The sequence below is a fragment of the Zonotrichia leucophrys genome, chromosome W (assembly GCF_028769735.1).
Source record: "Zonotrichia leucophrys gambelii isolate GWCS_2022_RI chromosome W, RI_Zleu_2.0, whole genome shotgun sequence".
Taxonomy (NCBI): Eukaryota; Metazoa; Chordata; class Aves; order Passeriformes; family Passerellidae; genus Zonotrichia; species Zonotrichia leucophrys.
Genome location: NC_088199.1, coordinates 2,611,148 through 2,683,236, shown reverse-complemented (window position 1 = coordinate 2,683,236; position 72,089 = coordinate 2,611,148). Strand labels below are relative to the sequence as shown.

Here is a 72,089-nt window from a genome sequence, read left to right as displayed (position 1 = left end):
GCAGGTCACTCACTCCTCTTTCCACTGCCTCCCCCTTCCCACCTGCCCGGGAAGTTGAGGCTGACTTTGTGTGTGTCTCACTCTCACACACCACAAAACAATAATAAGGTAGCTTTTACTTTCACATCACCTATTACAAGTTTAGGTGTTACTGGCCAGTCATGGTGCTATTGGATATCCCTCAACCCAGCTGTGTTATTCAACCCCAAATGCTCTTGGGCAATTTTTCCCTCAATCCTGCCATGTTGCCCAACCCCAGACAATCCCAGATGCTCTTGGGTATTTTCCCTCAGTCCTGCTGTGTTGTTCAACCCCAGATGCTCTTGGGCATTTTCTGTCCCTCAACCCAGCGGTGTGGTACAACTACAGATGCTCTTGGGCATTTAATTTGTTTTGCTGTGTTGTCCAGCCCTGGATGTTCTTGGGCATTTTTTATCCCTCAATCTAGCTGTGTTGTTCAACCCTGGTTCCTTTTGGGAAAAAATTTTTCCCTCAATCTAGCTGTATTGTCCAACCCCGGATACTGTTAGGCAAAATTTTCATCCCTCAATCTAGCTGTGTTGTCCCACCCTGAGTGTTCTTGGGCATATCCTCACTCCGACAGAATTCTGCTCAACCCTGCTCTTGGATGCTCTTGGAATATAAATCCCTCAACCCAGCAGATTTTAGGGTCCCCTCCTGTCCCGTTTCCTAGTGGATTGGGCTAGGAAACATTGCTCCCTACCTCCGAGGGGTCCAACCCCTCCCTGAGACCCAGTCCCAGTTACCCTGGGGGATTCTTTTACTCTTATCACTGGCTTCGTCTCTTTACTGGCCGCTTTCCTTGCTGAAAGTCAGAAACTCAGCATGGGAGACGCCGCACTCACTTGGCAGGTCTGGGACAACCAGCTCGCCTCTCATTCACACACATTCATCCCCCCGTACCTGCCCTCCTGAGAAATACTTACCAATCCTTTTTCCTTCCCGGGTTCTTCGTGCGCAATACTCGTCTTAGGGGCCCAATTACCGCGGTTGTAGGGAGCCTTTTTCCCTTCTTTTGTTTTATTGCCTCCTTTTGTCCACAGATCATAACCTGCGTCTGTCGGTCACTTCAGGGGAAACAGAGCGAGGCTGCCAAAGAGGGCAGGGCGCGCCTTGCCCACTCTGACTCTCCTAAAGCACAGGCAGCGAGGTGTTAGCAACCATCCTCTGCTACCATAATTGTGAAAAACGCCAATCATTTGTTTTTAAAATTTTTTAAAGTTTATTAGTAATAAAATTGTTAAAAAAATAGTAACACAATTAGAGTAATAATAATTTGGACAAATTGAATTAGGACAATATGAGACAATAAAAGCAAAGAGTTACGGACATCAGGGTACCTTTTTCTGGGCATCACGAGCCCAAAAAAGGACACCCATTAACAAAGGATTAACCCTTAAGAACAATAGCCCGTTGCATATTCATACACTTCATTCATGATGCATAAATTTCATTCAAACACAGGATTCCATCTGGTCTTTATCAACTTCTTCCCTCTAATCCTAATAGCGCCTTTGAGGCGGGAAGAAGTAAGTTTCTTCTGATAAGAGGGCAATAAATTCTTTTTCTCTGAAAGATTTAGGTGTCTTGTGGCTGCTATCTCGCTGCAAGTCCTTTCTTTTAAACAAAGCATCTTACATAGCATAGTTTCTATTTTAACAATTTTTATAACCTAAAACTATATTTAACACAGTACTTAAGAAAAATAATACAGCATTACTTTCTAACACAACACATATAATATTCATTTTAATATTTGCGAAAAGCCAATCATAAAATTCATGTATTTTTCACAGTAAATATAAATATCTCTCTTTCTGGGATAGTTTCAAAGTACTCAGTTTTGATCCCATATTATCTTGTCCCTTCCAACAGACAAAAACGAGAAAAAAAAGAAAAAAAACCCAAAGGTAATTAGGACCCAAAGAAAAAAGTGCGCAATAGAGGCTGATTTAAAACTTACTGTTCTTCAGCCATGTGAGGTCCGAGGTCTGCTGAAAGGTACTCTGCTTTGTCAGTCTCCTCGAACAATTTTGTTCAGATGTAAATTTCTGAGTGTCGATCTGACACCCCCTGCAGAGAAGTCCTGCTAAAACAAAGAGCTGTCTCCACAAGGGCGTGGCGTTCAGAAAGGCAGTTACCATTTTCCGAAGAAAATGCTGCTCTCCTGAGGTATTCTCCTTCTCTTCGGGCGCCACGTGTCCCAGTCTCCTGCTGGGCTACTTTGCCCCCGAGCAGGCAGCACGGGGCCAGATAGCCCAGTCCTTTGGGGACAGACCATCTGAGTACCAAAGCCACTCTTAGCCACATGCAACCTTTGCTAGCCTAAGGGATATCAGCTCTTTCGTGATTTATCAGCTCTTTTATGATTTCCAGATCTTTGCTTGCTAAGGCGCCCAGGCCAGCCGGGAAGCAGACGCGAGAGAGGAGAAGCTACGTCCTGGCGTTCCACAGCGATGGTTTTATTGGGGAGTCTGTGAAGGGTTCCAGCAACAGCTCTTCTAACCAGAATGGGCTAAAACAGCCCATTATATAGGGTATAGGGGGATCCAAAATTGTCCAATAGCAGGGGTTAAGGGAAAGTGACCTATGGGGTTTCAGAGACATAACCAGGGGTCTGAAAGGGAGAAGACCGGGGCTTCTTTGCTATGACTTGGCATTTCCTATCTTTAAGCCTCTGCTCTCCATGGGGCCCTAGCAGGCCTGGAGCCTGCTACAGAAGGGTACATCTTTTTCATAAGTAACTGAGTTTTATCCCAACTGTCACAAAAGAAACAGTTGGGACACCTCTCTTCACATGCATCACAAGAATGGCAGAAGTGCTATGCATTGAATTCTAGTGAAATGTGTGGTAGATAGGGTCAGGCGTTCGGAAGATCTCGCGATGTTACGGGAAGACAGGGCCCCTGTTCCCTTAGATAAGAAAATTAACATAGGAATGCAGCCCCCTAAACCAGATGCCAGTAACTTTCCACCCCTACCCAGTAAATTTCCACCCCTTACTAACCATAGATGGTAAAAGACAGACCCCCTATGACGTAGAAAACCCTAGATTATAAAACACCATGACAAGAGATAATAAAGGTCTTTTGACCGTCCACCACATTGGTGTCTGCATGTTTCTTAGGCCCGAGCGACCCTGAAGAGTGGGTCGCCGTGCTGTTCCTTGAAACCAGGTCGCCTTTGCCTTGTATCAGAAGGCAACAAAATGAAGGCATAAAAAAACCTTCTGTTGTCCAGATTTGATTATATTCTTGTTTCAGTTTTGACTGACCTATATGCTGGCTAAGGTTTGTTTAAAGCATTGTTTTTAACCCAGTTTCCCTGTAATCAATCAGTCATCTTATGTTGCTATTTTCCTATCACAGAAAAGAACTACTATTCCAAATAATCTTCCTATTAATTTTGAATGCTGCATTTTGCTTTGGAGCTTAAAATCCTCCCAGAATACCAAAGTGCACCAAACTGGAATCTTAACAGGTCAGAATCTACTGCATCTCTTTGTATTCCACTTAAGCTTAATGCACTCACAGTCAGTTGTTTTTTTTCTTTCATCTTTTGAAAGGGAAGACCAGCAAGATCTTACTTTAATTGAAATAAACAGGGCAGGAGATTTTTTCTCCTTTTAATCACTTTATTAAAAGTGATCAGCTCAAGATTGGGCAGCTCGACAGGTCTGCAAACTCCGTTGTCTCTCCCAGGGTGACAAGGAGGAGGAGGATATGCGCAGCTTTGTCCACTAGGGGCAGAGCTGGGGTTCCAGACCCCGTGGGAGGCAGATGTTGATGACTGCCCTTTTTTTCTCCGGCTCCCGGTGTCGGGATGACCCCCGTACTCAGGGTGAGGGACTCCGAAGGTGTTCATGTGCTGGTTTAGGGCAAATTTGTTAAAGAATCTGCAAAGGAGGGCCCCTCCAGAAAGTGGAACCCACACGGCCCCTCCCCCCAACCGGTTCGGGAAAAAATTCCTCGGAGACAGGTGGAAAGAACCTGTTTATTTGACTGTCCCCGCACCCCCCAGCACACAAAATGAACAATACCCGATGACACCGCTCTGAGAAAGATGACAAAATCAGAAAGTCTCTTTCGGGGGGTGGTTGCTCTGTTCTCAGTCCCTCCGGCGCTGGGGCAGCTGCTGCAGCCGAACCTTCGGTGTTCCCGGGTCCCAGTCCAGAGCAGGTTCGAGATGGTCACAGGAACAGGAGAGGAGAAACAGTCCAGGAAGCAATGTGGACTGTTTAGCTAGAACTAGCTAATAAGCAGAGGCAGAAAGCAGAGCAGAAGCAAGAGCAGAAAAAGAGAGCAAGCAAAAGCAGCAAGCTGAAGCTGGAAGTAAAAAACAGCCTTATGTACTGCTTTCCTCTGTGTGCCTGATAAGAGAAACCCAAACAAAACTTCCACCCTTCAGAGCCGGTCTTAAAGGCACAGAACAGATGAATGGGGATATACAAGCATCATAACGTCACCCCAGGACAGTTCAGCATCTCTGCAGGCTCTGCACTCCGTTCCTCACGTCCAGACATCACTCCAATCTCTCAACTCTTAGGTGGCTTGTTGTTTTGGGGGTCTTTTTAGCAAGCTTGGAGCAGTAACCTCTCATGGCATGCCGGTCTTGGGGTTATTTTGCATGTCTCCCCCCCTCCTACCGTCTCTTCTCCTCACTGTTTGGGGAGGTCCCCACCCTTCACTGTCTGAGAGAAGAGCCATTAACTCAGCCCCAGCTAGGGCTTTTACTGATACAAAAACAACTATTAACAACAACGACTCGTAATTACCATAACAAACAAGCAGCACCCCAGCAGCAACAGTGGTCTGATTAGTATTTGTAACTTTTTTCTCACAAAAAAAAATTGGCAGATTTTTGTTTATAACATTAATGGTCTTAAAGCTTTGTAAAATAGCTGCCAACATTTAAAAAGTGCTCAGGTATTTAGTGCAGCAGATGCACAGCTTCATTTTTGAAATTACATAGTCCAGGGAAATGACTGATAAATATTAGATACCTACTGTTATCTTCAGATGTCTTATATAGGAAGTTGCTGTACATTAACCTATACTTCTCATAAGTAGAATCATTTTCACATACGACACAGTTCCTTTTTTTGGTTTTTCCACCTAAAATACTGGAAATATTTATAGGAGAATTCATTGTCCTATCCCTTCCCTTTCCAAAGAAAGCTTATTTTTCTTTAAAAGTGCAGATTCATTATGACTCTGTAGTGTTCACCCCACCTTGAAGTCTTTAGTTCATGATTAAGTCCAGACTGTTATGAACAAAAAATTCTGTTGATTTTTTTTTGTGAGAAAAGGTTACAAAAAGGCAGCCAGATCACTGTTGCTGCCGAAGTTCTGCGTGTTTTGTTATTGTAATCACGGGTCGTTGTGGCTAATTGCTCCTTTTGTATTAGCAGAGCCTTGCCCGAGGCTAAGTTGTACTTTTCCCCAGAATAGTGAAGAGACCTGAGAGGGTGGGGGGGTTATGCAAAGTGACTCCAGGACCAGCATGCTGTGAGGGACCACTGCTCCAAACGTACTGAGAAAACCCCAAAAACAACGAGCCACCTAAGAGTTGAGAGACTGGAGTGATGTCTGGATGTGAGGAGCGGAGTGCTGGGCCTGCAGAGATGCTGAAAAACCTTCGTTGTTCCTCACCCTGTGTTCGAGAGCCCCCGGGCCAGGTCTGGGAGGAAGCGAGACTGAGACCAATTCAACAACGGAAGGGATCACCACGCCCTAAAGGCTCCCACGAGGACCGGATCCCCCAGTTCTGCCCCTGGTGGACAGAGCTGCGCATATCCTTCTCCTCTGAGTCGCCCTGGGAGAGATGACGGGAGACTGCAGCCCTGCCGAGCTGCTCAATCCTGAGCTGATCACTTTTAATAAAGGCATTAGAAAGGAGAAGTCTCCTGGCCCTATTTATTTCACAGATCTGCTTTCCCTCTTACCACTTTTCACAGACTCGTATTTTTTTCTTCTGTTGAATGTAGGGCTCCTTGAGAATGAGCATGCTGACAGTGGAGGAGTCAATTATTGTCGCTATTGTCTTCAAACGATGTGAAATTGAGTGCAAGAGCTTGCAGAAGACAAAAAATCAGTGCCAATAGGAATATATTTCAGATATCAAAAAATCTATTAGATCCTGATGGGTGCCTTTAAATTCAGCATATTCTATGATTCTATACTAAATTTCATTCTCTTTCAGAGTGAAGAAAAATTCCACTTCCAAGCTAGTAGAGATTTACTACTGATCATACTGCTCATTAGTGATCATCAGATTTATTAGAAAAGGCCATCATACTCAGATACCTGTGTGTGGCTAAATTACCCAGATTCAAAATTCTTGCAGAAAGATTGCAGGAATATTAGGATTAATTGTTTTCATATTATATATCTTAAAACATCCAAGTAAAACAATGACTTGGCTTGATAAATAAGTACAATTATTCTTAAAAAGTATTGCTAAGAAGTGAAGAAAACTTGAAGATATTGTTTACTCAAACATTATGCCTAAAAACTCTGTGAGATATTTTACTTTTCCTGTATTAGGAAGAGAAGATGAGAAAGTTCTTCACATGTCTATCAAGTAAAGCAACTGTCTTTTCGCATGCCTTGTTGATTGTCTGTTACAGGAATATATATGCAAAGTTGTAGTCAGTCTATTGAGATGATTTTTCTAATTGAATGCCATTGCTGCCTTCTAAGCTTGTCATTGCTGCCTTGTGCTTTAACCAGGTAAGGGAAGTCCAACATCAAACTGAGAAATACTGTAGATTTAAAACCTGATTGAACAGCTTAACAGTTCTTAAGAATGTTAAACAGTACACTGGGGTGACTTTATGATGCTGAATTGTATCCCCATTCATCTGTTTAGCCTAGAAATAAGTTTTGTACCTTCAAGATTGGTTCTGAGAGTGAACAGAGAGGGAAGAGAAGAAGCGCACAGTTTGTTTTCAGAAACTGCACTCACTCCTCCACATTCCTGCTCCTGGACTGTGATATTTGGAGCACAGACAGATGGCAGGACAGAGCTCTCCTTTGCTTTTAGTAAGTTTGTTGCTAGCTGAGGCAGAGAAGTTCCCTAGACTGTGGTTTGTCTTTTTCTTGGAACTGTTTAAACTTGCTGAGGACTGAATACCCAGAAGAGCACCAGCAGCTTGCACCTGTGGCCCACAAGGCCAGGCCTGAGCCGAGGCATTTCCAGCACCAGAGGGACTGATAAGACACTGAGTAAGCTGAGCTGCAACCCATGAAGGGGACTCCCTGAGTTTGTCATCTCTTTTGGAGCAGCAAGAGGTTTTATTGCTTAACATTGTTCATTTTTTGTGCTGGTCAATGCTTTGCCTGTTAAATAAACAGGATTTTTCCACTTTTCTCCAAGGAAGTTTGTGCGAAACCCCTTTGGGACCCCCAACGTGGGAGACCCCTAAGAAAGTTCTTGTGCTAGGAGTGAGAGATGAACGCGACTTTTTTCGGTCTTCAGGTTGCTATTTATTTTTATCTTATCAAAAGTTCTGTGCGCTGTCTACACCAGACTTAGCCCACAAGGAGAAGACAGCAAAAAGGTCACAAGGTGTACAGTTTCAAGGTCTTTTAAAGCTGTTTCATCCAATTAACTCCTAAAACACACTTCATTTCTACTTATCGACCAATATGTAACTATTTGTCTGCTATGCCGCATCTGCATTGCAACTTTCCCCAACCAATCACCCTGTGCCACCAACACAGCAGAAAATTGAGTAAATGAAGAATAAGAAGGCAGCTAGGCAATGCCCAAAATCCTCCATCTTGCCTCCCATCCACCTCCATACTAAAAACCCAAAACTCTAAATTTTTCACACTGTGATAAACTACACTACTATCTATTTCACACACTTGTGGATTCTAATTCATCTCAAAGTCTGGGAAGCTTTCTCCATGGACAAAGGTTAAAAACAGTGTTTTCCTGAGAATCAGGAATTGCCAGGACAGGCAGGGAAGTATTCCCTGCCCGCTGGGTTCCAACAGAAATCTTTTCCCGAACCACTTGGGGGAGAGGCCACTTAAATCTGCTTTATAGAGGAACCCCTTTGGAGGTTTTCTCCCAAATTTGTCCTAAACCAGGACAAACAGTTAAACTGATTAAACAGTTAATCAGTTCTTAAGAATGGCTGATTAGGTCTATTATAAAATGAATTACTTATTGAATATACACAAGATTAACAGACAGAAGACTTTAAACAGACTTATTACAGAGGATAAACAAAAAGAAGTACTAGTATATAAAAAGCAGTGCACGATAAAAGGTACCTTGTCCTAGTTTAGGGCAAATTTGGGAGAGAATCTCCAAAGGAGGGCCCCTCCAGTAAGCAAACCCACACGGTCCCTCGCCCCAACCAGTTCAGGAAGAATTCCTCAGAGCGAAGTGGAAAGAACATGTTTATTTAACAGGCACAGCACCCCCCAGCACACAAAATGAACAATACCAGATGACGCCACTGTCGCCTTCTGATACAAGGCAGGCGGCCTGGTTTCAGGAAGCAGCACGGCGGCCCATTTCCCCAGGGCCGCTCGGGCCTAAGAAACACGCGGACACCAATATGGTGGAGGATCAAAGGCCTTTATTCTCTCTTCTCATGGGGTTTTATAGTCTAGGGGGCTTCTACGTCAGGTGGGGGTCTGTCTTTACCATCTATGGATAGTAGGGAATGGAAAGTTACCTGGGCAAGTGGAAAATTACCGGAATCCGGTTCAGGGGGCTACATTCCTATGTTAATTTTCTTATCTAAGGGGGCAGGGGCCCTGTCTTCCCGTAACATCACGAGATCTTCCGAATGCCAGGCCCTATCTGCTACACGCCACTCTGAAAAAAGGATGACAAATTCAGAAAGTCTCTCTTGGGGGTGGTTGCTCTGTTCACAGTCCTTCCGGCACTGGGGCAGCTGCAGGCCACAAAGTGCCAACTCTCGGTGTTCCCAGGTCCCAGTCCGGAGCAGGTTTGAGTTAGTTGGAAAAAAGGAAAGGAGAAACAGTCCAGGAAGAAATTTGGACTGTTTAGCTAAACTAGCTAATGAGCAGAAGCAAAAGCAAGCAGAAGCAAACCAGAAGCAAGAGCAAGAGAGAGCAAAGCGAAAAGCAAAAGCAAAGAGCAAAAGCAGCACTAGCTCCTGCCGTGTCTCTGTGTCCCGCCAGGCTGATAAGAAAACCCAAACAAAACTTTCACTCTTCAGAGCCAGTCTTAAAGGCACAGAACATAATATCCAGCATAAACAGAACACATGAATGGGGATACAAGCATCATAACGTCACCCTAGGACATAACTATATTACAGCTAGTGAAAAAATAGTATAGATTAGGAGTCATTGTGACTTACTAATAAAGCCTCTATTCTGGCCTTATCATCAAGCAGTGCAAGATAGCCCAGGGGCCAGGTCCCCAGGGAGACGGGGTGCCCGAAAGCTAGGCAAGCTCGAGGCCGATTGCCACAGGCTAACCCCCTTAGCAAGCTTGGTGGTGATCAGCTCTATAGTGATTGCAAACTCTCTTAGGATTTCAGCTCTTGCTTGCTAGGTAAGTTGCCCTTGGCTGAGGCTGCAGCAGACGGCGAGAGAGGAGGAGAGATCCCGGAGTTCCACAGCGATGTTTATTGGGGAAATCTGTGAAGGGTCCCAGCGACAGATCTTCCTCTTTCGAATGGGCTAAAGTATGCCCCTTTTATAGGGTTAGGGGGAATCCAAACTTGACCAATGGTAAGGGTTTAGGTATAGTGGCCTATAGGGTTACAGAGATAAGCTTTGGGGCGGGGGTCAGAGAGACAGGAACTTATGTTGCTGTCTCAGCAGTTCCTAGTATTGAATTCTCCATGGAGCCTTACCTAGGTCCATGGGGTTTACTACAACTTACCACTGAATTGATGATGGAGTACACATAAAGTCCTTTCCCTCAATTTCCAGAAAAGTAACCACGGAGTTTGGGTCAAGACTTTGGGGACAAGTCCTGCATATTTCCAGGGTGTGTGTAGGAGACTTCTGATTCTGTGAGAGTTTGTGTAGCTTTTAGAGTTTGTAAAGTGAAGTGCCTATCATTCAGAAATTCCAGCTTATCTCCCTACATCCTGCTCTCAAGGCAAGATGTTTACTGTATCCTGATTTGCAGAAAAAAACCTCCACAACTCGTAAAAGTTGTAAAGCCAGTGTTAAAAATAGGTTGTAAAATAGTTGATAGATCATTAAGCATGTACTGTTAGTTTGGTTATTATATTGTAAAAGGGGTTAAAAGGGAAGTTATAAGAAATACAGTACTCAATATACCATAACACACCTAAGTAAAGTGCACCACCCTCCAAGCGAAACGAGCCAGCCTGGACAGAAGTGTAATGGGCCAATCAACCACCTTAAACCTTCATGCAAATGAAGGATCCAAAAAGAAACCAATCCAACGGGACAAAAAACAGGCGGCTTCTGACCCACTGAAGCCGCGCCACTCCATCTGGGACATTGTGGACATCGCTACATTGCTGCTCAAGAAGACTCAGTGCCGGCATTGCAGCGTCCTCGATGGGAACGCTCCTGCTTGGCCCACGAGCCCCCATGCTTTTGACCTTTCTTTTTCTTATAATAAATGCTGAAATCACCTTAGTACTGGGAGCGTGGTCCCATTTTTATCATCCAGTTATGATTTATTTCAGCGCTGGACGCATGCTCCCCAAGGACGTGTGCACCCCCGAAAATCCCCAGGTCTACTTTATCCCCTAACTTGTTGCATATGCATAAAAGACATATGCATATGCATTAAACTGTCTTATCAATTTTATGAACCGGCGCGGTTTTTCAGTCACGTAGTTGTAATGTGGTGTTTATAATCCAGATTCAGTTTTTCTGTCTGATTCAATCAGTGGGGGGTCAGTGGGGGGTCTCTTCTTATCTCTCTTCAGCTTGGATGTGTGGTAGCAGGCCCCCAGCCAGGTAATAATTAGCATTGACTCCATGATCCAGAAGTCATGAAAGACACTATTATTAGAAATCTACAGTTCTTATAGAAACAATGGTGGACCTAAGACCTGATTGGTCTCAAACTGAAAACCTCTCACACACTATTGGTGGCTATCAATAACACACTCTAGAGAACCATATCTGTAAACAATGGCTACAGAAAGAGAGATAATAATTGTTTGAATTCTTTTCCCCTAAGTTTCCCACAGCTTCTACACAGCTTCCCAGGATTTTTCTGGGAAAGTCTGTGCCTGGTCTCTGTGGCCAGAGAACTGCTGCCACATGTATGGTTGCATTCCTAAGTAGCCTTGAGTCTCCTTTGTTCTCTCTGCAGGCATTTTTGTGAACACACAAGTTAAAAGACTAAACAAAACAAAAAAAAAAAATCTAAAATTGGTTTCTATTCTGAGTTCAATTTCCAACCTCATTTCATATCCCATCTCTCTGTATAGGTGGCCTTTGAGTCATAGTAAAATATATGCATTGTATAGGTGGCCTTGCCCGATAAGTCCCAGTTGTTCTAATTGGGCTGCAGCTGTGACTAATGAAGATAACTGGGATAAAAGGGAGTGGGTTGGCCAGTCAGGGAGAGCCTTGAAGGAGCTCTGAGGAAGAAGGAAGAATCTGTGGGAGAAGAAGTCAGTGCTGCGAAGAGCTGTCCACAAGAAAATACCGAGAAGGTATGGGACTCTTGAAATATGATAACAACATCTCTGACGTCAGAGAGAACTCCTTACCGGACACAGGTCTAGCCTGGGTTTTCTCACCAATTCATATGAGAGGGAGAATGCCCAGAGCTATTGCACTAGCTGATGGACAGAACAGATAAGCTGTTATAGATGGATAATGAGATGATTGGCTTTCACAATTCAAAGATAACTATTGTGTCGCTATTATGAGAAGCTTTAGTGACGTATAGTTATGTTTTTGTAGTTTAGATGTCCTCTGTTCTCCCCATAGTTCCCTTTTTCCCCCCTGTATTGTGGCCATCAGACAGCAGGGGTTGTCTAGGACAGGTAAAAAAGAAGGCATGCACATGTGTCCCTTGCATGGGGCAGTTGGGAATGGAAAAGCTTGTTGCTTAGGGGGTGTGGCATGGCAACACCCTATCTCCAATCAAGTTACAAGAAAGCATGTTCCACCGATAAATGGCAAAGAAGAGCTAACTGATAGACTTTTGGAAGAGCCAGGGCTGGCTGATGCAACCCCCAGGGGTATAAAAGACTGAGCATCCCTCTTGAAGATGAACCGGCCACGTGGTATGCACAAGGGGCAGTTCCCAGCGCTGCAGCTTTTTCCTTATGTAGTCCTTTGCATTTTTGTGAAGGTTTAATAAACCTTTTTAAATTTTCAAAGTGAGAAGTTGTTTCTCACAAGCTCTTCTGTGGTAGGGGGGAAGTCCTGCCACAGAGACGAGTGAGAATATATGAGAGGAGCAACTCTGCAGACACCAAGGTCAGGGCAGAAGGAGTGGGAGGAGGTGCTCCAGGTCCCAGAGCTGAAACCATGGTGAATCAGCTGTCCCCCTGCAGCACGTGGAGGTTAATGGGGGTGCAGAGATCCACCTGCAGCCTATGGAAGAGACCTATGCCGGAGCAGGTGGACGCCCAAAAAGAGAGCTGTGAAGCTGTGGGAACCCATGCTGGAGCAGGGTCCTGGAAGGGCTCTGCAGACTTGTGGAGAGGGGAGCCCATGCTAGAGCAGGTTTCCTGGTAGAACTTATGAGCCTGTGGGGGACCCACGCTGCAGCACCCTGTTCTTGAAAGACTGCACCCTGTGGAGAAGTGACTCGTATTGGAGCAGTTCATGGAGAACTGTTGCCCACGGGATGGACTCACGCTGGAGAAGTTCATGCAAGACTGTCCCCCATGGGAGAGACCCCGTGCTGGAGCAGGGGACAGACTCCTCTCCCTGAGCAGCATAAGAAACAACATGTGATGAACGGACTGTTACCTCCATCACCTGTCTCCATGCACCAGTGGGGGAGAAAAGGTAGAGCTGGGAAGGAGGGAGGGGAAGGTGGTTTTAAGATTTTACTTCTCATTATCCTGCTGTTGGAAATTATATAACTTTCCTAATTAATTTTTGTAATTAATGGTTTAAATTAACTTTTTCCTTAATTGTTTTAATTAATCATAGGTAGTGTATTAATCATGTGAAAAATGCCAATCACTTGTTTTAAAATTTTAAAAGTTTAGTAGCAATAAAATGGTTAAAAAAATAGTAATACAAATTAGAGCAATAAGAATTTGGACAATCAGAGTTAGGACAATAAAGGACAATAAAAAAAGCAAAGAATTACAAATATTCGGATGCTTTCCTCTTGAAAGCATGGGTCACTAACGAAGCATTAACTCTGAAAAGCAATAACTTGTTGCATATTCATATATCTCATACATGATTCAAAAATTCTTTTCAAACAAAGGGTGTTTTCTGGTTATTGTCAACTTTCCCCCCCCCCCATCTTGTAAGTCAGTCATCTCAGTCCCCACCAAGTCTGGTTATTCCCGATAAGAAGGCAATAATTCTTCTCTTGGAGATTCTGGTGTCTTGTTGCTGGTATCTCTGTGTGAAGAATTTCTTGAACTAGTTGGAAAAAGTCTCTTAGATCACATAGTTTCTATTTTAATATTGTGTTATAGCCTAAAACTATATTTAACACACTACTGAAAAGGATTAATACAGTATAACTTTCTAACATAACACATATAATATTCATTTTAATAATTGCAAAAAGCTAATCATATAATACACATTTTTCCCAATAATAAGCAGTGCAATTTTCCAATTTAGCCTGCACATAGCTAAGTTTTTTCATAGGCTATTATTGTTAGCATTTGATTGGAAAATCACTGGAACTTGAGGTTTAGCTAAACTAACACTGAGGACCTTCAATGAACAAAGCCTGGGAGAGCTAAAAGCTGGACACCTGGTGTGGAAAATGCCAATTAAAATTTTGTTAAAATTTTAGAAGTTTAATAGTAAAAAAATAGTAATAAAAATTAGGACAAGAAGAAATTGGACAATCAAAATTAGGACAATAAAAGACAATAAAAACCAAAGAATTACGGATGTCCAGGTGTTCTGCTCTGCTACAGAACATGTTTTGCTAACAAAGGATTAACCCTTAAAAACAATAGCCTGTTGCATATTCATATATCTCATACATGATGCAAACATTCCTTTCAAACTACGGATTTTTCTGTTTATTGTCAACTTCCCCCCCTCATCTTGTAAATCAATCACCTTGGTCCCCACAAAGTTTGGCTTTTCCCAATAAGAAGGCAATAATTCTTCTCTTGAGATCTTGGTGTCTTGTTGCTGTTATCTCTATGTGAAGAATTTCTTGATTATCTTATCCATTCCTTGAGCTAGTTACAAAAAGTATCTTACATCACGTAGTTTCTATTTTAATATTGTATTATAGCTTAAAACTATATTTACCACACTACTTAAAAGGATTAATACAGCACTACAAAAAAATTAATACAACATAACTTTCCAACATTACACATATAGTATTCATTTTAATTTTTGCGAAGAGCCAATCATATAATATGCATTTTTCACACCTGGAATGTAGAATTTATAGCCCTTCAAGGACATCTTGCAGAAAACAAAAAAAAAAAAAAAAAAAAAGAAGAGACTAAAAAAGACATTACAGCATGAGTTCTGTAAACTCCCAATCTAGGAAAAGGTAGCAAAAAGACTGAAAATGTGACCTAATTAGCATGATAAGCAAGAAATCAATAACCAATAGAAGCTAGAAGACTAAATAATGAAGAGAATTATTGGAATTGGAATCCCAACATTACCAGGTAGATTGTGCCTGGGCCAGTCTGACCCTTGCTGCTAGGCCAAAGGCAGCAACTGTGGTGTATCACCCCAGAGATACCTTTAGCTTGCTGGAGATTGCAGCTGGGCACTGAAACAAGTCCAGGCTTGGTAGGAACTCCGTTACCTCAGGAGGGAAGGCTTCAGGCTATAGTGAGGAGGAAAAGGAGACGGATTCTGCCGGAGGGTTATGTCCAGAGCTTTAGTCCATGGTCACAGAGGTCTGAATGTCAGTAACAGCTCCAACAGAATCCAGAGCACATGGTCTGATTACCTTTTTAAGCTCCCGGGGGAGGGGGAGGGAAGGGGCAGGTGAGCTACCAACCAGGTGGGAGGGGCAGGGTCTCAGGGGAGGATGACACCTAGACAGGCCAATGACCTCTGGGCATAGGGGCATCTTTTGAACTTGACCAACCACACGACGACCTTCCTGGAATGTTAAGCCTGATTGACAGGACTCACTCAGCGAGGGGGAAGGGAGAGAGGTATAGGCACACCTGGGAGGGGACCCGGAAGTTTAAAACAGGACATTACAACACACCGCAACAAATATTAAACAATAAAACCTCTCACTGCTCTGAAGAGATGGTAGGTTCAGAGATCCAGAGCCCAAAAGCCCTTCCTATATGTATGGCTTCCTCCAGGTTAGGAGGTGTCAGGGCAGCATCCCGGAGGGCCTCCACGCCAGCCTAAGCTCCCACTGCTGGTCCTCTGGACTTGAGCAGAGCTAAACAGTTCCAGAGGAAGAAGCCACAGTCCAGGAAAACTTTTTGTCTTGCCTGATGAACTAGAAGCCAGCTTAGAAGCAAGGGGAAAAAATCCCCAACTCTCTGCCTGTCCGCGCCGCAGACAACAGCCAAGAGAAAGGAATCCCGGGGGAGGAAGTAAAGCTTCTGCACACAGAAACTGCACACTGAAAAAGCATACCACTTTTTCGCTCTTAAAGGCACAAGGCATATATCTGAGCAAAAAGACAGACAATGGGGATACCGGGCCACACAGTCACCCCAGAACACACCTCAATGTTCTTCTTGTAGTGATAAGCCCAAAACTGGACATTGTCCTTGAGGTGTTGCCTCACCAGTGCCAACTGCAGGGAGATGATCACTGCCCCGGTCCTGCTGGCCAAAGGGACTCAGATGGGCTTTTGGCATAGCTGCTGTAGAGGCAGAGGACATTAAGCCGTTAAGCACCTTGCCTGGACTATCAGAAAACCCATCTGCAGTAGGTCTCCTGAAGGTAGAAGAGCAATGAGTGCCAATTGCCACCTCGATGGTGCACCGCTGGCAGTATTGGACAAATCGAGATGCTGTGATCCCCATCCACAAAATGATCCGTGAGCTGAAAAGCCAAGGAGTGGTCAGCAAACTCCACTCACCCTTCAACAGCCCTATCTGGCCTGTGCGCAAGTCTGACCGAGAATGGAGATTGACTGTGGACTATCGTGGCTTGAATGAAGTGACTCCAGAGCTGAGCGCTGCTGTGCCAGACATGCTGGAACTCCAGTGCGAGCTGGAGTCCAAGGCAGCAAAGTGGTACGCCACTATAGACGTTGCCAACACATTTTTCTCCATTCCTCTGGCAGCAGAATGCAGGCCTCAGTTTGCTTTCACCTGGAGGGACGTGCAGTACACCTGGAACCAACTGCCCCAGGGGTGGAAACAGCCCCACCATCTGCCATGGAGTGATCCAGGCTGCACTGGAAAAGGGTGAAGCTCCAGAACACCTGCAGTACATCAATGACATCATTGTGTGGGGGAACATGGCAATGGAAGTATTTGAGAAAGCAGAGAGGATCATCCAGATTCTGCTGGAAGCTGGCTTCACCATCAAGAAGAGCAAAGTCAAGGGACCTGCCCAAGAAATCCAGTTCCTGGGAGTAAAGTGGCAAGATGGATGGCCGCAGATTCCAACTCAGGTCATCAACAAGAACACTGCTATTGGAATATGAATCCAAATATTACCAGTTAGATTGTGCCTGGGCCAGTGTGACCCTCACTGCTGAGCCAAAGGCAGCTTCTGTGGTGCTTTACCCCAGAGACACCTTTAGCTTGCTGGTGATTGCAGCCAGGCACTAAACAAGTCCAGGCTTGTTAGGAACTCCGTTACCTCAGGAAGAAGACTTCAGGCAAAGGTGAGGAGTAAAAAGGAGAGGATTCTGCCAGAGGGTTATATGCAGTGGTTTATTCCATGGTTACAGAGGTCTGAATCTTCGGGAGACCTCCAACAGAAACTCGAGCACATGGCTGGACTCACCTTTTAAGCTCAGGGGGTGGGGAGGGGAGGGGACAGGTGAGCCACCAACCAGGTGGGGGGGGCAGGATCTCAGGGGAGAATGACAGCTAGACAGACCAATGACCCCCAGGCCTGAGGGGCATCCTTTGAACCTGACCAACCACACGACGCCTTTGCTGGAATGTTAAGCCTGATTGACAGGACTCACTCAGCAAGGGGGTGAGGGGAAAGGGGAAGAGAGGGTTTTGGCACACCTGGGAAGGGACCCGGGACCCGGAAGTCTAAAACAGGACATTACAACACACTACAACACACTGCAATGTCTCCACCAACTAGCAAGAAGGAAACACAAGCTTTCCTAGGTGCCATAGGTTTTTGGAGAATGCACATTCCTGAGTACAGTCAGGTCATGAGCCCTCTTTACCTGGTCACCCATGTAGTGAAACAATGAACTTTAGCCAGGGCCCCGTGCAGAATCTGAATGCTGACACAGAAGCAAAGAAGCTTCCTGACTCCAGGGATATCCGCTGAAATAAACAGGGCCAGGAGACTTCTTCTCCTTTTTAATGCCTTCATTAAAAGTGATCAGCTCAGGATTGGGCGGCTCGGCAGGGCTGCAGTCCCCGTCGCGTCTCCCAGGGCGACTCAGAGGAGGAGGATATGCGCAGCTCTGTCCACCAGGGGCAGAGCCGGGGGATTCAGTCCTTGTGGGAGCCTCTAGGGCGTGATGTCCCCGTCAGATCTTGTCCTTTGAGCTTCTTAGCTGGTTGGTCCTGGCGTTGGGACGACTCTGCTCAGGGCGAGAAGGGCTCCGCATCTCTGCAGGCTCAGCACTTGGCTCCTCATGTCCAGACACCACTTTAGTCTCTCAATTCTTATTTGGCTCGTTGTTTCTGGGGTTTTCTCGTTGCATTTTGGAGTCGAGGTCTCAAAGCATTCTGGTCTTGGAGTCACTTTGCATAACCCCCCCCCCCCCGCACCCTCTCAGGTGTCTTCCCTATGTTGGAAGAGCGCACTGCCTCGGGGAAGGGCCATCCACCCCACCCAGCCAGGCCTTTTACTAATACAAAAGAGGAGATAAGCCTCAACGACCCGGTATTACAATAACAAAGCACTAAGAACCCTGGCAGAGACAGATCTGGCTGCTTCCCTGTAACTCTTTCTCACAAAAAAATATATTAACCGAATTTTTGTTCATAACATATCATATCCCCTATCATGCACCAGCTGCCAGGAAAGTTAAATGGTGCAACGGACTACTTAAGACTACCCTGAAGGCACTTGGCGTGGGGGAGACTTTTAGAAATCGGGAAATTACTTTAGCAAAAGCCACCTGGATGGTCAGCACCCGAGGGTCCATCAGTTGAGCTGGTCCTGCCCAATCTGAGCCCCTGCACACAGTAGATGAAGTCCCTGTTGAACGCATGAAAGGTATTTTAGCAAAGACTGTTTGGATCAATCCCACCTCAGGCAAAGACAAATCCATCTGTGGAATTGTTTTTGCTGAAGGACCTGGTTACACTTGGTGGATAATGCAGAAAGATGGAGAAAGCCGTTGTGTACCACAGGCAAACCTAGTCTTAAGTAAGAACTGTGTGTAAGGTTTCATTGTGATGCAGATGAAAATAGAATAAGGGGTGGGTAATGTCCTGGATTGCCAAGCAAATTGTATTCTATTTACCATCTGTATGGCAGTTGTCCTCTGTTAAGCAGGGCAGTTTTCCTTATGTCTTCCACAACCAGGGAGACATCTACTGATAATAGGCTATTGAATGCCACTGCATGACTGATAAGAACTTAGCATCCTATTGTGAGATGCTCCACCCAGAGGGGAGAGCCAAGCATTCTACCCCATATAATGTGGAGATTCTGGAACACCAGGATGGCTTTTTCTCCACTGGATTTCCCAGAGGAACAGCTGCTCTCTTCCCCTGGATCATCAGAGGAAGACTACACCTTTTCTACAGGATCCGTGCTCCAACAGAACGACACCTGACACTCCAGGAGGACTGCAGCCACATCTCCAATTGGACTGCTACCAACACCCTGACCAACAGGGTGTCAGATTATGTTCTGACTCTGTCAGTGTTGTTTTAGTTTACTGCATTGTTTATTTTATCTTTTTATTTTCTTCCCTATTAAAGAACTGTTATTCCCTGATCCCATATTTTTTGCCTGAGAGACCCTTAATTTAAAATTTATAGCAATTCGAAAAGGGGAGGAGAAGTTTACACTTTCAGTTTCTGGGGAGGCTCCCACCTTCCTTAGCAAACACCTGTCTTTTGAAACCAAGACAGTGTCTCAGAGGACCCTTCTGTTGTGAGGCTGCTTAAGGTCAAAGAACAACAGGTACTGATCACAGCAATATCACACCAACCCAGACTCCCTGAGATCCATGGGATGATTCATCAGCTGGAGAGCAAAGGAGTGATCAACAGGACCCACTTACTTTAAAGCTTCATAAGGCCCTTGAGAAAGTTGAACGGAGACTAACACTAGATTATAATGGCCTGAATGAAGTCACACCACTAAGCACTGCTTGTGGGTTCCCTGCTTCCTTTTTCTACCTCTATCGGGGTCAGGACTGAAGGCACTTGAGACAATATTTCGCATTCAGACTCAGGTGTTTATTGTTTCTTATCAATGTTACAGCCTCGAAGCAGTCAGTTCTGCAGTCTTTCATTAGCAAGGCACAAAAAGGCTAACTATCTCTTGTTACAAGGTCTTTTAAGACTATCCAATTAAGAAATGACACCTACATTATTTTCCCTTTTAACTCAATAACTGATCACTCGAAGTCCGCAATGCAGACTTTTCTGTCCAAGTACAAAATATCACCCAAACCCATGAAGAAGAAGGAAAAAGAAGGTATAGATCAACCTGTCTCCACACTAAAACCTCCATCTTGCTTCATATTTATTACTATATTCTAAAACCCCAAACTCTAAGTTTTCCACCCTGTGATATTACACACTTCAATTACACACCCATAATCTCAGTGCTATTGATCAATTTTGGAAGCCTTCTCCACAGCCTCAGGTCAAATGCAGTGTTCTCTTGTGGGTCTGTGCCTTCCAGCACAGAAAGTTTAAAATTCTCAGCATCCAAGGTTCCAACACTGTTGTACTAGGAATGCTGGAACTTCAGTATAAACTGGAGTCAAAGGCAGCCGAGTAGTACCACAACTGATATCGCTAATGCATTTTTCTCAATCCCTCTGGCAACAGAGTGCAGGCTACAGTTTGCTTTCACTTGGAGCTATGTCCAGCATACCTGCAATCAACTGCCCCAGGGGTGGAAATGCAGCCCCATCATCTGCCATGGACTGGTCCAGACTGTACTGGAACAGGGTAAAGCTCCATAACTCCTGTAATACATTGATGATATGGTTGCATGGAAATACAGCAGAAGAAGTTTTTAAGGAAGAGAAGAAAATAGTCCAAAACCTTCTGAAAACTGGTTTTGTCATAAAACAAAATAAGGTCAAGGGACCTGCACAGGAGATCCGTCTTTCAGAAATAAAATAGCACAATGGATGTTGTCAGATTGCAATGCATGTGATCATCAAAATAACAGCCATGTCCCCACCAACTAATAAAGAAACTGGCTCACAAAAAAACGCCACAACTCGTAAAAGTTGTAAAGTAGGTATGTATTTTATTCAGCATCAGGCGCATGGGGATTGCTCCACAAAGGCATGCATACTTCCTGAGAATTCAGACCCTCTTTTGTCCCCTAACTTGTTGCATATGCATTGAGTTTTGCAATAGGTCCATTCATATTCATTTCTCAGCCCCGCTTCACATTAAAATTAGCTTATCAGTCCTTCTGAGCCTGCACAGAGCTCTCTCTTAGTCATCCTTTAGTCTTCCCCGTGCTTCTAAGTCCAACCTCAGTTTTAGTCTGCTCTAGTTTCAAGGTTGATGGGGCCCCTCTTATCTCCCTTCATCTTGGAAGCTCACATTCCTTTCACCTTCTTTGGGGTAGAAGTCTTTATCAGAGGCTTGCATTCTTTTGTCCGTCTCTGCAGGCCTTTGCAGCACAGCAAGTTACAGACTAAACAAGTTAAAACAGTACACTTCATCCAAATCCAAAATGAATTTCTACTCTAAGTTAATGTCTAACCCCACATATCTCAGAAACACAAGCTTTTTTAGGTGTTGTGAGATTTTTGATAACGCACATTCCAAATTGCAGTCTGATTGTAAACTCTCTGTCAAGTGACCTGAAGAAAAATGATTTCAAATGGGTCCCTGAGCAGTGACAAGCCTTTGAACAAATCAAGCAAGAGATAGTTCATGCTGTAGCCCTTGCACCAGTTTGAACAGGACAAGATGTAAAAAATGGTCTTTATACTGCAGCTGGGGAGAATGGCCCTACCTGGAGCCTCTGGCAGAAAGCACCAGAGGTGACTCGAGGTGGATGTCTAGGTTTTTGGAGTCTGGAATACAAAGGATCTGAGGCCCACTATACTCCAAGTGAAAAGGATATACTGGCAGCTTATGAAGAGGTCTGAGCTGCTTTGGAGGGGATTGGTACTGAAGTACAGATTCTCCTGGCATCCCAGTGATCCATGCTGGGCTGGTTTTAGCTCTCTCTCTCTCCTTTTTATTGCTATTGGTTTTGCTATTAAATTTACTTTGTTTCAGTTGTTGGACTGTTCTTGTCTCAAAACATAAGTTTTACTTTTTTTTCCCACTGTTCATGGGCAGGGGAGGCAGGTGGTGCTTGGTTGCTGGCTGGGGTTAAACCACAACAGTCATCATATCCTACATTTTAAAAACCCATCTTAAAACTGTAAGAGATTTTAGCTTTGTTTATAAGGTAGATTATTGAAGATGGAGGGAGAAGACCCAAATTTCATTGTTTAGCATCGACTCCGTTTATTCACTCAATCAATCACTTTTTATAACCGTGTTAATTAAGTTCATGCATATTGCAAACCCGAGCTCACAATAGGTCAGAGATAACACACCAACCCCTCCTTATGTTTCCAATACCAAGATTTGGGTTCTCAAAATTATTTTTGCTTTCCCAAAACAGCCAAAGATAGAATATCTACTTGTTATGAGAAAGCTGCCTGAGAACTCTGGTATGCAAGGTTCTCAAGGCCTTCATGTTTGTCACTTTTACTTGTAATTAAAAACAACCTGAGAACTTCTACTGTTTACAGAAACAGGCTGTGAGAACCTGTCCCCCACAGCTGCCTTCCAAGCCATTTCTGAAAAAATCTCCAACAGTAGATATTACAAAATGTTTGTGATAACTGTATATTTAGCTCTCATTAAAATTTATCAAAATATTTTTCATAGTACTCATGCCCTCATCCCATATACACAAGGTAAAATGGAATCTAACAGAAGTATTTGTTTTAATACTGAAGCATAGCTCCTCTTTTTTGCCTCAGTCTTCAAAGGCAACCTCTCTTCCCACACCTTTTGAGTGGCTGGACAGCAGGATGGTAATTAGGAGAGAAAAGTCCCTCCCACTGTAAGACAAGACAGGGTTCATGACCATCTGAGGAACATGAATGTACATCAGTCTATGGGAGCCAGTGAGAGGCGTCCCAGACTCCTGAGGGAATGGGCTGATGTAGTTGTCAAGCCACTCTTCATGATATTTGAAAAGTTATGACAGTCAGGTGAAGTCCCAGGTGACCAGAAAAGGGGAAACATTGTCCCCATCTTTAAAGAGACTAGAAAGGTGGACCCTGGGAACTACCACCCTGTCAGCCTCACCTTTTTGCCTGGAAAGATCATGGAACAAACCCTCCTGGAAGCTCTGCTGAGACACATGGAGGACAGGGAGGTGATTCAGGACAGCCAGCACAGCTTCACTAAGGGCAAGTCCTACCTGACCAACCCAGTGACCTTCTCTGATGGTGTGACTACATCAGTGGAGAAGGGAAAGGCTACAGATGTCATTTATCTGGACTTCTGTAAAGCTGTTGACACAGCCCCCCACAACATCCTTCTCTCAAAATTGAAGAGAAGTATATTCAATGGTTGGATGGTCACATCCAGAGGGTAGTGGTCAACAGCTCAGTCCCAATGGAAATCAGTGACCAGTGGTGTCCCTCAGGGGTCTGTATTGGGACCAGTCTTATATCTTCATTAATGACACAGATGAAGGGATCAAGGGCACCCTCAGAAAATTTGTAGATGACACCAAGCTCAGAGGTGCAGATGAAACACGGGAAGGATGGGGCCATCGAGAAGGACCTGGACAAGCTTGAAAAGTTCACCCATGGCAATCTCATTAAGTGCAAAGTGCTGCTCCTGGGTTGGGGCAATACCCAGTATCAGTCCAGGCTGCGGGATGAACAGATTGAGAGCAGCCCTACTGAGAAGGATGTCAGGGTGCTGATGGATGAGAGGTTGGACATTAAGAGAGACCTCAACAAATTAGAGAACTGGGCAATCACCAACCATATAAAGTTCAACAGGGGCAAGTGCCAGATTCTGCACGTGGGACAGGGCAACCCTGGATGTATGGACAGACTGGGGAATGAGATGCTGGTCAATGGCAAGTTGAATATGAGTCAGCAGTGCCCTGGCAGCCAGGAGGGCCAACCATGCCTTGGGGTGCATGAGGCACAGCATTGCCAGCCAGTTAAAGTGAGGTGATTTTCTGTCTTGGGGTGACTTTATGATACTATGTCCCCTATCATCTGCTTTATGCCCAGCCATGGGTCCTGTACCTTTAAGCTAGGCCTGGGGAAAGGGGTAGGACCAGTGAAATTCTTTCAGCGAGGTTTTCACACATCCTCCCCTGGGTTCTCTCTCAGCTGTGTTGTCTAGCACAGATAGAGGACATCTTTGCTTTTTAGCTAGTTTCTTTTTTGTTAGCGGAGGCAAGAAGTTTTTTCCTGGGGCTGTGGCTTCTTCTTCTGGAACTGTTCAGCTCTGCTCTGGTCTGAAACACCAGAACATCTCCAGGAGCCCCATGATGTGGCCCAGAGGGGAGGCCCTGGGATGCCGCACCCCGGCTCCAGATCTTGGAAGAGCAAGAGAAGGGCTCTAAAAAAATCCACCAGTTTTCTTCATAATGAGGTTTATTATCTAATATTATTAATTTTCTTTTTCGTGCCTGTGTGCACCCTGCTTATCAAATAAACAGGTTGGGTTTTTTTAACTTTCCTCCAAGAAATTCCTTTCGAACCTGTGGAGGAGAGACTGCTGAAACTGGCCTTCCATTAGAGAACATATTCATCTCAGGACATTTCCTCCTAATTTGTCTCAAACTGACACATTGTCCCAATCTGCTCTGCACTGGGGTGGCCTCACCTTGAGTCCTGGGGGCAGTTTTGGGCACCACAATATAAGATATAAAGCTAATAGTGTCCAAGGGAGGGCAACAAAGGTAGTGAAGGGCCTTGAGGGAAGCTGTATGAGGAGCAGCTGAGGTTACTTGGCTTGTTCAGCCTGGAGGAGACCTGAGGTCAGACCTCATTGCAGTCTCCAACTTTCTCATGAGGGGGGGCAGAGGGGCAGGTACTGATCTCTCTGTGGAGACCTGGCCTGAAGTTGTGTCAGGGGAGGTTTAGGTTAGATATTAGAAAAAGGTTCTTCCCCCAGAGGGTGGTTGGGTACTGGAATGGACTCCCCAGGGAAGTGGTCACGGCACCAAGCCTGACAGAGTTCAAGAAGCATTTGGACAATACTCTTGGGCACATGGTGTGACTCTTGGGGATGATACTGTGCAAGGCCAGGAGGTGGACTTGATGATCCTTGTGGGTCCCATCCAACTCAGCATATTGTGTGATAAGTATTCCTATGAGCCAGCAATGTCCACTTGCAGTCCAGGAACCCCCTGTGTCCTGGGCTGCATCCAAAGCAGCATGGGCAGCAGGGTTAGGGAGGAGATTCTGCCTCTCTGCTCTGCTTTGGTGAGACCCCACCGACAGAGCTGCCTCCAGCTCTGGGTCCCCAGCACAGGAAGGACATCAATCTTGGATGCCATTTGTGGCTACCTGGCTGAAACAGCCATGTGGCTGCCACCATCTCGGCATGGCCTGCAGTGAACTTTGCCTGCCTGTCTGCCCTTAGCCAGCTGTGCCACGAGCAGAAGGGGAGGGGTAGTGGCAGCAGCTTCTCCTTCCTGGCACCCTGCATGAAAAGAAGCACTGAATGGCACCGGTGGCATGGCGGCTGGCACCACCCACACAGTCACAGCAGGGACCATGTGGCTAGCAGTGGAAACATGGTAACCAATTCCCTGATGCTGAACCTAGACAAAATCAACTTGTCAGCACTGTGAGACCCTGCAGGAATCATTGAACTGACCAAATTTGTTGGCAGTGGTACTTCCGAGCACTAGTTTTTTCTTCCTAGTCGGAGAAAAGAGGAGGAAGTGAGGACATGTGGAGAAAACCAACATGGTGACACCAAGGTCGATGAAAAGAAAGAGTGGGAGGAGGTGGTCCAAGCATCAGAGCTGAGATTCTTTTGCAAGCCATGGTGAAGACTATAATAAAACAAACTCTCTCCCTGTAATCCATGAAGTTCATGGGGGGGTGCAGAGATCCACTCACAGCCCGTGGGAATAGGTGCTTACGCCAGAGTGGGTGCATGCTAAAAAAACTGTAATCCAGTGAGAGACCCGAACAGAGAGAGAGGGCCTTTGCTTCCAGAGATAGAGAAAAGGGATCCTTGTTTTCAAACTAGAGCAGCTCATCCTTAAAAGGCTACACCCCATGGACTAAATGACCCATGCCATGCAGTTTTGGGAAGACGGTTTTGCCCATGGGAGGGACTCACGTTACAGCGGGTCAGGTAGGACTGCTGCTCATGAAATTAAAAGCATGCTAGAGGAATTCACAGAAAACTCTCCCATGGGATGAGACAGAGTAGAGATCCATTCTGAATTAGGTGAAGTGTCTAGGAGAAGTGAAAAGTCTGTGAGGCCAAAGCTAAAGGAAAAACTCGCATGCCGAGACAGCAAGGAGACAGAGAAAGAAAAACAGAAAAGACCACGAGGTCAATTTGCCCCCGACCTAGGAATTCCTTTGATAAAGAACTGGTGATAAATGTCACGCAGAATGAATATGTATGAACCTATTGTGAAACTGTATGCATATGCATTTGGAAGGGGGATAAAAGGAGGTCTGAAATCTTCAGGGGTACCATGCCTTTTGAGGAGAATTTTCTCTGCATGCTTCCGGCGCCGTAAATAAACATACCGAGCTTTACAACTTTTATAAAGTTGTGAGGTTTCTTCTTTTCTCCGTAAAACAGGGAAGGACCCCACAGATAACAGAAAAAAGTCTCCTTTCCCTAAGCAAACTGAAGAAAGATTTTGAGTGAAGAACTGACCAAAACCCCATGCCCTGTCTCCCTGTGCTCTCAGTGGGAAAGAGGAAGGGGCTGGGGGAAAAAAGGTGCTTAAAGGCTTATCTTACTTCTCATTATCTTCCTCTGACTCTGTTAATAATAAATTTACTTAATACCTTCAAGTTTGAGCCTGTTTTGCCCTTAAAGTGTTTTCTCCTAATCCTTATCTCAAGTCATGAAGCCTTTGTTATGATTTCCATGAGTACCTGATATTTTAACCAATATCAAATCATGACAACTACATATTAGGAAGAAATTCTTCCCTGAGAGGGTGATGAGGCACTGGAACAGGTTGCCCAGAGAAGCTGTGGCTGCCCCATCCCTGGAAGTGTTCAAGGCCAGGTTGGACAGGGCTCTGAGCAACCTGGTGTAGTGGAAGGTGCCCCTGCCCCTGGCAGGGGGAGTGGAACTAGATGATCTTTAAGGTCCCTTCCAACCCAGGCCATTCTATCATTGTATTATAGTGTTGCCTGGGCAGAAAATCTGGTTGTGAAAGTACGTCACATAGATGTTCATGTACTTAAAAGTCAGGCCACCAAAGAACATTGGAACAACCAGCAGGTGGATCAGGGTGCTGGGATTGAAGTGGCTCCAGTCAATTTGGATTGGCAACATAAGGGGAAGAGATGCAACTTTTAGTTGGAGGAGTCAACTTGCCCATGGACACTATCACGCAGGTTATCCATGAATGTGAAACATGCACTGCAATCAAGCAGGGCCAAGTGTTTAAAGCCTCTGTGATATGGAGGACAATGGCTGAAATATAAGTATGGAGAGGCCTGGCAGATTGACTATATCATACTCCTCCAAAGCCATGACAGCAAGCACTGGGTGTTTACAATGCTGGAGGCAACCACAGGATGGCTGGAAATATACCTTGTGCCCCATGGCACTGCCCAGAATACTGTCTTGGGCCTTGAAAAGCAAGTCTTATGGCCAAATGCCACATCAGAAAACTGAGTCAGATAACAAGAATAATTTCTGAAACAACCTCATAGACATTTGGGCCAAAGAACATAGCACTGAGTGGGCGTATCACATTCCCTATCATGCACCAGCCTCTAAAAACATTGAACAACATAATGGACTGTTAAAGATGACACTGAGAGCAATGGCTGGTGGGACCTTCATACACTGGAATACACATTTAACAAAAGGCATCTGGATAGTCAACACCAGAGGATCTGCCAAGCAGGCTGTCCCTGCCCAATCAAAACTTTTATGTACTGTAGATGGGGATAGTTCCTGTAGTGCACATTAAAAACAAGCTGGGGAAAACAGTCTGGGTTATTCCTGCACGTACGTAGCTGTCATCTGGGGTTAAACCACACCACCTCCTACACTGTTTCCTCTCCCCTGCATTGTATTTTCAGCAGACATCTGTTAAGTTGAAGGCCCCTGCAAGAACAAAGGGTAATTAATGTATGTGAGACTTCTCCCAACTGCTTATAGAGTGGTAGTGTGCACTTCAGGAGGACCCAGAGTATCTTAAAATGTGTTCAGAGGTATTGCTGTGTATTTCTGGAAAGAAAGTCGCTAACCAAGCTTTTCATATATCTGCATCACAAATAAAGAAAAGTTCCCAGACATTTATTTCTGGAATTGTACACCAGGTATTAAAGTACAACAAATAGAAAATAATGCTAAAAAAAATAAAAATCAGTGTTTATGTACAAATATTAAAACCAATGCAACAATAGCGAATTCCTCTTGAACATCTGATATTAAATTCATGTCCCAATTGTCACGAAATTTGTTGTTATGCACAAGGTACTTTGAATAACTGGAATCTGCTTTATTCAGAGGACTATAACCATACCTTCTGTATTTTACAATTGATAGTATTTTCTTTCTTCCAACGAAAAATAGGAATAAAAAAATAGTAACCTTGTCATTATTTTATAAATTACTGTATTTAGTTTCCCATCTGTAGACAATGTGCTTGTAAGTGCTGGGCAAATAGTGTCCCTGTTGGTCAGTTTATACATTAGTTTACATTCAAAGTAGAAATACTTACCTAAAGACTTTGGTTAAATTAAGTACTATCATTATGTTCTACTTGATCTGAAGTTTTCGTACATTTTTGATCCTCAATTTTAAAAGTTAAAAACAGGAAACAATTACACAATTCATTGACCTAATAGTACACAATTTAGTACTTTGACCATGGCAAGAGGAAAACTAAACCTTTAAAAACCTAACATGAGAAGATGACAGATGAGTAACCAAAGTAAAAGTATTGCTAGAATCACAGCACCAAGTTACACTTCTAAATGAATCAGCTATCCCCTTCGGATTCCCTGTACATTAAAAGGATACATCTACCAACACTGCATTTTCCCGTTATGGATTTTTGGTTTGTTTGCATGAAAAACAAGTATAGCAGAAGACAAAGAATTCATCACAGTTTGTTATAAGAATTGTGCTTCACCATCAAACAACCAAGGCAATATAATTTCTTCATATGGTTGCAATTCAGTTGTTTTCATGCTGACTTTCAAAAGACAATTCTTTTAATAAAAAGTAACAAGTTCTCCATTTTAAACGTTTCAAATGAGAGAAAAATAATTAAGTCCAGCTTCTAAATGAAAAATTCAATAAATAGCTCTCTTACATGGATAAAGTTATCGTGGTACAAATTTATGAATGTCACATCAAGCATGCACAAAAATGTTACTATACACACAAGTAGTCAGAAAATATTGAAATAGATATCTAAAAAGATATGAACAATTACATATTTACAAATTCTTGCAAATTATTGCCTCATTTTAACATGGAATTAAAAGTAAACAATAACAGCTAGCTAGCCAACAAGCTAAATAAGATCAACATTTAAAAATCTATTAGACTAGCTGAAATTAATTTTTCTCCCATAATTTTCTGAATTTTGGTCAAAAGTCTTTATTAAATAACTAAAGTGTCCATTCAACTTGCTGACAACCCAAGTCTTAGACAAGTATTTGTCTACATTAAGAGCCCAGCAATGCATAGATAAATTTAATATATTACAGCATCAGCTAATGAGAATGGGCAGGTTCATTTAAACACAACTGTTATAAACATTCAGTCATCTTTGTGTAATGATTTTTATACAGACCAGCCACTCACTGTAAACCCATAGACCTGAATGTATAACAATGAAGGATTATGATCAGTATTTTACAAAATTACATAAAATATGTTGATTCATAAAGAAAAACAAGGTACACAGTTCAGCAAAAAACACAGCAGCAAGACGCTGACAACTTGGCCAAAAATGTCAGAATACAACACAGGGCCAAGTCTATCCATTATTTATTGTGTACTTACTAGAATTCCATATTTCAGATGCATAAGATAAGAACTGATTACAAAATTATCTTTACTTTTGTCCACTGTGATAAACTAATTTGTTTTAATATGATAAATGTGCTATTGCATAAATGCTTTACTCTTCATTGCAGTGCTGTAAAGAAAACTCCATACACTGCATCCATAACTCAGGATGTCAATGCAATTCACAGTAAGCATAATAAATACCCTCTTCCCTTTCAAATATTAAGGTCACTACTTTCTAATTACTCAGCATAACCTTGAAGCAACTAGTACAAATATCAACAATTCAAGCCTAATCACTTCAACAATCAAAACAAGTTTGTGGCAATTAAATTTGTAATATGATCAATGCAAAGAAAAAGTATGGAGGGAAAGGGGCAATCCTACTGATGTTCTCCCACAAGAATTAGAGCTAACTTTTTAACGAAAACTTAATGAATGGCTAAATTGCACTCAATGGTCAAAATAAAAATCTATTGAGTTTAAATAGTTGCTTTTATGGGAGACATTTTTACTCATCCTTTTCTATTTGATCAAAAGTAGTGAAGTGCTATTTTTGAGCTAATGACTTGCTAAACAAATAAATGCAATCCACACTGAAGAAAAACTTTCAAATACATACTTCAAGGTTCTACTACTTCTATATAAACTAGATAGACCCTCAAAACTGTAACACATTGAACCGCAGTGCTCCAAACAATTTGTCTTCTAAAATACAGACTGTTTAGTGGTAAATCCTAAGGTGTGCAGACTGTAGCTTTATACATCAGCTGTCTTAGGAAAGTTAAGTTACACAGATGCATTAATCTTTAAAGTTGTGGACAAAACTAATTTGAATACAATAGCCTAAAATATATCTGTTTAAGCCAGTAAGTTTAAAGTACACAGATACCTCTGGCAGCATAATTACTTCTGTGTATGGTAGCCACAGCCTATAATTTTGCAACAGCCTCCAAGTGTAGGTCTTCATAATTTATTCATGCTATGTCCCTTGTGCTAGCTTCCACCAAGATGAAATTGCTGGGTTTTTTTAAACTGAAGTGCTCTAGTTTAGTATCACATGAGAGAAGGTTCCATTTAAAAAACATCCTTGTATGTTTGTGCAGTTTAAGTTAAAGAAATCCATCCCTGCCTTTATAAGAAAAAAAAAAAAGAAAATAAAATGCTACATTGAGCAGAGATCAGGAACGGTACCTGTAAACACTGTTATTACACTGCATCCATTATGGCAAAAGTAACTTTGACTAAAAAGCCACTCTGATCAGTTCAGAATTTCTGTGCTGGTTTTGAAATGGTGGCCTCTCTCTACAGGCTTTAAAATAAATATGAAGCAGACCCTAAAGCTGAACCACAGAGTTCTCTTAGTTCCAAACTCTGCCAAACATTTACACAATTATGGACTGAAAAAAGAAATTACTCTTGGTAAATCAAGATATAGTTCTATACATAAAAAGACATCACTGATGTCAAAGTTCAAACTTCCAGTGAAAGATTAAGCAAACCTGATAGTTCCCATCAAGTTTACTACTACTGCATAAAGTACCCATTCTTTAGTTTTCCACAGTCATTCTGAGTGAAGGGCAGTATGTTGGTGAAGAGTATGGGTATTTATAAAACCATTTGTCTCATTTGCAGATAGACTGCTGAAGTCAGCCACTGAAACAGCCATTTTGGCACTGGCAATATGGTGTGTGTGGTTCTCAAAGTCCACACCAAGGTTATTTACAGAGACATCATTCATGAAAGATTCTGGGACAGCAATTCCCATTTTCAGTCTCTTTGCAGGTCTTTCTGTCTCCTCACTGCACATGTTCCCTGGGTTTAACTCCGAGTGATAAAAGCCAGTCTCAAATAAATTAAAACAATCATTTTCACCACTGCTAGGCAAGTTAAGCAATTCTTCTGTTCCAACAGGCACATGGTTAACTACCGGTGCTCGGGGTAAGCTGTCCATAGGAGGGAAGGCATCATCCAGGCAGTTCACAGCCGAAGGGTGACAGACTGTAGCTACAGTGTTTGTCAGTGCTGGAAAACAGATGAACATAAAATGTAAATGAAATAGTTGTTTATATAGTTACAACAAAAAGTTTGTGGGTTTCCTTTGGTTTTTTTCCCTTGATTTACCTGTCAAATCATTGGCAGTGATAGAGTTCAGAATGCTTAGCTGTTGATCAGGAATACTTTCTGTTCGAGTATTAGATGTTAAGGCTGAAGAATGTACTGCTCCACCAAGAGCTTCTGCTTCATCTACCAAACGATCCATGTAGTCCCTTTAAGAATATGGCATTCATAATAGGTTATTTAACAGGAAAACAAGGCCTAAAAATGATGATGAATTTATTCTCAGTTGTCATAGCCACTGAAGCTTTACACTGCAATGATGGGAAGAAAAACTTATCTTTTACATTTACAATTTGCAACAGAAAACATATTCCAGGGACATTTTACTTACGTAACTCCAGGATGATGGTTATACCTCTTCTTTCCAAATCTTGTTTGCTGAGCAAAGTAATCATAACGTTCTGACTTTTTCCACATGTAATAGAAAGCCACACACTCAGCAACTGTTCTGGTTCTTACCTAAAAGAAGGCAAGAAGAATTGACAAGATAAATGCAAAGCATTATGTTTTGTTATCTCCCCAGTCCCTATATTCCTGCAATATTGTCCCTTTTACTGTTCTAGTATCTGTAACAAACAAATTAAATCAGATGACCTGAAATAGAGATCTAGAGTTTTAAATTTCTTTACCGAGAAGGTGGTCAAACACTGGAATGGGCTTCCTAGAGAGGTGGTCGATGCCTCAGCATGTCATTGTTTAAGAGGCATTTGGACAATTCCCTTAGAAACATGCTGGAACTTTTGGCAAGCCATGAAGCGGTCAAGCAGTCGGACTAGATGATCGTTGTAGGTCCCATCCAACTGAAACAGTATATTCTATTCTAAATAATTACTACATCTGTTCTATTGTATGCATTATTGTTGTTTAGGTTTGGTTTTTTAAACTAGACTGAAATTGTATCTACATCTGAAGCATTAAAATTCATAACTTACATAGCAATTTTTTAAACTATGGGACAGACTCTGTTAAGAAGCAAAACACTAAGCAACTGAATGACCCAACAGAAGTGAAGCAGAAAAGACATTGGGTATTTGGAAAATTCTGGTCCATAGTGACAGACCAACTCATTTGCTTCGTAGCACTTTGGAAAAAAATATTTTAAAATTATTTATTTGTATCGCTGGTGAATTACTGTTTACGGGTAAGGTCCATTTAAAAATTGAACCCCCCAGATATTTAGCATTGGACAGGTTAAGCTAAGTGTTGAACAGGATTAACTGACTGTTGTTGAACAGCAACCACAACCCTATAAAGTTTACCTGAAATACAACAAAAGCACCAGTCTCCTAAAGAAAAGACTTGTGGTTTAACCCCCACCAGCAACTAAGCACTGCAGAGCTGCTTGCTCACTTCCCCCGTCCAGTGGGATGGGGGGGGGAAGAATTAGAAGGGCAAAAGTGAGAAAACTCATGGGTTGAGATAAAGACAGTTTACTAATTAAAAAAAAAAATGCTAAAAAAGAGGAAAATAAAACCCAAGAAATACAAGCAATGCATAAAAACCCAACTGCTCAGCATCAACCAATTGATGCCCAGCCAGTTCTCAAGCCACAGCAGCCCCCACCCACCAATCTTCACCCCCCAGTTTGATTACGAGCAGGATGTCATTTGGTCTGGAACACCCCCCTGTTAGTTGGAGTCAGCTGTCCCAGCTGTGCCCCCTCCCAACTCCTTGTGCACACCCAGCCTCCTCACTGGCAGGATAGTCTGAGGAGAAATGGATAGACTCTACATAAGCTCTGCTCAGCAATAACTAAAACATTAGTGTCTTATCAACACTGTTTCCAGCACAAGTCCAAAGCATAGCCCATACTAGCTACTATAAAAAAATTAACTCTATCCCAGTCACAACCAGTATGAAACCTCAAGGTGGTATCAAAACATACAGGACATGTACAGAAAATTTGGAAACACACATACTGGTAACTGTACCAAATGGTACATTTACTTAATAAAAAAAAAAGCCCAATTCCTAATCTTCAGGCACAGAGGAGTTAATCAGAAGCAATTCAGATCAAGATTAGAACTCCTTTGTTGGTCAGAAACCAGAGTACTGATGGATGACTACACTTTCTGAGAACGCAAAGAGCTAAGCCCGTTTCCATAGAATTACATCTTCTGAGTGACAAAAATAATTAAAGATGTATTTTCCCCTCTCACAGACATGGTATGAAAATAATACACCTCTAGGAGAGGCAGACATTTAATCTAAATTTTAACATAAATGCATATATGGAAGCAATATCAACATGAGTTGATTTCAAAGATAATATGACTCATGTTGCAACACCTACTTTTCTAATGGCATCAAAGGCAAAATCAGCATGGAATCACCAAGTTGGTTTTAATATGTTGGCTCTTATTTCACTCTTTTGCATAACTTCTGAAAAAGCATTGCTTTCACAAACATTCAGCATCATATAATCTACCAATACTTCCATTTAACTGTAAAATACTAACCTTGTTTTTCTGTATGAGATGGAAGTCTTTCCCATAAATCAGAAGTGCATGTTCAAAGCTTCTGCATTCTTCTTCTGTCCATGCTGTCATCTCTTCTAGACAATTGCAAAAGTAGCATGATAAACTTATTTTCACTCACTAATCTTTGTGTTGCTAATGCCTGAACATCCAAACACACTCTAAAAAAAATGCAACCGTTTAATTATTTTGACCCATGTTCTTTCCTCTAATGTAAAGATATCCTACCTGAAATCTAGTATTCCTGCTTATAAAGACTCATAAAAGAGTCTAATCTGATTACTGAAGCATTTCACCCTGGAGGGCAAAGGACATTCAAAAGACTTTATTTGTTATTTCTTAGGAAGTTTGTCATTAAAAAAACCCCAAGATTTGTTAACATCATTATTTTTCTGAATATTCCTTCTTGCATCAGATACAAACAGTGACGGTTGGAACAAAAGAGTGAAGGAACAACCTCTGACTTTTTAAAGACAGAAGTGAATTTTAGCTTCACAAACAAAACAAAACACACTACAAAGGAATAAAAGCTTTAAAACAAAGTAGCTCAAACTATTTGAGTAGGTCAGTTTTGTCTCAAGTATTGTTGCTTCCCTATCTTGATTTTGGCTTTGTGTTTATATATAATAAAGGAGGGATATTTCAGGCATCTTACATTCATAGTAGTGATCTGGTTAGTTGTCATTTAAAGCCAATGAGGATGGAGAACAAAAACCAACCAACAATCATATCTCAAAGCATTTCTGGAAGCAGACACTGGAACAAAGACCTTGCTCCTTTCAGATGAAAGTGATAATCATTCCACTACAAGTCCATTAATTTTGTACTCCTTACTACAGAATTCTCAAGCTTCAAAGAGGAGATCCACATGTAAAGTCTCACTGTTATGAAATTATCTTGGGAGATGTAGATTTTCAATGCATATTGAGAATAGCAGTGAACTTCAGTGGGTATAGATAATTGCACAATGATTATTCTAAGAGACAGGCATCAACAGTATTATCATCCTGTACCATTTTTAATGAGGATATAAACCCCATCTGACTTGGGGCCTGGGAGAAGATGAGCACTAGTCCTTAAGACAGAATTTGGGTCTCCGACACACAATCTCTCACAAAAGAGCTTTCTGAAACACTGCTCTGATAGTCCTTATTGTTCCCTTCACTTTGATCTTCGATACTTACGCTTTCAGAGTACCTAACTCAGAAATATTCAATTTCCCCCTGGATTCAGGTCTGAGTAAGGAATGTCTGCCAGAATACAAACTTATACCAGGGCTCATAGGCCATTTCTGCTTTATGGAACATGTGTCAAACTACAGGACAAATAACTCTTTGCTAAATTATACACTGATTTTTATTTAAGGGAATAAAAAAAGTTAGGGACAAACAAAATTGTTTTCCACTGTAAACTCAAGCAAAACTCTCCACACTCAACCATAGATCTAGATTATACAGTAGAATAAAGTATAGGGTTGACATAGCACAATGTTAGCACAGTGATGAAGAGTGGGGCTCACTCATATTATCAGCTATGTTCTGATTCTCGTATAAATGTCATTAGTTTATAATTGATCATTATCTCAAAAAGGTACTGTAATGTGGGGGAGAACTGCCTTATGGGAGCAAAATTGCAACTCCCCCCCTTCTCCTTCGTCTGTATCATTCTTAAAATCAAAAATCAAAAAAAAAAAAGGAAAAAAGAAGGAAAGGAAAGATGCAAAATTTGATCCTGCAACCTTTATACAAATTGCAAACTTCTCTAGCAGACATCTCCATCTGATCAACAGTCAGATTATACCTAATCTGAGTTATATACCTAGTGGGAATTATTGAAAAACATCTGAAAGACAACGCAGTCATCAATCACAGACATCGTGGCCAGCACAGCTTCATGAGAGGAAAGTCCTGCTTATCAAATCTGATTTCCTTTTATGACAAGGTTACCCACCTAGTTGATCAAAGGAAGCCACTTGATATAATCTTTTTTTGATTCCATCAAGCTTCTGATACTCTCTCCCATGATCCTCCTGAACAAAATGTCCAGCCCACAGCTGGATAAACATGTAATGCGATGGGTGAGCAACTGGCTCATGGTTGGGTGCAAAGGGTTATAGTGAATGGGGTGTCATCAGACTGGCCACCTGCCACTAATGGGGTTCCACAGGGCTCCATTTTAGGCCCTATGCTCTTCAACACCTTCATTAATGACTTGGAGACAGGACTGGAAGGGATGCTAAGTAAGTTTGCAGATGATACAAAACTGTAAGGAGCTGTTGACTCCTTTGAGGGCAGAAAGGCCCTGCAGAGAGACCTTGACCAATTAGAGAACTGGGCAATCACCAACCATATCAAATTCAACAAGGGCAAGTCCTGGAATGTGCACCTGGGATGGGGCAACCCTGGATGTATGGACAGACTGGGGAATGAGATGCTGGAAAGCAGTGCTGCGGAAAGGGACCTGCAGGTCCTGGTCAATGGCAAGTTGAATATGAGTCAGCAGTGCCCTGGCAGCCAGGAGGACCAACTGTGTCCTGGAGTGCATCAGGCACAGCATTGCCAGCCAGTCAAAGTAAGGTGATTGTCCCAATCTGCTCTGCACTGGGGTGGCCTCACCTCGAGTCCTGGGGACAGTTATGGGCACCACAATATAAGAAAGATATAAAGCTATTAGAGAGTGTCCAAAGGAGATCAACAAAGATGGTGAAGGGCCTTGAGGGAAGCCGTATGAGGAACAGCTGAGGTCACTTGGCTTGTTCAGCCTGGAGAAGAGGAGACTGAGGTCAGACCTCATTGCAGTCTACAACTTCTTTGTGAGGGGAAGAGGAGAGGGAGGTAGTGATCTCTTTTCTGGTGACCAGTGACAGAACCCAAGGGAATGGTCTGAAGTTGTTATCAGGGGAGGTCTGGGCTGGATATTAGGAAAAGGTTCTTCACCCAGAGGGTGGTCAGGCCCTGGAACAGGCTCCCGAGGGAATGCTCATGGCCCCACGGCTGCCAGAACTCAAGGAGCATTTGGTTGGATTTTTGGGGTGTCCTGTGTAGGGCCAGGAGTTGGACTTTGATGATCCTTGTGGGTCTCTTCCAATTCAGCATATTCTATGATTCTATGAGTAATCTGTGCTAAAGACATCATGGAAAGGGATGTGCTTATTAATCTGAATCTTACTCATGTGTTTTCTACTCCCTCAAAAGACATATTTCTTAAAAAGCAGATACTCTCTCTTACCCTGAGATGCCTTTCCATTTGAGCAGTATCTCTCAGTTGCCTCTTTAACATTATGGCTACTTTTGAGTAGTTCATATAGTGCCTATAAAATAGAAGTAGTCTTTAGAAAGAGTTAAAGTTTCCAAATAACCTATATAAATTTCTGAAACAAGCCTTTCAGTGAACATATCTAATGTAAAAAGAGGTTATATCTTTATACAGGATGAAAATGTTCAAATAATCAAAAGCAAAACCATCCAAATATTAAGGCAAGGTTTAATTAAGGAAATGTAAAATATTATAAGCAATAATTAGAAAAGCAGGATTTGTCAACATCATGCCAATTTGAAACATCATAGATCACACTGCCAACATTCAAATACTCAATTTTAAGCACAGGTTTAAAACTACAAATAAGATCCTGACCCCAGTAGCATCCAATTAAAAAAAATATTACTGCCTTTATAATACAAGGCAGAGAAAGAGAACACATTATTTACAAAGCAATGTGCCACAAATGGAACAGGATATAAAATATACTTGTTCATTGTCACGTGTATGTAGTCCTTCAGGAATTCTGCCAATCATATTTTCATTTCCTGCTCTTAAGGAGGTTTCAAAAAGGTATTCTTTAACTTTATGTTCTGAGATCACATCAGGTTTCCAAAGTAAATGGTCTTCATTTTCATAGGCTGTTAAAACAGAATTAATTTATGGCAAGTGTGACACTTTTAAGGCTAGAACATAAAAGGCTATTTCACAAAGAACAGGAATACAGAAGTAATAAAATCAAGCACTGTCATGCCACTTTCAAATTGCAGCTCATTTTTTCCCCAAAAAGCTTTAGTTTAGAGAGAGACTGCAGTGTGGTATGGTGAAGAGATTCAGATTCCATGAGGATGAGATAAGGGACTGGCTCTTGAGAAAATCTCTACAGAGGACCACGTTGTTGACAGGTAGATGATTCAAGTCAAAATATGCATATATATTAATCTTAATATAAAAAAACTAGCAAAACCACTCTGTTTTATTCAGATGTTTACAAGAAATAAGCTATAGTTTACAATAAAAAGTGTACTTTAAAATTTCAAATACTGCATATAAATTAAAAAAAAGAGGTGGCAGCTAACTGGTCATTTTCAACTAAAATTTGCTAAAACTTACTTAGCAGAATGGAAATCTAGGTCTAAATGTGGTAATTTCTTTTAGCATTCACTAACAACTGAATGTTGTTATCAACTATTTTACAAGCAATCAGGATGTATAGTCCTCCTTCACAGTATACTGAAATCATATGTGCACCTCTTAAGTAGCTTATTTGAAATATATTGGAAATATTCAAGAGTTGGCCTGAACCCTTGTCTATGCATACACACATTTAAACTCTAGATTAAACTAAATCCTTTACTCTGATCAATAGATGTGCTTACACATAATGCTTTATGTACTCTCTTGGCAATATAAATTAGAGTTATTAAATTCTAACACACCCAAGTATAATGGCAGTTCCACTAGAAGAGATGAAGAAGATTCTCAAATGTCTCATATAACTGCAGGAAAGAATATTAAGCTAAGATGAAGAATAAAATTGCATCTCCTCCTAAAGTTCTGTTATGACTTAAGAACACTGAAAGTTTTCAAACAGACATATTACAAGTGTAAGGTTTATAGAAGAGCAGAATTGCTTTCTAGCACAATTTCAGTACCTGGGACTTCACAGCAGAAATATAAGCCCCTGTTTGCCATCACAAGCTCTTCAGGAAGTACAAAAGAGGCTTCTACAGAATCTTCCACCCTCTCCAAGCATTGCTGAGCTCAGCTTCAATCTCTATTATCAACCAAGACAACCCAACACTTTTCTCTGGAATCCATACCTGATATTCTCAAGAGGAACTCCTCAGGCTCTCCCATCTGGGAGACCTCTTTGCTCCTGGCTATGCCACTGAACAATACTCTCTCTGGTTCTCTCTTGCACCAGCTTGTTCCAGAGAAAGTTGTCAGATTAATGCGTTCCTGATCATTCTCTGGTTATTTGCCCTTCTCTAGTTCTTGACCAAGGAGAAGTCAAGATGTGTAAATAGTAAAAGGACTATTCAGATAAAACTGGTTTTCACTCTTCTGTTTCTTACAACCAGTAAGCATCATGCCCAAATCACAGAAAATAGAAAACTTCCATAGATTTCTTAAGCAACACAAGAGATGTTAATTTGCTAATGCTTCCAGCTAGTGAAGGTTTCTAAAGGTACCATATAAAACTCTACTAAATAAAGTTATTTCTTCTACTTTGGCACAATTTCAGTTTTTAACCTAAATTTACACAGCAATAACATCATACTTAAAACATTTTTTTTTTAAAGACAAGGTATATTGAGATCTACATCTTCTACTCATGCTATGGAAAATTCAAATAGTTCATTGCTTTGTTTTTCATAACCATTTTGTAACCCACAGTGCTGTACTTGCTAAAAAAGAAGCAAAGAAAAATACTGAAGATCTTCAATGCAAACTTACATGTTCATAGCCCAGTTATGATATCCTGATGAAAATATTTACTTCTTGACCCAGTTTGTTGCCTCCTAATATTGCTAGATACTTCAGAATTATCACTGTAACCCACCCTCCTATGTCTTCTCAAAAATATTCTCTCAAAGTTGTAGAGTCACACTTTTAAGATATAATTATGTGGTTGAATTACTTCAGTTGACTAGGGGTTTTTTGGTTGGTTGGTTTGGTTTTTTTAACTAAGTCATTGAATTTATCTTATAAATTTCAATAACATTTTCCCATCAGCTGCTATATATAAATATAAGTACTAAAACAGAATAACTTACCCTTTTCATTATTACTGTATCTGCCGAGGTAAGGTGGAATTTCAGCCTGATACTGTAAACCAACCTTTATTTCCTGAAGATGTAACAAAAATCATAAGGGTATTAATATTCTGTGCATGGAAGCATTACAAAGTCCATTAACATGGGATTTTGCAGATAAGTTCAGAATTAAGGTACTATTTTAGATATGTACTATAAATTTTAATGCCTTTTTTAAAGTTTTTTTAACTATTTATTTTTCTTAAGATATAGTTATTACCTTTCTCAAATCTTCAGATGAATTACCATTGTCTGCCTCTATGTCTTCACCATCTGATTCCTTATCTCCATCACACGTAGTGTTTGCTTCAGACACAAATAAGTTGGCTTTAGCTAGGAAGAATTTTCAGTTCAAACACAGATATTCTTTACTTTTTAAAGGAGCCCTGCTTTTATTCTGGAAGACACTCATCACCAGTCTGTTGCTCTACATTTCTATCAGACTAGAATGAAGTCAGAAAGCATTGGTGCTTGCATATTGCAGAACTGAAACATTTACCATTATTGCAACTAAGACAATATTTCTAACAGTCAAAAGGAAATTAGATCATTTTTCTTCATTGATTTTCTTCAATAAATGCTTACACCTTATAGAAAAGGTATGAGAAAAACAGAAAACTTCCAGGGCTATTACTTAACCATGGGTAATCACAAAGAAAGTTGAAGGTAAGTCTATTACCTACTGAAGCCTTTCATCTGAAGTTTTAATTGACATTCAAAACATTCCTTTAAACAAGGCTACCTCAGCAAGGACTAAAAATATAGTACATATACAGGAAACAGATTAAGCAAAAGAGAACAAAAGACTGCTTACTCCTCTGAAATATTTTTTTCCTTAGGAGGAAATACAGCAGAGCACTCCAAGTAATTCAAATACAGTACTCCACAGAATAACTCATATTTTAGAACTTGGAACTCTGTGGTTCTGGGTTCTTAAGTAATTATATTTTTTTTATTTTATCCCCAGCAGAATGGAATCTATAGTTCTGATAAGAGCTATTACATATTCTCAACTTTCAGTAATAACATGTTCATAAATAGGGTTTTAATTTTAGCTTCATCACAACTAAATAGAATCGTCAACATCAAAGACAATATCCAAGATGGTAGACGGAGGCTCCTCTTCTGTAGTCGTTACTAGAATCACCAGTCTATCTCTTTTTGCTGTTAGAAAGAGGCAAGAAGCTAACATGAATGCATGAAACAGCAATATGCCTGGATAATAATATGCAATTACTTTTTCCAATGAATCCAAATTTAAGAAAATGGCCTGTGTTAAACATGTTTATCTTAAAATTGAATGTTATTTTAAGATAAATGGACAGGGATGAGCAAAAAAAAAAAGAGGGAACTGTCAACAGCACAGAAAACTGACATTCCCCTCGCTGACATGGTGGATATTTGATGCTAAAATGCCCAATCAAAAGTTCTAATAGAGAAAGAGCAACATTCTGATAGAAAAACCACAATAGCTGAAAGCAAAGATGACTGTTTCTTAATCCTGAGTAAAATGAAGGGGCTAATAATTCTTTCAATAAAGTTGCCACACTTTCAGTGTCATAATCATTAATAGTTCACAAGCAATGCTTAAGTGCCAGCAAGATTGGGGTTTGCTTAAAAAATTATAATGCCCTTTTTTAAAGTTTTTTATATCTCTCTCAAAAATGCCTTACATTACACAATCAGCAGCATGCAAAGGGCTACAATTGCTGATGATTGAGACAGCACGTGCCCTTTATCATCCCCTTTCTCTAGAGGGATGAAGTTCCCCAGGAAAATGTCAAAATACTTGCCAAATTAAAATTGTGATAAAAATCCTCCACACTGTCTATTGCAGTTCATTTGTTCCCTGGTGTACTCGAGTTGGAGCAATGAGGAATATCTTGTCAAGGTTGGATAATTGAACCAATGGTTCTTGGATCTTTCCCATAATAGTTCCATGGGTAGTGAAATTTTGGTGGTCATGGGTTCATAGGCCCCATTCCATATAAAAACACGGGCTCATGAACTCCTATGGAAAATCATTGAATATGTGAAGGGAAATAATCACAAAGAAACCAAATTCCAGTTCACATCCATAGGCTGAATAGAGGAGTCACTGGCTTAAAAGTAGCAGCAAAAATTTTAGTAGAGAAACACTAATTTAAAAGAACAGGTTACATATTATTGCCTTTCACCAATGCACAGAAAATTACCAAGAGTGTTTCTTGACACACATTAACTATTACTTATGAAAAGCTACTGTAGTTTTAGAAAAATTGTGCTTGTGCTTTGAGCACCATATTAAATATAGGTCTTTTAGGTAATCAATAATACCAACCAAAGACAATATTCATGTACAACATCCTGCAAAGCACTGTTTCTCAATCCCACTCCTCAATTCTGATATTTTAAACTAGAAAGCTATATAGTTTATAATATATGGTAAGACTTTATGAGTACTAATATAAAATTAGGTTTCCTACATCTTAATGGCCGAGGAAAGAAGTCAGTAGCCTCATGTGAAGTAACTGATGGCGTCAAGTCATCAGCAGAGGACTGTGTTTCTTCATCATCACCTGACAAGAGGTCTTTAGCTATTTCCTCCTGTATCATTAAAATAAAAAAAAACCCAAAACTTCAGACAGACTATTAAATATAAACTGGTGAGCATTTAGATTCAGCAAATTGTAAGTCTCATTTATTAAAATGAATTATTTTACCATAAGCAATTTTAGTAGACTGTTAACTATTAAAAAGCTAATCCACTCCTAATTCTCAAAACAAATATAACCATTCATTTCAGAGTTGAACACGGAGGTTTATTTCCCCCTAGTCTTCTATTAAAATAAATGCACAAGTAGTAACCCCTGCATGCATCAAATCTCAGATGCTCATCCAACTGCTTTAAAATAAAAAAGTGAGTGGAAACATTTTAAATTCTGTCATTCTTTACATCAGATACTCCTTAAATTCGGGGGGGGGGGGTCTAATGGGTGAACAAACAAAAACTCAAACCAAAAGCCAGGCACTTTCATAGATTTTTTTCTGAGAAGAATTACAGATAACTGACAAAAGATAATAAAGTGGGGGGGGCGGAGGGCAAGAACACGCCTCCTCCACTACCAGACATGCTTGAGCCCCTCTATAGTGATTAGGGAGGCAAAGAACTGTCTTAGACAAGAAGCCAAGTACATTTCTGTAGCCTCAACACAATGGTGACTCCTAATGAGAATCAGATGTGCAAAGCCATCATTATACTATACTTTCTGTGGAGTTCATAATTTCATCATACATATGGAAATTAAAAAAAAAAAAGACATGTACTTACTGCCTACAGATTTTATAATACAAACTACTAGTTGCATGTCTTATAGCCAACAATCAGATTCATCTCAGAATTCAAAGTTAGCCTGTGAATCATAAAAACTGTAGTTTTGTGTTTCTATATTCAACAATGCGATACATATAGTAATTGCACAGAAAACAATCTCTCTCACCCCCCAAATATGAGATTTTTTTATAAATTATATGCATTTGAAAGAAACATTCCAAAGCACCCAGTAGTGCACTTTTCAAGTAATCCACAAATGTTTGATACATGACATGTATGTTTGAAGCCAGAATTATTATTTCTGGGCATTGCATACATTAAAATAAAATACAGAAATTGTCAGAAAAAAAATCCCACTTCTATAAAATAAAAAAAAAAAAATCTATTTAAAGTTCTCTGAATGTGTTTTAGAAGAACCACTACCTTATTCATTTCTCAGTTGTAATAATATAATGCCACTAAAGTTGCTATGCATTTGTGTGATAATTATAATTAAATCCAGATACTAAATATCTTTGAAAAAGAATTAAAAGTACAATCACAAAATCATTTAGGTTGGAAAAGACCTTTAAGGTCATTGAGTCCAACCATAAACCTAACACTGTCAAGTCCACCACTAGTACAGTAACTCTTAATTGTATGCTGAAATTGACAAAGATACGTATTTCATAACATCAAGAGACAGTGAAATATAAGTTAAGTTCACACGGATTTCTACTTTTAAACTGTAATACAGGGGAAAACAGTTCTGACTTACTTTATCTAGAGTCATATCTGGAAGCTCATCTGCAAGTTCACTTGGAGAGCTATCCACACTGGAACCAGCCATAACTGGAATTGTGGGTTCATAGCCATAAAATGCCAGCAAATCTTCCAACGGCATGCTTCCTTCCTAATACAAGATTTACAAACATTTCAACATATTGCCAAATACTTGTAAACAGTTCAGGCCTAAAAGGACAAGACATATTTTGAAAAACAAAAGTAAAAAACAAACAAGAAAAATTTAATTGAAAGCAGGAATCTTGATTAAAAATCTAAAATATTTTCAAGCACGAGACTGAAATAATTCATAACTGTGTCTCTTAGCATATAATGAAGTCACATTAAACTATTGAAGAAAACCATTTAGTGGATGAAACTAAAGAGTAATTATTAAAAATTTGCTCCTTATCTGATTCACACTGTAGAACATGATTTGCCTATATTTCTTCAAGACAGAAGATAGACTAGGAACATTAAGAATGCCCTTACAAGAAATGCAGAAAAACCTGAAAAATTTAGTCCTACATAGTTACAGCTGCAAAGTGTCCAAAACACCACAGAAATAAACCAATGTAGCAATCTTTTATCCCTCCTTTCCATCTTCTGCACAATACATTTTATAATTACTGTAGAGAAGGTGGTGTAGTTTAAGCCCAAGCAGTAACTGAGTACCACACAGCTACTCACTCACTCCTCCCCAGTGTGGAGATGAGAAATGAAATGGTAAAAGTGAGAAAGAAACTCATGAGTTGAGATAGACAGTCTAATCTTTAAAAATAAACTTTTTTTTTTTTTTAATGCAAGGAAAATAGGAGAAAAATGAAACACAACAAGACAAAGAAAGAGGTATATAAAACCCAAGAAAGATAAATAATCCAAATGAAAACAATTGCTTACCACCAACCAACTGATGCCCAGCTAATCCCAGAGCAGTAGCTTCCCACCACCATTCAGCCGCTTGGCTTGTTTGATCATGGCATACATTTAACATTCATGGATAACCTCTGCAATAGCATTAAGTCAAGTCGACCTCTCAATCATGAGCCCATTTGTATGCTACATCCCTTCCTATATATCCTGATGTGCCATGGGCCCATCAAGCTATAAATAGGTCACCCTTCTGTTCCCAGTCCAGATCCACCTGAGTCACTTCAATCCCAGCAGCCTGATCCACCTGCTTATTGTTTCAATGTTCTTCAGTGGCCTGACTCTTGAGTACATGAGCATCTACGTGACATACCTTCACAACCAGGTTCTCTGCCCAAGCAGCAATATCTTGCCACAATGCAGCAGCCCAGATGGGTTTACCTCTGCACTGCCAGTTATCCTGCTTCCATCGTTGCAACCACCCCCACAGGGCATTTACCACCATCCCCGAGTCAGTGCAGAGATAAAAGTATTGGCCATTTTTCTTGTTCAGCAATATTTGTAGCCAGCTGGATGGCTTTCACCTCTGCAAACTGACTCGATTCACCTTCTCCTTCAGCAGTTTCCACAACTTGTTATATAGGACTCCACATGGCAGCTTTCCAACTTTGATGTTTTCCTATAACATGACAGGATCCATCTGTAAACAGGGCATATTGCTTTTTATTTTCTGGTAGTTTATTATATAGTGGAGACTCTTGAGCCCGAGTCACCTCCTTTGGCAACACTGAAGTTCTGACCAGTTCACAATCACTTTTAGAATTCCTGGGCGGTTGGGGTTTCTCATTCAAACCCACTGTATGATCAGTGCAACCCACTTACTCCATGTAGCATCAGTTGCATGATGTGTAAAGAGGACCCTGCCTTTGAACATCCAGCCCAACACAGGAAATTGAGGTGCCAAAAGGAGCTGTGCATCAGTACCAACTACTTCTGAAGCTGCTTGAACTCCTTCATATACTGCTAATATTTCTTTTTGAGGCTGCCTCTTCTGATTTGCTCTCCTGCTCCCTGTTAGGAGAAGCTTCTTCATCTCTTACTAAACAAGTTGACTTCTGCTTCCATTGTTTCTGCCTCTTTGGAATAGCCAGGGCATCTTTTTCTTTCCCCCCCATATATTCTATCACTTCATCAGGATTCCGCACTTCTTCAGGAGTGAAGTTTCAGACCATTGGAGGTGTAAACCTTTCTAGACACCTGTTCATATTCTCCCATATACATGCCTTGCCACTCATAACCACACTGCTAAAGGTCCTGGGTCATATTCCTAAATAGCTTGTTAACTTCATGAAAAGCTGAAGTAATATTCCTAAGAAATACAAATAGAAGCATTTAGACTACTCAAGGATGTTCAAGATACTAAAGAGTTATTGTAACAAGGGAGAAAACATGACAAAAGGTGGTGGTGAAGGTGCCATTCTGTATTACCTCCACAAAAAAAAAAATCTCTCAGAGGAAGAAGTATAATTGTTGTCTCCATGAGATGGCACCTGAAGTACATTAATCTTTAGTACAGAGCCCAAATACCAGATTAAGCTCAAGGCCAGTATTTTAATGATAAATCTTGCAGGTAAAACATCACTAAGCACTACAGAGCAGTAGCAAACTGCAAAATCCAACACCAATCTTGAACACGTACAGCAAAAAAAGAGAGGATGGCATAGACCAGACAAGCTAATGTCAAGAACAGAAAAATCAATATAATGACCAGCAAATGTTAACAGATGTAAATTCTTCCTAATGTTATGGTCAAATCTGTTAACTCAAACCATTTGTGCCCTGTTGTGTCTTAACCCTGGATGGCAACTAAACACTACAGAGCCGCTCCCTCCCTCCCCCATGGGATGGGGGGAAGAGAATTGGATAAGTGAAAAAGAAACTTGTGTGTTAAAATAAAGACAGTTTAATGTTTAATAAGACAGAATATTTTTTTTAATTGTAAGGAAAAGAAAAAATAAAAAGAGGGGGGAAGTAAAACCCAAGAAACACAAGTTGTCCAAATGAAAACAATTGCTCACCATGAACTGACCAATGCCCAGCCAGTCCCTGAGCAGCAGGGCAGTGTGAGAAACAGAAAAGACCTTGGCTCTGTGTAAGCTTTGTTCCGCAATAACTACATCAGTGTGTTATCAACACTGTTTAAGCACAAATCCAAAGCATAGCCCCATACTAATTACTAGCAAGAAAATTAACTCTCCCAGACAAGACCAGTACAGAAAGTAATAGGAGAAAACCAGCTAATCATACAGAAGCAAAAATCAAGAGAAAGGCTTAGTTTATAACTTCTTTTTTCCAACAGCTTTTGATCAAACTATTTGACTAAATATCATCATACATGCAGCCTAACACATTTAATAAAACAAACTGTGGAAATTTTCTTTAGTTACCTGATTCAAGTTATGAAATAATTAGGAATATTTTCCAATAATTTATACCTTTAAAAGTTATATTACCTTAAAAATTTTCTTGTTGAACTTATACACTGATTAAGCTACTTGTTTTCTTTAATCAACTAAGGTCTTAGTCCTGCAAAGATTTTTCACAATGGGTAAATGCAAATTCATGTACAAGTCTTTCAAGGATTGGGACATAAAGTACTAAAGTATTTAAGATGAGTGGCTCTCAGTTCTTTTTCCTTATTTTATAGAAGCAATAAGATAATTTTGTGGAGTACCAACTCCATTTCAACCATCAGACTTGCAAGCTGCTTTGCTATTATAATTGCAAGTTCATAATTAGCAAAAATATAACTGTAAAAGGTAGCAAGGCAAAACCAAAACAAACAAAACCCCCAGAAGTTAAGAAAATTTGTTTTTAAATGGACTACAAAAGCACAGCCTCCTATTTAATGCTAAAAATTACACTGGAAGTCTGTTGATCAAAATCTGCAGTTATGCTGAGTGGTGTAAGTGGGTCACTGAATGGTAATGCAAGCAGCATCAGTTTCTGGCTATTTAGCATTCAGCAGGCATTTAAAATGGGTGATGCACTGACACAGATGAACAAAAGGTAGAAACAGAAAAAACATGTAATTAAAGAATGTAAAAAGGAATAGGAAAAGCCAAGGAGCACACTGGTTATTTTGTACACCCAGCAAATGCCAAACTGATGAAACTGAGATACAGAACTACAATTTATGTAGCAAATGAACGTGAAAAATGTGTAAAACGGGACTGCGCTTCCAGATTGGAAAACCAAAATCTGACCAACAGAATGAAACACAGCTAGCTGTCACTTAATGTACAATTGAAATTTATTTCCAACTTATAAAACTTAGAAGTGACAAGTGATATTAGATAATAAGACTTTAAAATCTGCTTCAGTAATTTCTTTTCCAAAGTGAAAAAGTTATTAAATGAAAAAGACCAATCTGAACTTAACACTAATAACTTTGAGAAGCTAATGTCAGCCTTTTTGTGAAGAAGCACTGCTACGCCCTAACCAAACCTGATATTTTTTTCTTTAAAAGAAAAAAACAACTCCAAAGGTACTTTGCAGAAAATTGTATTATGCTATACAAACTAAAGAACAGGTTGAGTGTTGTCTTCACTAAAAAGCTACAACATATATGGACATTTAGGAGAGAGCAAGTCACTCTTACCTTTTCTAAATCTTCAATTTCAGAGCTGAAATTTTTGTTTTCTTCCATCATTTCCTCCTCTTCATCAAGAGTTCGTTCATCATCATAATCATGTACCAGCATTTCAGCAGAAGGGTCAAAGTCATGATCCTCAGAGGATAAAGAGCCAACTATCAAAAAACCCTAATTTGAGTAATTTTTTTTTTCTATACCAACATATGAAATTACAACACAGAAAAAAATAAGGTTGCATGAGTCTTTACATACATAGTTAGAACTCTCAATAGAATAAATGGAACAAATTGTTAACTACCTGACAAATTCAACTATTTTAGCTGGCCTTCCCTTTTTGTATTGTAATAGGTGCAGTTTTCTCTCTTGCAGTATAGAGTACTTGGGAAAAGTATCTAAACTACTGAAACAAAGTTTCAGAAAGTACAATAACAAATTAATATTTTACTGAATAAAAGCTTGTTTTAAAGATCCTGGAAATCATCATTAAAGTATAACATCCACATGTCACAAGATTTCAGATGCTGCAAGACACTGATTTATAGACTCAGATTCCATTTATATTATTTTTATGGTAACTAGCATAGCTTTTTACTGATTAACAGCTAACTTAGGTTGCAAACCAGTTTCCTAACAACAGCAAAATAAGCAGCAAGACTCACTTCAGATTAGTCTCACAGATGAGATCTTTTATTAAAAATAATTTAATTCTTAGTAATTGATCTAAAAGAGAACAAACATAGCAGTTTCAAGAAATATAGAGGGAAATATACCAGAAATAACAAAACATTTCTAATAGATCACAGTAACAAGTCATTATGACAGCTCTGTGGTCCAACAGACACTTTTTCATTACCCAAGAGGATACTCATAAGCCATAAAAAAGTACTGTTGTTATTTTGAATGCATTTGTTAGAAAGCACTATATTCAACAAGTTTTTAAGATGCAAATATTCTGTACAGCATTGTCAGTGTTCTACAATGAAAATTACTGAAATGCAGGGTTGTTTTTTTTTTCAGTGTTCACTTTCTTAAGACTGTCATGATGGAGGAAAAAACAGACTAGGATATTTCTCTTTCACCCTTGGTTTCCCCTTCTAGTTCTTACATACTAGAGCTCAGCCAGTGCCAAGAGCAGGTACACAGAAGCAAATGCATTTCCCAAATATTGTTCAGGAGTAGCCCTGCTGATGTTAAATAGGCTTCCTTGTGTAAATATTCCAAAGAACCTTAACAGAAGTTAAAACCTTAACAATTACATATCATTATAATTTAAAATGTTTTCTGATATTATCAAGAAATCAAAAATTTACACAACCCTGCAATTAGCAGCAGCAGAAGTGATCTCTCTCCAGGCTACATGGCTTTACTGAGATGCTGTCTTAAAAATACTACAAAATTTTATTTTCATCTTGGCTTCTGAGCAGCCAATTACTAACTGTGACCAGAGGTAAAGGAAGAACTCCCCAGAGCACACCTTCTCTTAAAAATCAGGCAGGCAGTTAGTTACATGAAGTATTAGGACAGCTACGAGGCAACAGAAGGTAAGTTAGGGAAGGAGGAGGAAGGAGAGAACAGCATGTAGGCAGCAGGCTAGGTACTGGGGCAGAAGGTGGGTAAAGACGAACCTGGGCTCGAACTCCCAAAGGAAGCCTGCAGGGAGAGAAGAGAGTGAGGTGAGACACGGGCTCCATCCAACCCAGCAACAGGTAGGGAGTCTCCATTTCATGCCCCCTCCCATCCCTTCCCCCCCAGACCTGTTCCCTTCCTCCGCCAGCCCCCGCCCTACTAGCCCCTCCATCGTGTTCACCCTCTCCTATCCCTCCTTCTCTCGCTCGTTCCCTGCCTGTCTCTCTCTTTTTTTCCTCCTCCCCTAGCAAAAGTCCCCCAAGGAGCCTCGCCTGACCCGACACTCCCACTCCTTCCGACCCCGGTGGAACATGACAGTGGCAGGCAGAGAGAGGCGGACTAGCAGCCTCTTCCCTGCTGCCAGGCCAGGGCTCGCTTCTCCTTCCTCCCGCCAAGGGTTTCTCCACTGTCCGCGCTGCGGCGGCAGCGCCACTGGCCCGTTCTGCGCCCTCCGTGGCTCGGTGCGGCGACCGCGCGCCTGACCACGGCTTGTCGGCCGCCCGCGGGCGGCGAACTCTGGACCCGCGCTGCGCGGCACCCGCCGTGCGGCCTAGTTGCGCAGCCTCCCAGTGCCCAGGCGTTGCAGGTCGCCTCGCTGGCCACTCCGCGTCACCGAGCCGTCCCAGAAGCGTCTTAAGGGGATGGTGAGGCGGGTGAAGAAGGCCCGCCAGCAGCGGGACCCCGCAGGAAACCAGCCGAATTCCGACACCCCCAACCCGCTTTCCCCACTCACCTCCGCCATATTGGGACGATCGAGCTGAGCAATAGCGTTGCGCCGAGTGCCCGGATGAGGCCGCTAAGCCAATGGCAGCAGCCGAGTTCTAGGCGAAGATAGGCAGGAAGCAAAGAAACGGAGAGATCAGCAGGACTTAACTGGGGCGGAGGAGGTCGTGTCGGGACCCCGCCTCCAGCGGCGCCGCGGCCTCCCGCCCCGGCTAGCGAAGGCGCTCTGCCTGCCCGGCCTGGAGAGGGCGCTGGACGCCCGCCGCGGAGCTTAGGCTTGAGGGGCACGGACCCGGCTGCTGTCCTTGCCTCGCCTCGCCGCCCGCCCGGGGAAGCCTCGGCCAGCAGAAGTTGCTCGTCACTGGGGGAGGTGAGCGGGAGTCCCTAGGGCCCTGAGGCCGCCTGGAGCCAAGGTACCTCGGACGTCCCCTCGTTTGGGCGCCATGCCGCGCCTGTCTGAATCAGCTTGTCTGTGACTGCTGCGACTTGCAGTCCTGTTCCGGGGCCGGGGATACTGTGCGGAAACATTACTTTGCGGCCAATTAATACCCGGGTTTGTGACCTACTCTTCACTCCGTATTGAGCCTCTTCCTAAGTGCTGGTGTGGAGTAGTTATGCTAACACCTTGCATCCTAAGTGTCTGAAGCAGAAAACAAAATGTCAAAGCCTACAAACCTTGCTGTTGTTGATTGCCTGCTGTGGGTTAAATAGCGAAAGTGAAATTTACTTTGCAGTGGATATTGTATCTAAAAGTTGAAGTGTTTTATGTACAATGGAATATCTATTCCATTTTTAGTGTTTATTTTTTTGTCCCAGTACACAGAAGTGGGAATTTGGCCGTTTTCAACTTGATCCCAGGCTATAAAGATTCATGCTTTTAACTTTAGAATCACATGTTTCTGCCTTTGGCCAAAATGCCATCTGCCATACTTGCTATATAGAATATTGATCTACTGGAGGAATGGTGTACATCACAGTGACACTCAGTTGCAATAATGCCCCAGACTGTGTCCCATCCTGAGAATTTGGGAGGCTAAAGGCTGTATCCTGAAGTGACCAGTTTGTAAACTGGGTTTGCAGACAGTGCAGAAATTCCAAGCTAGTTTAGGTACTTAATTAATGAAGCTCCATACTATTTAATTTATTCTCTTGTTGCTCTGAGAAACAGAGTAAATTGACTAGTGTCATGTGCTGCACTGCTGAGTCTAGTCTACTTCCAACTGTCCAAACAACACAGCAGCCTATGATGTAGACATACCTGCTCTTGATATACCTAGCGGTAAGATGTTTGCAACATAAAAATCCCAAGACTTTGCAGAAACATATTTTTTTAGGAAAGTTCTCACAATCACAAGCAGCTCCAGAAGTACCTTGTTCTCTGATCTCTGATCTGTCTGCCTTTTTCCCAAGTTGTATACACAGATGAGAGTTGTCAGGTAAAAATTATCAGCAGCAGACAGGCTATGTCAGAGCGCACTGCAGGTGCTCGAAAAATAAGGAAGATTTAATACTTTCCACCTTTGATCTGGAATACCATTACAACCCACTAATGTTCCTCAGCACTTTTCAGTTTTGTTCCCTCCAGACAGAGGAAACTCAGTTCCTATCCCTGTTCCCTTGAAGCCTCAGCTCTGGCAAGGCAAAATAGCTTTCTATGAACACAGAATGTGTAACACAGACACAGACCTGTTCATGTAATTGACATAATAGCACATAAGGTCAAGCAGGAAGAATCTCCAATTCAGGGAAGTACCTATTTGCTACTATATGCATTTTCTCAATAGGAATTCTCCCTGATTTGGATGCAATTAGCTATTTCCTAACTTATGGAGTAGTTTACTTCACAGTCTTTCAACTATTTAATGTGATTAAGTCTTTTAGTTCTGTGCAATTTTACAGAGAAATCTTTTGCTGGTAATTTGACACTTTAAAATTTCTATCAGATTTAGATCAAAGGAAAGTTTTTGTTTATAATTCAGACCACTTTGACAAATTAATGTGAACTCATAGCTCTACCACAGAAGGTCATTAGGTGTGTTACAGGGCTGTTGTATAAGTTGCATCAAGAATTCTGAAAAAAAACTACAGCACTCAGAGTTGTAATTGTCAGGAAAATTAATCCACAAAGACCAGAAGTTTATGTCCAAAAAGGAGACAGAGGAGTCCTGTAACCTTATTCTAATAAAAGGTGAGGTCATGGGGCAATTCCCATGTGGTCTCTCAAATTGTTAGAGGACACAGCCTCCTTTTTATCTTAACTTCCCAGTCACGTTTCCCTCTCTTTCCCCATTGGCTGAGGTACTTGAGAGGTACAGGCTTCCCTAATCTCCTAATTTGAACCCCCTTTTCTAATGTGCATCCCTCCCCCCCCCTTTTCATTTTTCTCATGTCTGTTCTTTCTCTCTAAATCCAGGGATTTAGCACAGCCTTGGGTAAGTAACAGTCTGTGTCAATTAGTGGGATTTCTCTGGAATTTATTGTTCCCCCCATTGCTTCTTTTACCTATCAATATCTGGCTTTATCTACCAGCAGACCCACAGTTTGTTTGTAAAGACACCTCCTTCTAATTTCTTTCAATCCCTCCTCTTCTTATTTTCTCAATAATTATCTTTAAAAACTTCAGTTATCAGTGACTTAATTTTCTGGTTTTGGGTCTTTTCTGGTTTTGCAATTATTTGCAGCGACATCATTTTATGTCCTTTAGTAGCCATTTCTGGATCAGTAGGCACAGCTACTACCTGCATCCCCTTGATCACGTGTTGAATAAGTTGTACTAAGCAAAGGATCATGCATGGTAAAAATATGAGAGTTGCTATAGCACATAAGAAGAAAAAAAGCATTCATTTAACCCACAGTCCACCAGATAACCAGCAAAATGTCCCATTCCCATCCTTTCCATGTTTGGACTGGTACATGAGCTAACTTTCTTATTCCCTTTGTTGTTTTTTTCACCACTTTTCCATTGTCATCTATTTGCAAACAGCAGTTTGAGTCTTTTAATTTTCCACACACTTCCCTTTCTTCTGCTAATATTCTAATACCATCCGATGTTGAAATATTGCATTTCTCATCTGAGTGGATTGGTCAGCAAGAAGGTCAAGAGCTGTAGCTGTCTGGTTGATTATTATTTCAAAGACACCTTGTAACCTAATTATCTGATTTAAATTATAAATGGGTTCTCTGGCACCTGATATTAATTAATTTGGATTCCAAGTGGCTGGTCCATGGTGTTGTATGATTTGCTCAGGTGGCCATTCATCTTTTCCCCACTTTTGGGTGCTTCCTCCAGCCAGGGCTGCATCAATTGACTGGTTTTCTCTAATTAGATCATCATATACCATGATTCCTAACTGATTTCCCTGAACTTGTGGTAGCAAAAAGAACAACAGTCTAATATACCCTACATAACGTATCCCTGACCACTTTGGAGGTAACCTGCAATAGGCATGTTGGCCACAAATCCAATAATGCCCTTTCAAAGCCCAGGTCCTGCTGGCAAAGGGGCCTTCTCAATTTTCATCATCAGTTGGTGGGTCAAAATACAGTTTGCTTCCTGGGCCTAACAGTCCTCCAACAATAGTTGCCCCACCATAAGAATCACAATATTTGCATTTCCAAGCTCCCACATGAGGTTTCCACTTGCAGTTACATCCCAGATCTATTTTGTTAGATCTGGACCAGAACTTATTAAAAAGGGTTCAAGTTCCATTCTGGTGTTGCCACTTCCACTGATAGTCACAGACAACGTGTCCTACTTGTGGAATTAGCTTGGGGGCAGCTTAAAAATAAGTGATCCAAAAAACTGTCCTTCCCCACTGCTTTACAGCCTTCAGAATCCCTTTGGTAATTATGGTAGGAACACCTTACCCAGCTACCATTAGTGAGCTTAACATGTGTTTGATTACATCTGCCTCAATATTTGGAACAATCATAAGGAGGGCAGCTGGGGGTCCAGCAATGTAAACCCAAAGATAAAGTGCAGTTACAAACACTTTTTCCCATGTATGTGCCTCTTGTTCTATTTAGACAATAAATGCCTCTTTCAGAAGAATAAAGTCACCATGGACTTGCTTCCTCATCCCAAAATCCCATTCTATTATGGACCTCACTCAGGGTGCTGACTCACTGTCCTGAGTTGATGTTATGATGCTTGTATCCCCAATCGTGTGTTCTGTTTATGCTGGATATTATTTTATGTGCCTTCAAGACTGGCTGAGAGCAAAGACGGGGAGAAGAAGAAGCACGGAGTTTCGTTATCAGCTGCCTTCTCCCCCACAGTCTTCTGGAACACAGAACTCCACTGTTGTTGTCTGGGCACGGATGGGGAGAACACTGCCCTCCTTTTGCTTTTTAGTTAGTTAGTTTAGCTAGCTGAGGCATTCTGAGCTTTCCCTGGACTGTTTTTCTTCCCTTTTCTTGGAACCGTTCAAACCTGCTCCAGACCAGGACCCTGGGAAACACTGAGGAAACGTTGTACTTTGCAGCCTGACGCAGCCTACTCTGCAGTCTTTCCGAGCGCCGGAGGGACTGATAACAGAGCAACCACCCACCAGAGAGACTTTCTGAATTTGTCATCTCTTCAGAGCAGCAAATGAATTTTGTCATCTGGTATTGTTCATTTTGTGTGCTGGGGAGAGCTTTGCCTGTTAAATAAACAAGTTCTTTCCACTTCTCTCCAAGGAATCCTTCCCGAACCGGTTGGGAGGAGGGGCCGTGTGGGTTTGTTTTCTGGAGGGGCCCCTTCTGTAGGTTTTCTCCCAAATTTGCCCTAACCCAGGACACCCACCATTTAGGTTCGATTCAGCTGGCCACCCATGGCCAGTCTTCAGATCCTCCTGGCCCTCCACAGACCCAACAATTGCTAAAGTCAAATGTTTTTGCTACTTCTTCTCCTAGGACTAGAAGATGATTCTCCCACCTCTGGCCCAAACGTAACTGACAATATAAAGATAGGATTATTAAGAAAAGCATTTTAATGGTGTAATCTATTCACCTAATCTAATTCTCACGCTGTCTTCTGCACCACCTGTGGCAAGTGAAGGCACAGAAAAATCTTAACATAAAGAAAACTGTGATGGTGTTCACAGGGGTTTTCAGGTGAGGAAAGAGATGAGAATGTTGACTCCATGTTCAGAAGGCTTGATTTATTATTTTATGATATACATTACATTAAAACTATACTACAAGGAATAGAAGGAAAAGTTTTATCTCAGAAGGCTAGCTAAGAATAGAATAGAAAGGAATGAATAATAAAGGTTTGTGTCTCGGACAGAGAGTCCAAGCTAACTGGGCTGTGATTGGCCATTAATTAGAAACATCCAAGAGGGGAGGGGCCAATCACAGATGCACCTGTTGCAATCCACAGCAGCAGATAACCATTGCTTACATTTTGTTCCTGAAGCCTCTCAGCTTCTCAGCAGGAAAAAATCCTAAGAAAGGATTTTTAATGAAAAGCTGACTGCGACAGAAAACAGTGACAGCAAGGATTAGCCCCCCAGTGACTGGAGATTCTAAAGGAGGGATGCCCATACAGACTATTTCAGCAGAAAGTCTGTGGGTAGGTATACGAGGCCTCCCCCGATGTTGACGCACTGGCTGCAGCTCGGTCCACTTCTACAGACTGTCAGTCATGGCCTCCCATCCTTTTCTTCCAGCTGAGATGTCCAAATCTCTGGGGCCTCAGAGACCTTGACCCGAGTGTGATGAGTCCACCCGTGTTCAGCTGTCTTGACGTCTGTTTCTGTGGTCAGTAACACTTGGAAAGGATCCATGCCACTTTGCCGCCAGTGGTGCTTCTTTCCACTCCTTAAGTAGGACCCCATGTCTTGGTTCAATGTTATGAACAACAAAGTCCAAAGGAAGGGTCTGTGCCAGTTGAGCTTCCTGTTGAAGAGATTTCACAAGACACAGTATCCTGGCCACATATTGTTTTAAATATACATCAATTATTTCCACAGCCCCCCTAGGTTGAGAATTAAAAGGGTAAGGAATTCCAAACATCAATTCAAAGGGAGATAATTGAATATCTCCCCTGGGTCTGGCCCTTATTCTTACTAAACCTAGTGGCAAGAGCTGTACCCAAGGCATCTTAGTTTCTATCACCAGCTCCAGAAGGTGTTTCTTTATTTCGCCATTCATTCTTTCAACCTGGCCCGAGCTCTGGGGTTGCCAATAGGTGTGGAGGTTCCATTGTATTCCTAAAGCAGTCATAACCCCTTGAAGAATTTTTCCTGTAAAATGAATTCCCCTATCCGAGTCTATTGCTTCCACAATCCCATATCTTGGAATTATTTGTTCCAAAAATACTTTAACAACTGATCTTGTAGTTGCTGAAACAGTTGGAAATGCTTCTGGCCACCCTGTTAGCTGACATACTATTACCAGAAGATATTTATATCTTGCCACTCGGGGCATTTCAGTAAAATCCACCTGGCATCTCTGGAAAGGACATACAGCCCAAGGCCTCCCTCCCCTGGCAATTTTCTTTGTAACTCTGTTATTAGTTTAGCACAAATCAAACAACCCTCAACAGCTCGCTTTGCCAGAATAAAAAGACTCACAGTAACATACATTTTGAGGAAAGCTTCTGCTAATCTTTGAGAGCCCCAATGACTCATGGAGTTGTTTTAATATCTGTAAGGCCAGAACTCTTTGTATCCGCTGTTTACCATCCCTTGTAAACTAATTATCCCCTCTTTCCTCTGCTCCACTCTTTAATTATCTCAAGCTCCTCTGGTGGAAAAGAGTTTCTCTGGCAGCAGTGGGGCTACTGGAAGTGAGGGAAGGATCTTAAAGATTTCTGGCAACAGTGCAGCTTTCTGAGCCTCTTCATCAGCCAATTGGTTACCTATTGCTTCATCTGAGTACCCTGCCTGGTGTCCCCTAACGTAATTCACCATCTCCAATAGGTGAGAAATTAAACTCTCATGAGTTAACGTTTTTCCCCTGCAGGTTAAAAATCTTTTTTCTTCACTTAATTTCCCAAATGCATGTATCACCCCATATGCATATTTATAATCAGTAAAAATATTCACTATCTTGTCCTGATATAATTCACAGCATCTTACAAGCACATACAGCTCTGCTGTCTGAGCTGACCCTGTAACTTGCTTCCTTTCTATCACCCTTGAAGACCCATAAATAAACGCATTTTCTCCCTCAGGCCAGGGAATGTTTCATAAATCTTCCCTTGCCTGGGTCTGGAGATCTATTGCTTGAATGCAGTTGTGGGTTTTGTTCCTGGCCCCCCTCTTCAGAGCTGTTCAGACAGGAGGCTGGGTTAAACCCTTCCCCATTTCTCAATTCTAAGTCCTCCTCTTCCATTAAACAACATTCATACTGTAATAACGGAGTGCTGGTCATTCACTTAGAGGCTCTTTCAGTTAACAAAGCTTTAACTTGACGTGAAACTTTAGCAATCAGATACCTTCTAATTGTCAGTTTTTGGGCCTCCTAGCCTTGGTTACCATCAAGGCTATGGCTGCAGAATTCTGCAGACAGTGAGGCCAGCCTCTGGCCACTGGGTCTAACAGCTTAGAAAAATAAGCAACAGGCCACCGTGTTCCCCTGTGCTCTTGTACCAAAATTCCTTTACCATGGCCCTGTTTAACATCCACATATAACTCAAATTCCTTTTCTGAGTTTGGAAGACCTAAGACTGGGGCATTAACCAATTTATCTTTTAAAGTTTTGCTCTCCTTCTGGTGTCAATGCCCCAACATTAGGACTGTTTTGGGTTAAAAAGTCATATAAAGGTCTGGCTAAACCAGAAAAAATTTTAATTCATGCTCTGCAGTACCCCACCAACCCTGAAAAACTGACATAACTATTTTTTTTTTTTTTAAGTCTGGGGTAATGGTACTTGTAAAATTCCTTGAAATCTTTCTAGATCAATACACCATAACCCTCCAGTCAAAATGTATCCCAAATAGATTTTTCTTTTAACCAACTGCGCTTTCTTTTCAAACCCTTTAAGTTCCTTTTTAGCAAGAAAATTAAGCAGCTTCACAGTAGCCTCTTCAACCACCTTTTCCTGTTCCCCTGATAAAAGCAAATCATTCACATACTGCAACAACCTAACTCCTGAGGATGGCATAAACTCTCTTAATATTTTCTGCAAGCCTTGCCCAAACAAAACTGGTAACTGTATATCCCTGCAGGAGGACTGTCCATGTCAATTGTTGTTTTACCATCTTCCTTCCTTCTTCCTGTTCCCACTCAAAGGCAAAATACTGTTTACTGTCCTTGGTAATTGTGGAAAATGGGTATTTTATGATTGGCTTTTCGCAAATATTAAAATGAATATTATATGTGTTGTGTTAGAAAGTTATGCTGTATTAATTTTTTTAAGTAGTATGTTAAATATAGTTTTAGGTTATAACATAATGTTAAAATAGAAACTATGCTATGTAAGATACCTTTTTTTTTAAGAAAGGACTTGCACCGAGATAGCAGCCACAGGACACCTAAATCTTTCAGAGAAAAAGAATTTATTGCTGTCTTAGCAGAAGAAACTAACTTCGTCCTGCCTCGCTCAGCTCTGAAGACACCATTAGGATTAAGAGGAAGAAGCTGACACTGACCAGACAGAATCCTTTGTTCGAATGGAATTTATGCATCATGTATGAGGTGTATGAATATGCAACAGGCTATTGTTTTTAAGGGTTAATCCTCTGCTAACGGGTGTCCTATTTCAAGCTTATTTTGCCCAGAAAGAGGTACCTGGACTGTCCGTAACTCTTTGTTTTTATTGTCATGTATTGTCCTAAATCCTAATTGTCCAAATTTTTATTACTCTAATTATATTACTATTTTTATAACCATTTTATTGTGATTAAACTTTTAAAATTTTGAAAACAAGTGATTGGCGTTTTTCACAGCAATCAAACACCCTGTCCTGGTTTAGGGCAAATCTGGGAGGAAACCTCTGAAGAGGTCCCTCTAGAAAGTAAATTCAAGCGGCCTCTCCCTCCACCAGTTTGGGAGACATAAATCTGCTTTGAGAAAAGTGGAAAAACCTGTTTATTTAACAAGCAAAGTGCTCGCAAACATGGAAAAATTAATACCATTAAACAATGGAATCTCATTGTTCTGAAGAGGTGGCAAATTCAGAGAGAGTCCTTTTCGTGGGGTGTAGCTCAGCTCATTCAGTCTCTTATTATTTCCTCCTGTGCTGGAAAATGCTCTGTCCCTGGCCCCAGTGAGCCACAGGTATGAGCTCCCGATGTTTTTCTGGGTTTTCAGTCCAGAGCAGGGCCAATCAGTTCCAAGAAAAAAGACACAGTCTTGGGAAAACTTTCCTTGCCGTATTTAAGGAGGAGAAAACCAGCAAAAAAAACAAAGAAAAACTCCGTGTCTCTCTCTCTCGCTGTCTGTGCTGAAGACAACACAATCTGTGTGAGAAAAAAATGTGGGGGAGCAAGTGGAGCTTCTGCAAACAAACTGTGCACTTCTTCTCCCTGCCCCAGCATCATGAAGTCACCCCAGGACACACCCCCAGAAAGCATCCTTCAAATCCAGGATTGAATAATACTGATGGGAAGAAGGGATCTGATTTAGGATGGTATAGGGATCCAGAACTGTGGGATGCCTTGGTTTGACAATTTCATTTATCATTCCTGCACCATTCTGAAGGTTCCATCTGGTTTCTTAAGCAGCAGGACAGGAGTGTTATAGGAACACACACATGGCTCCAAAACACCTGCCTTTAGCAGGGACTCAATGACAGGCTGTCACCCCTTCCTTCCTTCCTTCCTTCCTTCCTTCCTTCCTTCCTTCCTTCCTTCCTTCCTTCCTTCCTTCCTTCCTTCCTTCCTTCCTTCCTTCCTTCCTTCCTTCCTTCCTTCCTTCCTTCCTTCCTTCCTTCCCTCCTTCCTTCCCTCCTTCCTTCCCTCCTTCCCTCCTTCCTTTTTTCCCTTGAAAGAGGTTATTGCTTTTTAGACACCACTTGTCTTGGTTGCCTCAGAGTAATTTGGAGAGGCTTTATATCTAGTTTTCCATATTTCCCTGGGGCTGCCCACACATGGGTTTATTTCAGCATAAGCCTGCTCAGACATTTTACACAAAGTTACCACAGTGTTAGCCTCTGTATAATTTTTCCCAATATTAATTTGCATTCCCACTTTAGCCATCAAATTCTTTCCCAGTAAACTACAATCACAATTAGGAACAAACAGAAATTCTTGCATTTCAAACCTATTGCTCACATCTTCTAATAGTGGTTTAATAAAATGCACCCACTCATCCTTTACACTTACCCCTTGAAAATCAAAGATCTTTTTTACAATTTTCCCCCCTTGGGGATAAAATTCCAAGTAGCTCGAGAGGCTCCTGTGTCTACCAGGAAACACATCTCCTCTGGATCCAGACCCACCTTAAAAGTTAGCAAGGGCTCCAGTGTAGTGGGTCCCTGGTATAATGGGAGCCCCTGACACCCTTAGCAATCTCTCGGGTTTTCTGCTGGTCAGAGTGACCGCAAGATAGTACAAGTCTTTTTTCCCAGCCCAGCAGTCAAAGAAGGAGTCAGGATTCTTCTGTTCTCGTTCTCAAGGTTGTTTATTATTTCTTATCTATAACATTCTTTCTCTGACCTGCCAAGGTCTGTCTGGCAGGTCAGGTTGAGGCACACTGACCGCCCTCGGAGGTGGTGTTGTCTTTTATACTAAAAACTACATGTACATTATTTACCATAACTTCCCAATGCCTATCACCTATGTTAGACAGTGAGTTTGTACCTTAAACCAATCCAAAAGTGCCAGCATCACCCAGAAGATGGAGGCTAGGAAGAAAAAAGAAGAAGGACAGGGTACGTCCAAATTACTCCATCTTGGGACCCCAAGCCCCCATTCTAAAACCCCAAAAATTTACTTTTCACCCCATGATAAACTAACTATTATTCTACTTAAACTCTCTTGACTTGTAATTCTTCATATAAAGGTGATAATTTGCTCCATGGGTCAAAATCAAGGTCACAGGCGTCTTGGGCTCTATGCCAAGGTCTCTGAGCCCCCTGGCAGGGGCTCGAGCCATCCAGGACAGCCAGAGAGATGTCCTGAGTTCCGACAGCAATCTATCTCCATTATCCTCAGGACTTCCTCCTCTTGAGGATCCAGCTATTTGTGCAGACATTCCTGCTTCCAGTGTCCCTCTGCCTTGCAGATAGCACACTGATTCCTTCCCAACCACTGTTTGGGTTGGCTCTCCCCTGCTGAGGAGAAAATGCTTCTCCCACTTCCTTGTGGCTGACCCTGTCCCTTCTATCCTTGGGGACTTCTTGGGTCCTGAGGTTTATCCCTCTGGGGCTGTAAAAGCTCTCTTATAACCTTTGCCTTTGCCTTCACCTTTTTATCATCCCTTCTTACATACACTTTCTGTATTGTGAAAAACAGAGTTCAAGATAAAGAATTTTTGTAAAATTTAATAAGGGATAAAAGAAGAGACAAATATCCAGCTCTGGGGTGCTCCGGGCCAACAGTCAAAGAACACACCAGTACATACAGACAATGTTATCTTTATACGCATAAAGAGGTACATGCATATTCATGTGTTCATACGCTATGCAAACGTTCTTTCGAACTTTCTGATGTTTTGGGAACTCCTTTGTTTGGCTTCTTCACACTCTGGCTTATCTGCATGACATCCTGTGTGTCAGGTCAATATATTTTATTTCTTCTTTTGTCTCCATCCTCCTGTTTCACATCCTCTGGTAAGGATTTAGTATGTCCTCCTTAAATTTAACATGGTATTCTCTAATTGTCCTCTGGTGCTCTGGTTTGTGTCACAGTTACCTTATCACTTGGAGGATTCAGTCAATGGAAAGGGGAACAGCATGATCACTTTACACCATTTTTTTGGTTACATAAAGGTATTTTAACACCTAGTGTTCAGCTAAGGTCTATAATATAGTATATTCACCCCACTACTATTTCCATAAACTATGCAGTACATAAACTTATAGATTTCATTATACTAACAAACAGCTATATAAAGGTATACATTATATTATATCTGAATACTTATGATCAATGCAAAAACTAATATATACAAATGCAAAAGCCAATATCATATCGCAGTCCTCTTTTTTAAGACGTACCTTTCTAACCAGTTCATGCAGGGACTTACATGCCCTCCACCCCTCCCCACCACCCCCGGCTCTCCTGGCAGGCAGGGTTGGCAGCATCACAGGTGGCCAGGGCATCCCACAGCCTCATGAGGGCCAAAGGTCACTGCCGCCCCTGCCCAGGGGTGGTGGGGTAAGGCACTGCCCGGCTGAGCCCTGGCTGCCCCACAACCCCCACAGGCCCCACAGGCCGTGCTGCGGCTCCTGCACTTCTGCGCCTGGTCCTGTCGCTCCTTGCCTCAGCCATATCTCTCCACACTCCCCTTCAACTAATATTTTCTCAACATATCAACACTATTTGTCTATCTCCTGTTGTCAAGACTCTTTCTTGACTCTCCTTATTGCCCTCTCTGGGCATGGATTATGTAGATCCTTTCTTTTCTCGACTTTCCCTTATCGCCCCCTTTCAGCATCTATGTCCTTAATTACCTCTGGGAGAATGTGTAAACTAACTGTCCTGGGTTGACTATATGATGCTTTTATCCCCAATCGTCTCATTCTGTTTATGTTGAATAATAATAAGTTTTGTACCTTTAAGAGTGTTACAGAGAGTGAAGGGGGAGAGAGAAGAAGCACGCAGTTTGTTTTCAGACACTGCACTCACTCCTCCACATTCCTGCTCCTGACTGTGTTGTCTGCGGACAGACAGCGGGACAGAGAGCTCTTCTTTTGCTTTTTAGTTAGTGTTAGCTAGCTGAGGCAAAGAAGTTCCCTGGACTGTTTTTTTTTCCCTTTTCTTTGGACCTCTTGGAACTGCTCTGGACTGAACACCCAGGAGAGCACCGGCAGCTGCAGCTGAGGCCCACCGGGCCGGGCCTGGCCTGCGACAATTCCAGCACTGAGAGACTGATCAGAGACTGAGTGAGCTGCTGCTTGAACCCGGGGATTTCTCAGTTTGTCATCTCTTTTAGAGTGGCAAGGGGTCTCATTGTTTTGATACTGTTTTGGTCTTATTGTTTAATAAACAGGGTTTTTTTCCACCTTTCTCCAAGGAGGTATTTTTTCCTCCCGGACCAGTTGGGGGGAGGGGCCGATTGGATCTGCTTTTCCCACCGGAGCTCCTTTGGGGGGATTCTTCCCTAAATTTGCTCTAAACCTGGACAAATACATGAATTTATTAAACAATAAGACCAAAACAGTATCAAAACAAGGAGACCCCTTGCCACTCTAAAAGAGATGACAAACTGAGAAAACCCTGGGTTCAAGCAGCAGCTCACTCAGTCTCTGATCAGTCCCTCAGTGCTGGAATTGTCGCAGGCCAGGCCCAGCCTGGTGGGCCACAGCTGCAGCTGCCGGTGCTCTCCTGGGTGTTCAGTCCAGAGCAGTTCCAAGAGGTCCAAAGAAAAGGGAAAAAAACAGTCCAGGGAACTTCTTTGCCTCAGCTAGCTAACACTAACTAAAAAGCAAAAGAAGAGCTCTCTGTCCCGCTGTCTGTCCGCAGACAACACAGTCAGGAGCAGGAATGTGGAGGAGTGAGTGCAGTGTCTGAAAACAAACTGCGCGCTTCTTCTCTCTCCCCCTTCACTCTCTGTAACACTCTTAAAGGTACAAAACTTATTATTATTCAACATAAACAGAATGAGACGATTGGGGATAAAAGCATCATATAGTCAACCCAGGACACTAACTCAGCATTCTTCCAAGGGATTCTTTGAAGATATTTTGGGACTATCATCCCTTTTGCTGGGGCCCCTTCTCAGCTTTACCTTTGCTACCCTCCATGGGTGCCCTCGCAGGTTTACTCTCTGAAGATCCCATTTTACTCACTGGTGAGATTTTCAGTGGTCCTTCCCTGTGGACTCTTTGTGGATCCCCCCTGGTCCACCACTCATCTGTCTCGTGAACAGTCTCAAGAACCCAGTCAATCGCCCGGTACTGGACACCAGCAAGGGGAGCCGATCACTGAAACCGGATGATGCGCGCCTTGAGCTCTGCTCACTGCCGGTCACCCTCAGACGATGGGAATATCCTGGAAAAGAGCCCTCATTTTCTCAGGAAAATTAATCCACAAACACCAGAAGTTTATGTCCAAAAAGGAGACAGAGGAGTCCTGTAGCTTTATTCGAATAAAGGGAGAGGTCATGGACATTTCCCATGGGGTGTTTCAAATTGTTAGAGGATTCAGCCTTCTTTTTATCCTAATTTCTGAAACAGAGTAGAAATTTACCAGGGCAGAAACCCATTTCAGATTTAGGTGAAATGTGCCATTTTGAATTATTAAGTCGGTAGCTTGCTAGCATAGCTGAGATACGCTGTTTAAATTTGTTTAGTCTGTGCCCAAGACTACCTGTTCTCATAAAAAAAACTATGCTCAAAAAACTGCCTCAGCCGAAGGAAAAAAGTGAAAGAGGTAAGACGGGCCCCTCGAACTTTGAAACAAATGAAAACCAAAGCTGAGGCTGAGGGAGGCAGGACAGGATGACCCAGGAGTTCTTTCTGTACTTTCTGATAAAAAACTAGCTGCAAGTGTAACACGAAACCAGTAAAATGAATATGTATGATCCTATTGTGAAATTCTTTGCATATGTACCAGTAAGGGGGGATAAAAAAGGATTGGGAGTTCTCAGGGGTGAGCATGTCCTTTATAGGGAACGATCCCCATATGCCTCCAACACTGTAATAAACATACCGTCTTTACAACTTCTTACAAGTTGTGGAGTTTTTTTCTTTCCGCAAATAATTTTGATGAGCCAGCCAGGAGACTGTCTCTGTCCTCGCAGGGGCGGATAGGGGGATGGATCTCCTAGCCGCACCCTGGGATTTTCCCTGGAGGAGCTCCTCTCTGTCTGAGCTTGCCTCCTGCGGAGACAGAGAACGACCTGCTGGTGTGCGGGAAAAACGGTATGCATATCAAAGGAGGGCCCCAGGGGAGAGAGAGATAGAGCTGCTGCTAAGTCACTCAGAGACGTCTGAGTGCACAGCCTCGTCCCTGTGCTTGCAGGCAGCCATCAACCGAGAGCACGGTCGGCAGCAGAGGTCCCCGTTTGACAGAGCGACTGGGGGAACGGGTTTGTTGTTTGATAGAGCAGCTGCTAGCTGTGGAAACCTAGGGCGCAGGGAATATTTCTCTGTCTGCTCTGGAGTGCCCTCACCCCCAGGGGAGCACTGACTTTGACCCTCATTCATGGAGAAAGTTTCCTAGACTTCAGAATAGACTAGAATCCACAAAAGTGTGAAATAGATTATAGAGAGTAGTGTAGGTGTATCACTTGGTGAGAAATTTAGGTTTTGGGATTTTTAGTATGTTGTAGATGGAAGCAAGATGGAGGGCTCAGGGTGTCGTCCTGAGTTTCTTCTTCATGCTTCTTCCTTCTTCATGGGTTTGGGTGGCATTTTGTAATTGGGCAGAAAAGTCCACATTGCGGGCTCTTTGGGATCAGTTATTGGGTTAAAAGGGAAAATAATCTAGGTGTCAGTTCTTAATTGGATAGTTTAGTCTTAAAAGACCTTGTAACAAGAGATTGTTAGCCATTTTGTGCCTTCTAATGAAAAGCTGCCGAACTCATGGTTGTGAGACTGTTTTACTGATAAGAAATAATAAACTCCTGAGTCCAAACATGATCTACTGTCTCAAGTGCCTTCAATCCAGACCCAGAGAAACCGACGACTGGTGCCTCCATGTAAAAGTAGCAGCTCAGTAAGAAGAAACTGCGCCAGGAGCCCTTGACGAAAACCAGGACCCAGGAAAACTCCTCTGCAGATGAACATCTCAGCATTTGAACATTCGGAGAACCCGGTGGAAGGAGCCGATTCCAAGGTCGCAGCACGGACCAGACCAGGCCTATTAGGGTCCATTAAGCTGGCAAGCAATCAGGATGGGTGGTAACCTCTCAAAAACTGACTTGGATGTCATAAATAACCTAGAAATATTGATGAAATAGCATCTAATTCGAGTCTCAAAACAGGAACTGGAACTTTTGCTATCCTGGGTGAGGGAGATGTGCCCAAATATCTCTGTTAATGACTTTTTGACCCAAATCTGTGGGAAGATGCAGATGCTAAGCTTTGCCGCGTGGCTGCGCATGGGGGCGGGGGTGCTGTGAGACTGCTTTCAGTTGGTAGACTTGTGCATGAAGTTTTACATATGGCAAAATGCAAAAAACCCTTTGCAGAGGCTGCTTTGCAAATATCTCAGCAGCTGCAGGGTGCTTCCTCGCAGCCAGGAGACCAGGGACCTGCGGCCCTCACAGGGGGAGAGACTACACCCCCGTCCCTCCTGAATTACAAGAGGGAGGTCTTATCCCTATAAATGCTGTCTTGGAGTCATCCCCTGGTCCGGGAGAGGTGCGCGGTGTGGGTGATGCAGCCAACGCAAAGCCCGAAAGGGACCCAGGGAGATTTCCGAAGATGAAACTGTTGGTGTGGGAGGCGGCCGAAGCAGACATGGCATTTTTCGGATTCTTTGCATCTGCGCGTATCTCGGAGACAGGAGTGGGGGCGGGGGCTGGGGAAGTCGCCGTTTTCCCCACTCCTCTCCACACCTTGGGGGCAGCTCCAATCGTCTGAGCCAGCCTCCGGAGCTGGGGTGGCAACGCCCCTGTTACCTGGTGGTCCACTCATAGCTCCTGCCCCCGTCCATGCCCCAAAACTGACGTCAGAAGGGTCTCTCCACCCCCCCACCCCCCTCGGTCAGCAGGGGTGGCCCCACACCCAAATGACGTCAGCCTTGCCCCTCCCCTCTAAACTGCGCAGCCTCCGAGCCTGCATGGGGCAGTTTATCCACTCCAGCCTGGGCAGCCATAAACGGCGAGGAGGGGAGCCCTTCCCACTCCCGCCCCAGCAGCGTCGGCAGAGCCTGAGAAATCGCTCACCACAGCTCATCCAGGGGACGGGACATTTTAACCCTGCGGAAACGCTCCCCACAGACAGGGGACCCCCTGATTTACTGGGCACTAGCCCGAGAGCGGGCGGATCACTCCCCAGCGCGCAACAGTTTGAAACCTTGAAAAGCTCGCAAGATACGCAATCTGCGCAGCCAGGAACTACACAGACAGATCAGGCTACTCAAAGTGCGCTGCCACCGCAAACAGCGGAAAATTAAGAAGTGGCGCAGCCAGGTGCCGGTAGGATTGCATTTAGTGCCAGTGGGGCGGCCCCAGCGGCTCCGCGGCAATTTTTAAACGTAACAAGGACGGCTTTGCTTTCAGCAAGTTCGCGGAGATGAGCCGGGGGCAGACGGAGGCTGCAGGACAGAAACCGCTTGGAACAAGCGAACGGGAACACGGTCCGAGTTCCGGACCGGGGGTTGCAAACACAGACCCATAAATCACAATCAGTGTTTCACTAATGCTCTTAGCAGCGGTGCGGAGTCTCCCTTCCCTGCCTGCTTTCTCTCAAACGCCGACAGACCGCACGGCAACAGGCGCGGTCTTCCCAGGTCCTTGTGTGAAAGATGTGTATTTTATGACTGGCTTTTCGCAAATATTAAAATGAATATTATATGTGTTGTGTTATGAAATAAACACGAGCAGGAGACTTTTCTCATTTTAATGCCTTTATTAAAAGTGATCAGCTCTGGGGGTAGAACCGACGGGTCCGCGCTCATGCCGCCGCTGCTCCCAGGAGTGACTCGGAGGAGGAGGAAGAGTGTAGCGTTGTCTAGTGGTCTGTGGGCAGAGCTGGGAATCCCGTCCTCACGAGAGCATCAGGAAAATCCCTTGTTCGCTTAATCGGTTTGACTCCCAGGGTCCTGCCTCTAGCCGAGGTCCTCCTTGGCTAGGGCAAGGGGCAAAAAAGGGTCTCAGCATCTCGGCAGGCTCTGGACTTTGTTCTTCACGTCTAGTCATCACTTTGGTTCGTCAATTTTGTGTTGGCTCGTTGTTTTAGGGGTGTAGTATATGGTAGAGAGAATTCATGCTATAGATATAGATATATGTGTGTATAAAATATTGCAAGGATTCAAACTTATGTCTCTGACCACGCTTGTAATAAGTAACAATATATTTGTTCATTAATAGCTAGATGATGATTTAAATTAAAACAATAGCTAAATAGATTTTGTAGAATATCTATAGGGCTGTATGGGAAACGTTTAAGTAGTGCTTAGTGTACAAACCCCCCCTTGGTAACCAGATTCAGTCACATCTGGTAATAATTACTAACCTTGTAGAATTGCTTGCTCTGCAAAAATTCTACCCTATAGATATAGGAGACTTTCTGAAACACATATGGTAACAATTATTAACCTTGCAAGAATGCCGAGCTTTGAAAAAAGACTTATAGGTATGCTTTATAAGGAAAGCGGCCAAAGAGGAAGACTTGGAGCCTTCATCCCACGACCACCAGAAGGCAGAAAAAAGACCCCTAGCAACAGGAGGAGCACGCGCAGAAAACAGATCACGTCACCCAAGAATTCGGAAAAAAAGGACAATATAAAAAGCGAACTTGAAAGAGGGGAGGTGCGCGCCTAAGAGAGCAAGTCTCCTGGCCGCCCAGCGCTGAATCTTGCTTATTCTTGCTTGCATAATAATGAAGATTATTGTACAATTCTTAAATTCGGTTGATTCGTTTATCACAATTTGGTGCTGTGACTCGGATCCGGAGACAGGGTTGGTTTGAGAATTTGGGGGGGGCGCCCCCACCCCTTTGGTGGCCCTGATCTTCTTAACCGACCCCCCCCTCTGGACTGACGAACCTAAATTCAAGAATAAGCAAGGAAACACTGGTAACCCTGTAAACTTTGGGCACGAAGATCCGAGCGACAACGCAGGATGTGTGAGTATACGGGTGAACCACTCGGTTGGGGTTGGAATCCCAGGGCACAGTGAATGAGACGTCCAACTGCAGACGAGGCAAGAGGGACCCTCTAGTGGTGCGGTTCTCGTAACCCACGAGGGAGCGAGCCACGACCGAGGGGTGTGTGTGTGTGTGCGTGGAGGTGCCTTGGAAGATGGGGCAGAAGGAAAGCAAGCCTTCTGACCCCATGGGGGAGGGCCCCCGGTTACCCCCAATACCTAAGGATAGTCCGTTAGGATTAATGATTAAGTATTGGGATGATTTTCCCTCCAGAAAAGGGAAGGATAAAGCAAAAATTATAAATTATTGCATGGTAGTATGGGGGGGTAAGAAACTGGATTCAGGAAATACATACTGGCCCGTTTTCGGATCCTCTGAGGACTGGGTCTGTCAAGCCCTGAATCTCTATGTGAATTCCAAAGAGCCAGAAAACCTGGAGGAGAGTGCTTATGCTAAATTGGGGTTGGTAGGAAGTAATGAGCAAATAACTAGATTGCTCCCCCTTAAGGGAAGCCAAGGGGAAGAAGATAGAAAGAAAAAGTCCCGAGTGGAGGAAGAGATTTCTATTTATCCTCCCCCATATGTACCACCACCAGCCCCAGCCCCCCCTGTATCCCTTCCAAACATTCCTCCGGCATCAGCCCCTGACAAACAGCAGGTCACAGACTCCTCGGATTACAGGAGGCGTACTCGGAGCCAAATGAAAACAGTAATTGAGGAAGGAGAGAACAGTGGGTTGTTCCCTCTTAGGGAAATAGCATTAGGAGGACCTCAGGCTGGGATGGGGTTTGTCACTGTCCCCTTAAACTCAGGAGATGTCCGTGAGTTTAAGAAAGAGATGGGAAAATTATTAGAAGACCCTATAGGAGTAGCAGAAAGGGTGGATCAGTTCCTGGGACCAAATATATATACTTGGGTAGAGATACAGTCCATTCTAGGCATACTATTTACAACAGAGGAGAGAGGGATGATTAGAAGGGCAGGAATGAGAATTTGGGATGCCCAGCATGTTCAAGGTCCTGTGGCTGATGTCAAATGGCCCTTGCAAAATCCCAATTGGAATAATCAGGACCCCAACCATCGTGGTCATATGCAGGACTTAAGAACTATTATAATCCAGGGCATACGAGAGGCTGTGCCCCGGGGACAAAATATAAGCAAGGCATTCAGAGAGTGCCAAGGAAAGGATGAGACCCCCACTGAATGGCTGGAAAGATTAAGGAAGAGTTTTCAGTTATACTCAGGGGTGGATCCAGAGACACCTATGGGGCAAGCACTCCTGAAAACACAGTTTGTAGCTACATCGTGGGAAGATGTTCGAAAGAAATTAGAAAAGTTAGAGGATTGGCAGGACAGAGGACTTGATGAATTGCTTAGGGAGGCTCAGAAAGTATATGTTAGACGGGAGGAAGAAGCACATAAAAGGCAAGTTTGGATGATGGTGGCAGCAGTAAGGGAGGGGCAGCGAAACAACCCTCCGCCACGGGAAAGAAATGACATGAGGAGGGGTTCCCGGGATTTAGGAGGGCCCCCAGCGGGGGTGAGAGAAGGAACGGTGTGCTACTACTGTGGTGGGAAAGGACACATGAAGAGGGAATGTCGAAAGAGGCTTAGGGATGAGAAAATGTTCAAAGAGGATTAGGGGGGGTCAAGGGTTTTATTTATTGGGGACTCAAATGTCATCAGAGCCCTTGGTAAAACTTAAAGTGGGTCCCCAGCAAACCCCCATAACCTTCCTTGTAGACACGGGGGCCGAGAGATCAACAGTTCAGTCTTTGCCCCCGGGATGTAAGATTTCGCCTTTAACAGTACAGGTTATTGGGGCAAAAGGGGAACCCTTCAAGGTTCCTGTAATTAAAGATGGCTTAATAGAATCAGAGTGTTACAGAGAAAAAAAAATGAGGC

At 42.4% G+C, this 72,089-nt stretch overlaps 1 protein-coding gene across 4 annotated transcripts; it reads right to left on the bottom strand.

The window, feature by feature from the left end:
* Nucleotides 1-27,999: 27,999 nt before the first annotated feature.
* Nucleotides 28,000-51,617, bottom strand: LOC135459277 (mesoderm induction early response protein 3-like). 4 transcript variants are annotated; one of them, XM_064735059.1, is made up of 13 exons: nucleotides 51,342-51,617; nucleotides 50,608-50,632; nucleotides 48,989-49,137; nucleotides 44,453-44,587; nucleotides 42,848-42,968; nucleotides 40,603-40,715; nucleotides 40,344-40,416; nucleotides 38,053-38,204; nucleotides 37,534-37,615; nucleotides 34,288-34,379; nucleotides 32,160-32,287; nucleotides 31,832-31,977; nucleotides 28,000-31,732 (listed from the first exon to the last, which is right to left on the bottom strand). In XM_064735059.1, the coding sequence occupies exons 1-13, from the start codon at nucleotides 51,348-51,350 to the stop codon at nucleotides 31,272-31,274; spliced, it is 1,686 nt and encodes a 561-aa protein (XP_064591129.1). In that variant the 5' UTR covers nucleotides 51,351-51,617; the 3' UTR covers nucleotides 28,000-31,271. The 4 variants fall into 4 exon arrangements, with proteins under 4 accessions (XP_064591129.1, XP_064591128.1, XP_064591131.1 ...); XM_064735058.1 differs by having other exon boundaries at nucleotides 34,288-34,382; nucleotides 51,342-51,616; XM_064735061.1 differs by having other exon boundaries at nucleotides 40,603-40,688; nucleotides 51,342-51,616.
* Between the last annotated feature and the right edge of the window lie 20,472 nt (nucleotides 51,618-72,089).

Excerpts from the sequence above, each read along its gene's own strand:
- LOC135459277 (XM_064735058.1), bottom strand. Across the intron at positions 49,138-50,607 it reads CTTTGGGAGTTCGAGCCCAG|TTGGCTCTTTATCCTCTGAG; the intron begins GTTCGTCTTTAC and ends GTTTTTTGATAG. Across the intron at positions 42,969-44,452 it reads CAGATATGACTCTAGATAAA|GAGGAAATAGCTAAAGACCT; the intron begins GTAAGTCAGAAC and ends TTAATGATACAG.